The sequence below is a fragment of the Salvelinus alpinus genome, chromosome 19 (assembly GCF_045679555.1).
Source record: "Salvelinus alpinus chromosome 19, SLU_Salpinus.1, whole genome shotgun sequence".
NCBI lineage: Eukaryota > Metazoa > Chordata > Actinopteri > Salmoniformes > Salmonidae > Salvelinus > Salvelinus alpinus.
Genome location: NC_092104.1, coordinates 46,106,976 through 46,179,064, shown reverse-complemented (window position 1 = coordinate 46,179,064; position 72,089 = coordinate 46,106,976). Strand labels below are relative to the sequence as shown.

Sequence of the window (72,089 nt, the reverse complement as noted above, 5' to 3'; positions counted from 1 at the left end):
GCATGCGAGGTGGCTGACAGAAGGAGGGCATAGGGAAGAGGATCTTCAGCACAAAGCACTGAGATGCATTGAACATCATGCAGTGACGGCACCTCACCAGATTTATTATTTACCTTTATTTTAGTGCTCAGCTCTGCAACGAAGATTGCAAGACGACACGTATAAGAGGAAGAAGACCTTAGTGGAAAAGACAATCTGCATGTGAAAGTACTGGATCTGGTGCTATCGGAGGCAAGAGATGCAGCCTACAAGCAAGCTTCTGAGTCTCACCCTCCTCGTCTTGATGGGCACTGAACTCACCCAAGTAGGTTTATAAACGCCATTTTACTCCCCATTTAAGATATTCAAACCATGATTTGCCAATTATCCTACAGATGACCTATTTAAAGACGATGTAGGCCTAGAGATTTAAATATATTATGATATAGAGACAATAAAGAGATTTCATCCCCCGAAATTTTTCATAAGCGCTTATGCGCATCCACCGAGGCATTTCTATAGACAAACTGTATGCTATCTAATCCTGATGATCGAGAACAACAATTAAACAAGCAATTAAATAATCTAGTCTACATTGGAATATTTAAATTGTTGTTTCACATGCAATTCGTCTAACTAATTATATATTAATTCCAAGTATGTGTGAGATCATCGAAGTCGAAATCAGCGAGCAAAACGACTGAATGAAAGTTAATCACATGGCATTAGCAGTGAGAGCCTACTTTGAACTGAGACTGGGCAAATCTTTTTCAACTTTCAGCCCATTGCGGAGTCCCTATCCCACTCAGGAGGTTCTTGGTGTGACTATCCATATCCGCATGTCTGAAGACTTATTTTGGAGAAGTGAGAAGTGATACTATAGACAGCGAGCAAAAAACCATCAAATTAGTCAACTATTAATTTCACAATGACAGAAGTAGGGCACTTTTACATACATAGACGAGTAATGCTGTTTTGAGAATATCTATTAAACACGCTAATAACATGTGACTGCAGTTTAATATAGTCTGAATTGTAGGCCTATTGGTTTAGTATGTCAGTGGAAAGGCTACATAAGAAAGCTTAACAAGTATTGCATGAACCTGATTCTACCCCAAATTGTAACATGAATAGCCTAATCTCTTTACATTGATCCTACAGGCAGACAGCTGCTAGCAAAAATTATTCAACACAGCAATGATAAACTGCTATTTAAAATGGGGAAAAAATAAAAAATAAACGGAGAATTTTTGTTATGATTAAAAGCTATGATTAATAACTGGTATTCATTTGTAATGCTGGTCTGCATGAACATGTTCTTCTTAAAATCTCAATTTTCTTTTCAAATAATTGTTTCTCTGTTCAGAGACGCTTTGCACTCCATGGTGACACAGCGCCTCCCCCTGGCTGCCATAATGCCACCTACTTTTCCGACAGTCTTGGACACCAACAGGGTGTTCAAGCTTTTGTTCTAGCCCAGCACTAACACACTTGATCACACACTAATCAACTGATCATCAAACTCTGGATTAGTTGAATCAGGCATTTGGTGCTTTCAAATAGTCATGACAGATTGACATTCTTACTTACATTCCTGAAGCTGGTATGGCAGGTAGGCTATGTCACTACTAGGCTACACAGTATCTTACAAATGGGCGTGCAATATCATTTGTAACGACAAGGTGGCGGAATGTCCCTAGATATCCCTGCACATGGTTGGTTAAGCAAAACAAGTCCATGGACAGCGATAGATATTATGCCTGCATGTGCCATTATTGCGCCACGGACTTTGTACAAGCCTGATGTGCAGTCTGATGTTGTTTAAAATCTCTACGATTAATCAGATGTTCCAAGATTACGATTTGTCGTTTTTGTCTGTGAATGACTATATCAATATCCTACATATCTTTATTGGAGGAAATTAAACTTGATTGTACCTTGCATTCTTTCTATAGCGCTTGTCGATAGTTGATGCTGATGGGTTTCAATGTGGTTGGACTAATCCAGTTCTTCTCGCCATAGAGAGTCATCCAGCCACTGTTATTAAGTAACCTACACAATTAAGGCATTCGGTCTGAGAATGCCGTTTTGTTAAGGTTCGTTTGGGCTCGTTTTGTCTCAATTGCTTTTGTGGGGTTTCATGCTTAACTTGATTAAATCACACATAGACTTCAGAGTCTGAAGTCATGTTATTTACATGTAGTATTCCCTGACATGAAGATACTCTTTTGTATTTGGTATAGAAGGTGGAAAGGTGCATAATGCTGTCTCGATGTGGCAAGCTCGAAAGCGTGGCACCGCGGACTTGAGCTGAGGATTTATCGATCCGTGCTGGGTGGGCGGGGGTATCCAGCGAATGGGAGAGGCGACTGAATTCCGTCATTTTATAAACTCGAGAGTGATTGCGGGAGAACGGATTCACAATTTAAAACAACCGCATTGGCCCATCATCACAGTCGCCTTTGAAGAGAGCAGAACCTCCACCTGTCATCCAAACATGTTCAAACCCAGACTGTCCGCTGTTGCAGCCATGCCGTTGCATCAAATGACTGGCAATGTTATTTGCCTAGTTATTTCCCCACTGGAATGTGTACAATGAAGATTTTGGTAATACGAAGAAAGCGCAGATATGTCGGTGCCTTTACTTAAGATTGGAGTGGTGCTTAGCACGATGGCTATGATCACTAACTGGATGTCGCAGACATTACCGTCCTTGGTGGGACTCAACACCACCAAGCTCTTGGTAGCGTCAGGAGGGAAAGCAGACCGGAGTACAGGCGTGAGTGACAGCTAATTCAGGAACCATTAGAATCATGTACCCTACTGAGGACAAATTACGCGTTTACATTTGTGCCAATAGCACGAATAAAAATAGTTTAAAAAAATTATTAGTATGCCTATAATTGATCATGTTGGTTGTTAATTGAAAGAAAAAAAGCTGCTGTTGGTTGTGCATCAAAAGAGAGGAAACTTTAATGTAGTGACTATTGCCAAACGAGTAGGCCTATCCATGTACATATAATAAACTGTTAATAATTATGTTACTATTCTTGTTAACCTTAGCGTAGGCCATACAACAACTTTCACATATTCTTTGCTAAATGGATGAACTTGATATACTGTAAATAAGTGTGGTAATGTGGTCCAATGATGAACAATAATAACATTTCTAAAACTGTGACCTAATGTATTTTAATATAAAGAGCAACGTTAGGCTACATGCTATATACTAACAGCTAATGTGGCATATGATATACATAATGGATCTTAGCATAATACACTGCGTGTCACTAATTGCCAGGGTACATCTAGAGCCATATTTCTATTCATATCTATATTGCTCTGGGTTCATGTAGTGGTTCAACTTAAACCAATCCACATTTCAACCAGCCTCTGTATCAAATTATTACTGTGAAGGCATGTTGTTAAATAGGCAATGACTGTTTTATTGAATGACTCTACCTCATGACTTTATTGGAGGGTTGAAAATGTAACGGCACAGATTAAATCATGTTAAACCGTTACAAGTACTAGACTATGACTTAATATTATCACAATCTAGCAAAGGCTATTTGAGTAGATTTACAAAGATGTTTCCCTCAATTTGCTGTAATATCCTTTTGCCAGCCCCTTTGTCTTCAGAATGTGGACAGTCTGATTGTTGAAGATTAGGGTGGAGCATACTGCAAAGGTTCAAAACTACCGATGCCATTTTACGTAATCATACTCCATCAGCTTGGAACAAGGTTATGTAAATCCCTGTGGTGAAATGATTCCACTTCAAACTAGCACAAATTCTCTGCAGAGATCATGATTTTTGTCCAAACCTCCCAAAATGTAATTACATAGTTTGGTAAGCGAATGTGTTTTAGATATGAGTAGTGAGTAGTGATGTGGTGCTACTAGTGATGTGGCGTATCTTAAACTACTGAGCTAAGGTGAGCCTTGCCAAGCCAAGCCAAACCGAGCTGGACTGTACTGGCCTGGTAAACCATCCTCCACAGCTGCTGAAACGGTGCTGGAAAGGACAATATGAAGAAGAAAAAATGTCAGTGCCAGTACAGTATGGCATGAAAATGGAAATACTGTCACATCCCATCATTACACGAATAACCCTTTTCCATGAATCTCTGTCTCTCTCCCTGTCTGGCCCCGTCCTTGTCTGTCTGTCTGTCTGTCTTATCATCTCTCTCCCTGTCTGTGTGTCTCTCTCGTAGGTGCTGCCAGCCAACCCTGAGGAGTCATGGCAGGTGTACAGCTCAGCCCAGGACACAGAGGGTCGCTGTGTCTGCACGGTGGTGGCACCTCAACAGACCATGTGCTCGCGGGACGCCAGGACCAAACAGCTCCGGCAGCTGCTAGAAAAAGTAACCACCCATGTAGCATGACGTACTACTGTACCCATTACCTCCTGTTATCAGAGTTCCACTAGAACAAACACCATTCACCAGTTGCACCACCAATACCATGACATCTTCTTTTCAGTAGTAATAGCCTATGGACAGAGGACAGGAGTCACTCACTTGTATGGTTCCTTGAGAATAGCAATTCAGTTCACCCTGCAGGATTTTGCCGATATTAATTTCCCATCATCATCATTTCATACACTACCGTTCAAAAGTTTGGGGTCACTTAGAAATGTCCTTGTTTTTGAAAGAAAAGCACATTTTTTGTCCATTAAAATAACATCAACTTGATCAGAAATACAGTGTAGACATTGTTAATGTTGTAAATGACTATTGTAGCTGGAAACAGAAGATTTTTTAATAGAATACCTACATAGGCCTACCGAGGCCCATTATCAGCAACCATCACTCCTGTGTTCCAATGGCACATTGTGTTAGCTAATCCAAGTTTGTTATTTTAAAAGGCTAATTGATCATTAGAAAACCCTTTTGCAATTATGTTAGCACAGCTGAAAACTGTTGTCCTGATAAAAAAGTAACCTTCTTTACACTAGTTGAGTATCTGGAGCATCAGCATTTGTGGGTTCGATTACAAAATGGCCAGAAACAAAGACTTTTCTTCTGAAACAGATCAGTCTATTCTTGTTCTGAGAAATGAAGGCTATTCCATGTGAGAAATTGCCAAGAAACTGAAGATCTCATACAACGCTGTGTACTACTCCCTTCACAGAACAGCGCAAACTCTCTCTAACCAGAATATAAAGAGGAGTGGAGGCCCCGGTGCACAACTGAGCAAGAGGACAAGTACATTAGCGTGTCTAGTTTGAGAAACAGACGCCTCACAAGTCCCCAACTGGCAGATTCATTAAATAGTACCCGCAAAAAACCCGTCTCAACGTCAACAGTGAAGAGGCGACTGGGATGCTGGCCTTCTAGGCAGAGTTCTTGTGAGGCGTCTGTTTCTCAAACTAGACACTCTAATGTACTTGTCCTCTTGCTCAGTTGTGCACCGGGGCCTCCCACTCCTCTTTCTATTCTGGTTAGAGACAGTTTGCGCTGTTCTGCGAAGGGAGTAGTACACAGCATTGTACCAGATCTTCAGTTTCTTGGCAATTTCTCGCATGGAAGCCTTCATTTCTCAGAACAAGAATAGACTGACGAGTTTCAGAAAAAAGGTCTTTGTTTCTGGCCATTTTGGGCCTGTAATCGAACCCACAAATGCTGATGCTTCAGATACTCAACTAGTGTAAAGAAGGCCAGTTGTATTACTTTTTTAATCAGAACAACAGTTTTCAGCTGTGCTAACATAATTGCAAAAGGGTTTTCTAATGATCAATTATCCTTTTAAAATGATAAACTTGGATTAGCTAACACAACATGCCGTTGGAACACAGGAGTGATGGTTGCTGATAATGGACCTCTATACGCCTATGTAGATATTCCTTAAAAAATCTGCCGTTTCCAGCTACAATAGTCATTTACAACATTAACAATGCCTACACAGTATTTCTGATCATTTTGATGTTATTTTAATGGACAAAAAATGTGCTTTTCTTTCAAAAACAAGGACCTTTCCAAGTGACCAAAAACTTTTGAACGGTAGTGTATGATCTGACATTGTCTTATACAGTAGATAGGTTTGGAGGCCAGGTGTTGCACAAATGTGGCACCTTGATGGGGAATAACCGGTAGTCCATGTTAGCACCCCCCCAGCCTTATCCCGGATGTAGATCTTTCTGATTCGCTTGCTCTTCAAGTACACATAACAGTATGTTGCTGTTGAGCACTTGAATCGCTGTAATGTCTGGCTAGGCACATTAGAGATAACAGTGACACTTTTTGCAGTCAATCATCCATAGCATATCTACAATTAATTGTGCAATGCACCAACATTTTTTGTTGGGAAGACCCTAAAACACTAAATGCAAACCCAGGTAAAACAAGGATTCCTAATATATTTGGGGCTGAATTTAGGTCTTTATTGTCTTTATTTTTTTGTATTGTTTCCTATGTGTTAGGTCCAGAATATGACCCAGTCTATCCAGGTGCTGGACCAGCGGACCCAGAGAGACCTGCAATACGTGGAGAGAATGGAGGTCCAGCTGAAAGGTCTGGAGACCAAGTTTAAACAGGTGGAGGAGAACCACAAGCAGAACATTGACAGGCAATATAAGGTATGTCAACATTGCTCTTACATAGACAACATTGTACAAAGAGATGTCCTCTAAGTGGAGTTATGGGTCCATATTTATCAAGCGTCTCAGAATAGAAGTGCTGATGTTGGACCAGGTCCTTCCTGTTTATATAATCTTATTCATAAAGGCCTAAAAGTGATCCTAGATCAGCACTACTACTCTGGGAAGCGTGATACATACAGCCTCTGGTGTAAATGAAACCCTTACACCTAAATGCTCGTCCCTGGAAATAAAAATAAATGTCATCAACTATTCTGATGACGTTTATGTTTGTGTGTGTGTTTGTGTGTGTGTGCTCCCCATCTATCCTCACCAATGCTATGTTTATGCTATGTTCTGTCATGAACATCCCTGGGAGTGATGACCCTTGCACGTTTTGTGTGTGTATATTAGATAGGCTAGTGAGTTAGATTATTCGACACTCAACAGTATCTCATTTTTTTTTTGCTTGCAGGGCTAACTTTAGGAAATTATAAAGCTGCAGAGACTGAAGAGGCAGTTCAATCCCAGTGTTCTATCCCTGAACTTGACCAATGACTATTTGCACCATGCGTTCTATTTGAAATATAGCCTCCGACCTTCACTGCTCTTTGCATTTCTGCATGTTACTGTAGATGCATTCCATGAATAGATTTTGCTCAGTTATTTATTATTTTCATGACATTTTTATTTAATTCCATATCTCGTTTAGTTTAGTAGATGCATACTCGGTTACCACAGAGAAAACTAACGGAAACGCTGTATGTGACATGAAAGCATGTAACCCTAAGATGTTGCATTTTAAAAGGTGAAAATAAAATATTTTCCCAATTGTTTTTGGTGTGCCGAGGACTTGTTTCATGCTGCTTATGTTTGTGATGATGTCACATCCGCTCATGATACTGTTGAATGTGTTAGGTCCACTCTGCACTCACCATAGGGAGACAGCCAGAGTAGGGCAAGACAGGTGTGGCACACCCATTTGCTCGCATAACACTGAACCAAGCCTATTTTAACCTTTCAGGCAATAAAAGCGAAAATGGAGGAACTTAGGCCATTGATACCAGTGTTGGAGGAGTACAAAGCTGATGCAAAATTGGTATTGAAGTTTAAAGAGGAAATCCAGAATCTGACGTCTGTGCTAAATGAACTCCAGGAGGAGATTGGAACCTATGACTACGAGGAGCTGCAAAACAGAGTGTCAAATCTTGAAGAGAGGCTTCGTGCGTGCATGCAAAAATTAGGTAGGCTCAGATAACACCGAAACACCCCGTTTGCTTCCTTGTGCAAGGGGCCAATCAGATCTACAGTAGTTATTCGTCTCACACCAGCAGATCTCTATCTATCCACCACACCTACATGTTCTACCCCTACAGTATTTCAGCTTTAACATACTCAGATATTCTCTCATGTTAGGGAATCAAAGATGCCTTGACTACACCTATTCCTATTCATACTCCTACATGTACTTACATGTCTACTGCAAATCAAGTGTTATTGGTCACATACACATGGTTAGCAGATGTTAATGCGAGTGTAGTGAAATGCTTGTGCTTCTAGTTCCGACAGTGCGGTAATATCTAACAAGTAATCGAACAAATTCACAACGACTACCTCATACACACAAATCAATGCATCAATGCTTAACAATATTGTTGATGAAAAAAAGAGATTGTCCTCATACAGTATGTCAAGTTAGACACTATTTAAACATGTTAGGATTTAGAGTTGTTAACGGGTGATTTGAGTTACTTTTTGCTGATGTAATCCTATTTAGTCAAAATTACATCACGAGCACATCATGTTATGCGTGCCAGAAATGAGCTAATGAGATTATGTCCACTTCTTGAGTAAAAGCTACACACCATTGTAGCGGAAGTCATCTAAAAAATAGTGACAGGATATAACAACTGACAGATTACTTATTTCAGTAATCTCCTTGTTGCATGGGTTGTTCACAGGAAGGAATATAGATACAAAGCCTGCCTGTCACCATATTTCTTTGATTGATGTCAGAAATAAGTGAAAGGCTGAAAGTACAGATGTAGGATCTTAATTTGAGACAGTTTGCTACAGCGGGAAAATAATCCTGCAGCAACAAGACATTTTAATTATTATATGGATTACAATTAATTTACATTTTTGTAGGGGTTGATACATTTTTGGTAAGGGAATATCATGTCTGAAACTTCAAAGTGGAAATTTGGTTGTTACAAACAGGAAATTACAAACTTCAGAAGCCTTTGTAAACATCAAATACACAACAATGTTTTTGCCGGAAAGTTATTCTGCGACAGGGTGATCAAATTAAGATCCTACATCTGTAGATGAAAGGCTGAACAAATCAATGAATGGTACAAAATGCATGTTTAAAAAAAACATTAGGAGGTAAAATGTAGAGGAAATACACTGGTAAGGAATGAGACCGAGGGAAGACAACATGCATTGAAGTCAGTTTCCTTCGCGCAACTATATGATTCCATTATCAAGCCAGCTGCATGCACTGTTGGTAGCATTGACTGTTAGGATGCTGAGTGTACCAATAGGAATACATAGACCCTGTAGGGAGGGAGAATAGCTAATGTACTGGCAAATTCCTAGAAATGTAAGAATGTCTCACTCCAATATGAGAGGATTATCCATTTTGGTTTCAAGTGCTCAGCTTTAACTTTCCAAGTACTATAGCAATGGGAGATGGCAAGAGTTACATAGTACGGAACACTATCTAAGAAGAATGGGGGCTGCTACTTTTTTCTGGATGTGAAGTGAGGGGGAGGTGTGAGTGTGAATTGAGTGTGTGATTTATGTAAAAACAGAAAAGTATGTTTCCATTATTCATAGTTATCATTTATCTATGCTATTGAAACGATACTGTTGTACAGAGACCAAAAACCCAAAGTTAGTGAGCCAACGTTGATTCTGAGGCAGAGAAATAGATTGCAGGAGGACTAGATTCGGGCATACACATGTATACAGTATCGACACAGTTCTTGCTAGAGAGCCCTTCAGCTGAAACACGAATGTCAAAACCTGAAGAAATCACTGAACTGATCACTAGGATGCAATACTAAAGCTGGATTTGTCATCGTAAACAAGTCATATTGAAAATGTGATTTTCAACATAATTTTATATCAAGTATAGTTGGTACATCAAGGTCACTGACCTATGCAGACACACACACACACACACACACACACACACACACACACACACACACACACACACACACACACACACACACACACACACACACACACACACACACACACACACACACACACACACACACACACACACACACTGTTTTCCAACCTATAGACAGCATTGATAGTACAGAGATAAATGCAGTATCTTCATTGTGTCTTTGGCTCTTGCAGCATGTGGGAAGCTGACAGGAATCAGCGATCCAATCACAATTAAGACGTCTGGATCAAGGTTTGGATCCTGGATGACTGACCCCCTGGCACCTGAGGATGACACTAGGGTAGGTCTGCTTCTGCAATACCTATCATATTTATTATACAGTATAAACATAAAACAGAGTCAGCTAGAACATGTTTTGTTAATTATGCAATTGTGAGGAACCTCAGGAAAGATAAAATATCAGATGTAAGATGTTAGCTAGCAATGTAGCATAAATCAAGTTTGAATTACCCAATTACTCAAGTTTTCACCAAAATGGATCCCATTGGAACTTCAGTAATGTGTTTTCATGCCTCACTGTCTGGGATTAGCTCACCGGCACCACAACAATGGGAGGTATTTACATCTCTGGGGTGTCATTGCAGTAAGATAAGTCATTCTAGGGATAAGTGGTGTCTGATATTATGTATACCTTATGTCTGATAAGAGATGAATCCCAGGATTGGATGAACGTTTTTTTTTACATTTTTGAATGTGTTGCACATACTGAAATATCACTCGTTATCATGCAGAACTTTTATTCTTGTGTTCGTTATGGAATACCACTGACATTCATTCTTCCCATGAATCCAGGTGAAAGCTATGATCCCTTAATGATGTCACTTGTTAAAGCCACTTCAATCAGTGTAGGTGCAGGGGAGGAGACAGGTTAAAGGAGGATTGTCTTAAGCCTTGAGACAATTGAGACATGGATGGTGTGCCATTCAGAGTCTGAATGGGCAAGACAAAAGATTTAAGTGCCTTTGAATGGGGTATGGTAGTAGGTGCCAGGCCCACCGGTTTGTGTCAAGAACTGCAACACTGCAAATCTGAGAGATCAGAGATAAATTGAGTCATCCGCACTGGCTCTCAATGATTGATGAGGGTCGAAGCCCTGGCTTTGTAGAGAAAGTCTGTCTGGGAAACCTTTGATATCCTTCATTTAATCTCAGGGTTAGAGCAGAAAGACCACAAGCGCTCCATGATTTGATATTACAGGATGGTTTTAGAAGAACATTTGACAATAACACACTGTACCTGAGATTGACAAATCTTTAATGCTCTTGTATTCCTATCCAGGTGTGGTACATGGACGGCTACCACAACAACCGATTTGTGCGGGAGTACATGTCCATCTACGACTTTATGAATTCCGACAACTTCACGTCTCACCGCCTCCCTCACCCGTGGTCGGGCACGGGTCAGGTGGTCTACAACGGCTCCATCTACTTCAACAAGTTCCAGAGCCACACAATCATCAAGTTTGACTTCAAGACCTCCGTCATCAGCAAGTCACGTCAGCTGGACTACGCCGGCTACAACAACATGTACCACTACTCCTGGGGAGGCCACTCGGACATCGACCTCATGGTGGATGAAGGCGGGCTCTGGGCCGTCTATGCCACCAATCAGAACGCGGGGAACATTGTCATCAGCAAACTGAACCCCAACACCCTGCAGATCGTCAAGAGCTGGACCACCAATCACCCCAAGAGGAGCGCAGGAGAGGCCTTCATGATCTGTGGTACGCTGTATGTCACCAATGGCTACTCCGGTGGGACCAAGGTGTACTATGCCTTCAGCACCAACTCGTCCACCTACGAGTACATTGACATACCGTTCCAGAATAAGTACTCTCACATCTCCATGCTGGACTATAACCCTAAAGACAGAGCGCTGTACGCGTGGAATAATGGTCACCAGGTGCTGTACAATGTCACCTTGTTCCACGTCATTCGCTCAGAGCAGGAGCAGTAGATAGCTAGCCATGCTGTGACCTTCTCACTCTACGGCAGACCTGGGTTCAAATACTATTTGATAACGTTCAAATATTTTTTGCATTTGCTTTAGCCTGCTTGGAGTGCAAGATGGACGGAGTTTGTAGTTTTGCAACAGTTATATTGGTTCCATTGCACCAGGCAAGCTCAATCAACCTTGGCTAGATCAACTGAATTTGAACACAGGTCTGGTCCACAGATTTTTCAAAGTAGGGGAGATATGTAACTCAAATCAAAGTTTATTGGAAATGTACGCAGATTTGCAGACGTAATCGCAGGCGCAGCGAAATAATAAGTGCTTCTAGCTCAGGGTTTCACAAACTAGGTCCTCGGGACCCCAAGGGGTACACATTTTGGTTTTTGCCCTAGCACTACAAAACTGATTAGAATAATCAACTAATCATCAGATTTGATCATTTGAATCAGATGGTGTAGTGTTAGGGAAAAAAACTAAACGTGCATCTCTTGGGGTCCAGAGGACTTGAGTTTGGGAAACGCTGTGTAACGCCAACAGTGTAGTAATACTTAGCAATAAAAAAAAATATACACACATAATCCAGAAACATTTAAATACATTAAGAAATTAAGAAACATTAGAACGAGCAATGTCAGAGATCGGAATATAAATATATATACATATAATGGTGTCTAAAGACAGTACGGGCAGTATATGATTAGAAAAAATGTATATAGGATGAGCCATGACTAGAATACAGTATATACATATAAAGTGGGTAGAACAGTATGTAAACATTATTAAAGTGACCAGTGTTCAATGACTGTATGTACATAGGGGCTGTAGTCTCTAAGGTGCAGGGTAGAGTACTGTGGAAGTAGAGACGTATCCTGTATGTTACTCAGTAACAAGATATAAAGTACATCATGATATACAGTGGGGAGAACAAGTATTTGATACACTGCCGATTTTGCAGGTTTTCCTACTTACAAAGCATGTAGAGGTCTGTAATTTTTATCATAGGTACACTTCAACTGTGAGAGACGGAATCTAAAACAAAAATCCAGAAAATCACATTGTATGATTTTTAAGTAATTAATTTGCATTTTATTGCATGACATAAGTATTTGATCACCTACCAACCAGTAAGAATTCCGGCTCTCACAAACCTGTTAGTTTTTATTTAAGAAGCCCTCCTGTTCTCCACTCATTACCTGTATTAACTGCACCTGTTTGAACTCGTTACCTGTATAAAAGACACCTGTCCACACACTCAATCAAACAGACTCCAACCTCTCCACAATGGCCAAGACCAGAGAGCTGTATAAGGACATCAGGGATAAAATTGTAGACATGCAACAGGCTGGGATGGGCTACAGGACAATAGGCAAGCAGCTTGGTGAGAAGGCAACAACTGTTGGCGCAATTATTAGAAAATGGAAGAAGTTCAAGATGACGGTCAATCACCCTCGGTCTGGGGCTCCATGCAAGATCTCACCTCGTGGGGCATCAATGATCATGAGGAAGGTGAGTTATCAGCCCAGAACTACACGGCAGGACCTGGTCAATGACCTGAAGAGAGCTGGGACCACAGTCTCAAAGAAAACCATTAGTAACACACTACGCCGTCATGGATTAAAATCCTGCAGCGCACGCAAGGTCCACCTGCTCAAGCCAGCGCATGTCCAGGCCCGTCTGAAGTTTGCCAATGACCATCTGGATGATCCAGAGGAGGAAAGGGAGAAGGTCATGTGGTCTGATGAGACAAAAATAGAGCTTTTTGGTCTAAACTCCACTCGCCGTGTTTGGAGGAAGAAGAAGGATGAGTACAACCCCAAGAACACCATCCCAACCGTGAAGCATGGAGGTGGAAACATCATTCTTTGGGGATGCTTTTCTGCAAAGGGGACAGGACGACTGCACCGTATTGAGGGGAGGATGGATGGGGCCATATATCGCGAGATCTTGGCCAACAACCTCCTTCCCTCAGTAAGAGCATTGAAGATGGGTCGTGGCTGGGTCTTCCAGCATGACAACGACCCGAAACACACAGCCAGGGCAACTAAGGAATGGCGCCGTAAGAAGCATCTCAAGGTCCTGGAGTGGCCTAGCCAGTCTCCAGACCTGAACCCAATAGAAAATCTTTGGAGGGAGCTGAAAGTCCGTATTGCCCAGCGACAGCCCCGAAACCTGAAGGATCTGGAGAAGATCTGTATGGAGGAGTGGGCCAAAATCCCTGCTGCAGTGTGTGCAAACCTGGTCAAGAACTACAGGAAACGTATGATCTCTGTAATTGCAAACAAAGGTTTCTGTACCAAATATTAAGATCTGCTTTTCTGATGTATCAAATACTTATGTCATGCAATAAAATGCAAATTAATTACTTAAAAATCATACAATGTGATTTTCTGGATTTTTGTTTTAGATTCCGTCTCTCATAGTTGAAGTGTACCCATGATAGAAATTACAGACCTCTACATGCTTTGTAAGTAGGAAAACCTGCAAAATCGGCAGTGTATCAAATACTTGTTCTCCCCACTGTATATATAATGTGTAGAAGGTATAGAAACAGAATGTAAGAACAGGTACCGAAAAGGTAATGCCTTTTTTGATTTAGATGACTTCAAAAGTCTTAGAATGATTGTGTTTTTATGGAATTACCCACTCTTAACTTCTTTCATCACAGAGAAATAGTGCAGCCTACTGTATCGTAGTGTAGAATTGAATTACTCTAGAAGCTGAAGAGATATGAAATCCTGGGCCTTGTTTATCGACCTATATTAAACCAAACTGTGGGACACAACACACAATCATGACCACTTTCCCCAGGTGGGTGCTACTCATTGGTGGTGGCTGAGGTCACGTTTCCCCCCTTTACATTCTGAAGTGCGCTAAACATCTGTAAAAGCTCTATATAACAATACATTTATGTACTAGAGTGAATTTATTCGGTAATTATAATTACTGGATCAGATAGTAAAGATTGTCAAATGTAGCAGCCATTTCCCATGGAACTCGATTCCTGCATTTTTAAAGGTGGAGACTACTGTAGTGATCATTGTAACGCAGAGCCATGTTTCTTATTTATATCAATATTAACCCATATCCCCATGTGTTGGTAGCAAAATATCTATTTGGAACAGGTGTAATGACACCTCATAACACATCTCAAAGTATTCTGTCTTTCCTGCGCAATACGTCCTCTCAGGAACCAATACAACACAACCACTCATTTGCATGGGATCACCGGTACGTACATTGTAGGATCTGAGTATGATTGATAAATGAGGCCCAATGGAGCACAGTGTAAAGAATCTAGTCAATGACAATACCGTATATCTGGGAACACCGACTACAGACAGTTAAGGCAAAGACTGTTGGAAGCATCCTGTTTCATTAATGTTTCTTTGTGATGTGTATTTTCTCTTTTCTATCTTCTTTTTGCATGGGCATTTTTACCAATCGAAATGGTTCCCTTCTCTGGATGTATTTTGCAATATTATGACGCTGTTGTACAGGAGACTAGTTTAGCATTGCTAGGAGGCAGGCTTTTTACTTTCTTATTGTCATTGGGGTTGATATACAGTATGTTATTATTGTTGGTATTGATATTTGCTGTGATAGCCTGTCTTTGTAGATTGTATTGTATCGAAAGAATTTGACCAGCTCGTATATCTGTCAGGCAAAAAAAAACGACACTGTAACGATCACGAGAATGTGCAAACAATGTATCTATGAGCCAGTGAAGTATCCATTGGCAATTTTTTTTATTTGACATCACAAATCTACTGTCTGTTTCTTAGAGTGATAAATTGTGACATCTTGTTCTGTTGAGCTTGCGTATGTATCTGCAATAACATTCATATTAATAAACATGAGCTTTGTTCTACAATTGACTCTTTGTCCTAGAAAATAAACTTCTGAATAAGATGACTTTCCTCAATCAAACCCATTTCTGCAATGCATCTGTAAAATGCAGATTTTTTTTGTCTCACAGATTTTGAAATAAGTGCTTCAAATCTCATCGCATTATCCAAACGACGAATGCAACTGTTTGGTCAATGGAGCATAGGACACGAAAACGCAGTACAACCCAGAACATGAAAGGAGAGGAAAGAAAGCACATTAAAGTCATTTCGCTATTGTTGCTCATCTGGATCCACCATTCCCTCTCCATGGCAACAGAGGTACACTGTAATAACCTCTTCCCTCTGGCAGCACGGAACAGCTGGTCTGGATACGGCGCCGTACATCGCTGACTGAGCTTCAGCCACCGAACACAACACACTTAATTAGCTCTCTACACTTCTCCCAACGCTGAGAAAATGATTGGTTTCGCTCTGACAATAATGATGATGAACAATGCAGAAGCAACAAGGCCTATAAAAGAAGACATCACATACCAGAATCTCCAGCTCCAAGTTGTTGCACACCATATGGGAATGAAGAATCTGATGTAAGATGTTAATCTTGACGGAGGCAGCCCACTGTGGTTAGTACAGTATTATTCCTGATGCTCCATGAATTCAGTGCAATCATCTCCTTCTCTAGGAGGAATACTGTGATGCTATAATCCTTCTGAATATAATCATTGTACTCATTCTTTAGCTACTGCATGCTGATTGAACTCCAACAGGCTATTCTAAATGTGCTGTACTGTACAGTACTGTACTAAACCACATCCTCATATTCTGGCTTGTGGCCACTACATATCCTATCCTGTGGTAGCAGTTATGATTTAATAACATAGTGCAGAGTGTGGTGTGGGATGCACTTGAATTTGACGCTTCCCCACAGAGAGAATCAATCCGATTCTCAGTCGATTTTTTGATGGATTGCTTTCTCAGATATCTCTCACATCCCTTTTATGCCTGTAAAGGTGTTGTATGCACCGTTTAACGCAATGAACCAACATTTAAGATGGAAACAAATCATCAATCACTGTTTCCTTTGAAATGTTCTTAGTAATATGGTACAATCTACCCAACATTTGGTCCCCCTGTTACACATGGATTTTAAAGGGATATCCTTACACCTTGTGAGTGTCCTATTGACAGTGTTCTAGTCATTTAGTTCTGAGTAATTACATCAGCACAGGTGGTGCATTCACAATAACCACAGCAGGCCTACAAAGGTCTTTCCCTTCAGAGACAGAGACGTTCAACGTTGTATTCTGCAGTCCGGTCACTTGTGATTATACAAATGAAAACCATTCATCCTTCTCTAGGCTTCAAATCAATCCCAATCCAATGTAAAATATGTGTCAATAGGATTAAGTCTTGCATCTGTGTATTTCTAGAATTCAATTTGAAATTGATTCTGCTATCGACATATCAGATTGTCAGATTGCCCACAGTGTAAATAAACATCTACATTAGGCGTTCATATAATCAGTAACGATGTGACAGATGTAGGATCTTAATTTGAGCCGGTTTGCTACAGCAGGAAAATAATCCTGCAGCAACAGGAAATGTTAACTATTATGTGGATTACAATTAATGGACATTTCTGTAGGGGCTGATACATTTCTCGTAAGGGAAAATCAAGTCTGAAATTTCAAAGTGGAAATTACAAACTTCAGAAGCCTTTTTAACTTAAAATACACCACAAGTTTTAAATGTCCTGCATTGCAAGAACGTTCTCCTGCAACACTACGTATGTGTGAATAGAGATGACATACGATACAAAGATGTTATCAATGCCTGATGTACAGTATATCCCCTTCAAGTAAAGGGTTACTGTTGTTTGGAGATGACATATCATATTCTATTCTACAATATGGTGTATTTGAAAGAGTTACGCAGAGAAGAAGGTCAGCACAAACCATAAGTCTGTAATACAGAGTGAATATCTACCCAGAATTTCAAAGTCTAATATCCTAAATGTTAAATTCCTATCAATTTACGTATAACTTATAAATGCATATATACCGTATGTGTCATCTGAAACATTCCATTTTAAGTTATGCACACTAGTTCAGTTGAAATGTTCTCCTGCTTTTATTTCTCAACTCTATTCTGCCACGTGTGTACTTTCTCCAACACTTCAGTCATCCTTCAGCTATCACCTTGCTCTTTGTCAATGTGGTAAAGTGTTAAACCATATCTCTGTGCCAGTCTCCGGAGCCACACCTCAGATACTACTGATAATGGCTTCCAGAAAAAAAGAGCATCTGCTCTGTCTATTTTTACCTCGTCCACAAATCCCCCTGTGTTGGCTTTGAAGGGGGGGGGGGGGGGGGGGGAGAGGCTAAACCTGCTCCAAGAGACAAGAACAAAATAAGAAGTAAGTCCTCTAGCCACTAACAAAGGAGCTCCAAGCAAATTCCCACGGAATTCACAGTCAATGTCATGGCTTCCCTGAAAGACCATAACATATTATTATAACTGCTTGGGGGGTGTGTGTGATGCAAAACAGGGGGGGGATTGTGTCTTATGCAGAATTTGTTGGTGTCACATTGATGTTATATTTCCAACACAGTGTGAGGACTGAAACGCCTAGGCAATCTCCTGTTCAGGCTTTTACTGTACATGTGAAAATGTCTGTGCTCGTATGATATCTATAAAGGGTTTGAGTGAAAATCTCAAGAAAGTTCCAATGATGATGTACAGTACAGTAAAGAGCTGCGCTGTTGATGTCTTGTGAGTCAAAGCACAAAGACTCCAAAGACATGCCGACGCAGGCAGGATGCTAAGGATTCTCGTAGAAGAAGTACTGTATGAGCTGCTGAAGCCGGCGCTTAATCTTCTTAATAGCCGTGAAAGCTCCTGCAGCAACATGTAACAAATGTCATGCGTGACAATAGAGAACATATACCTCTGTAGGCCACCACTTCTCTTGGGATTCTAAACATGGAGTTGGCATCTAAAGAATGTTTCTCTTTTAAACTCTTTGCTCCTTGTATGTGTAAACATCATGCAATAAGTGACATGGGACTTCAGACACTGAAGTAACAAATGTTGATATTTGGCTGCACTAAATGTTGGCATGCATCTTTAATTAGCAGTCACATACAAATCATTCATTTTCTAACATAAGACAACCCAATGCATTTTTATGTGTGTTGCCTACAATATACAGTATGCAATCTTTTCTCCACACTAAGAGCAAAACTATGCCACGATTGCGTCATTCACTGCCATTTATCAATACCACCGGCTTTTGGTCACGCAGGTAAACAACAAAAGCATGATAAAAGTAAAATCTTTATGACAGTGGCCTTTACAGTGGCATTAGGATGCTCAATAAAAGTGACAGCTGACGTTTTATACCTTAGGTGTAAGTCCTGTTTGATCTTCAACATTATAGACCATATCAACAGGGAGTTGTGCAGTATTTATGACTATGCAACATTTTGGCAGGCCACGTCTGCACAGCGACAGGAAACAAGACAGCAGTAACTCATTAGACCTCCCCATTGCCTCTCCATTGACTAGGCCATTTAGAAACCCCCAAGAGCGACAGAGAACAAAATATATCATAACATGAATGGAAATGAACTAATTTAACAAACATTAATTAAACACTGAAACATTCGATAAACATCTGTCCTGTATCTTTATCAGGGGTTTGGGGAAATACTTTATTAAAATGCATATTGGGATATTCTAATCAGGTAAATAGCCAGCTTAGTAATGACATTACAATAGCTCAAGGACAATAATTGTGCTGCACCTTGCAAATATTTACACTGTGAGACAAATGAAGGAGAATAAAGAGTTTTCAGTGAAAGTGAGGTGTTTGATAAGCTTATCTTTCTCTAATGTGCGTGTGTGTGGGGGGGGGGGGGGGGGGGTGAATGCATCACAAACAACATCAAAGTGGTAATGTGGTATGTAGATAATGCGAGAATGGTTAGACCGAAGAGGATGGAATTTAGGACTACAATTGAGCTGTTTGACTCAGGAGCTCAACTCATCTCATAATACACAATTACAGCTTGGACTGACCAAATGGACCCAGTTGGACCAGATGCAAAATGTGATCCCCTCCAAAATATACAAATATGATGAATACTGAGTATTACAAACAGGCGATACAAGCAGTATTTCTGTTTTGGCCAAAGTCTGCTCATGCTTTCTCATTTGGTGGGGCTTTTGGATGACATTCTGGATGAGATCCAGTATTTGCCTCGCTTAGGCGAGGAGCAGGGCAGTGTGCCATATAAAGGCTAAGGCCCAGATGGTCCCTGTACTTCAAATGCCATATGTCAGAGACTCAAGTCCTGTGGTATGTGCTGGTTGGCACTCTGTATCACTGGTGAGTAATAGGATGAAAAGGAAAAATGTACAAAAGGAAGAAAAATCTACATATGGTCATACTATTAACACATTATCTGTTGATGAGCAACTGCTTGCTAAGGCTATAGTTAGAATTAGGTTTAGAATAAGGGTTAGGGTTAAAGTTAGAGTTAAGGCTAGGGTTAGGGTTAAGTTTAGGGTTAGGAAAAGGGTTAAGGTTAGGGCTAGGGTTATGGTTAGTAGATAGTTAAAATGTTACTGATAGTCTGTAGACTATCCAAATAAAGTGTTTTACCGTATGTTCTGCCGCCTATCTATGCTGCTAAAATATGGGGTTAAGTAATATCAAACATTGTTATAAAAACTTCCGGTTGAGATTATTTTCACACTATTCCATTCAAGTGTGTTTTTACACCTTTTTATAAGGTAGGCCCTTCCACGAGGATTTCCACTGAGCTAATGTGCCAGAAAAATAGCAACAAAGTTTCCAAGTTTCAAACAATGAAAAGGTTTAGGTACTACAATATAATCGTAAACTCTTATCTGTCTTTCGCCACAATGTTCACTCAGAATACAGTGCAGTGAAAAAGGGGCAAATAACGATAGCTAATGCACTTTAGCACAGTGCGCTGTTCCGTACATTTGACCTTATTTTAACGCCCCAAAAACGTAATACTTCCAGGTCAACTGTAATATAAATACCATTGTAAAGCACAATTTCTCCACATTCCAGCAAAATCAATTACGAGACCTTCATACTGCCCGTCTCTACATTATTTAAGAAAGTAATGGAGCGTTGCCAGGTCTTTAAAAAAATTGCGTAATCACTGCGAGCCATCATGGCTCTCGAAAACCCTGACAGCCGCAGTTTCATTGTGAAGATAAATTTAGCGCCACCATAAAAACCCAATTTAAATTCAACACAAACCTTCAAATAGGTCTGTCATGAGACACTATATAAACTCTTCATAGTGTTTTATTTACATTTTAGAGGTGATAAGTTGGATATATTGGGTAAAAATGCAGTTTCGCCACACGACATGCAGTGCCTTGCAAAAGCTTTCACCCCCATTGGCATTTTTCCTATTTTGTTGCATTACAACCTGTAATTTAAATAGATTTTTATTTGGATGTCATGTAATGGACATACACAAAATAGTCAAAATTGATGAAGTGAAATGAAAAAAAAATTGCCCACAGTGATTACCAAAAATTAAAAACGGAAAAGTGGTGCATGCATAGGTATTCACCCCCTTTGCTATGAAGCCCCTAAATAAGAACTGGTGCAACCAATTACCTTCAGAAGTCACATAATTAGTTAAATAAAATCCACCTGTGTGCAATCTATGTGTCACCTGATCTGTCACATGATCTCAGCATATACACCTGTTCAGAAAGGCCCCAGAGTCTGCAACACCACTAAGCAAGAGGCTCCACCAAGCAAGCGGCACCATGAAGACCAAGGAGCTCTCCAGACAAAGTTGTGGGGAAGTACAGATCAGGGTTGGGTTATACAAAAATCTCAAAGTTTTATTAAAAAAAACGTTGAACATCCCATGGATCTCCATTAAAGACATTATTAAAAAAATGGAAAGAATATGACACCACAAGAAACCTGCAAAGAGAGGGCTGCCCACCAAAATTCATGGACGACGCAAGGAGGGCATTAATCAGAGAGGCAACAAAGAGACCAAAGATAATCCTGAAGGAGCTGCAAAGCTCAACAGCGGAGATTGGAGTATCTGTCCAAAGTACCACTTTAAGCCGTACACTCCACAAAGCTGGGCTTTACAGAAGAGTGGCCAGAAAAAAGCCATTGCTTCAAGAAAAAAATAAGCAAACACGTTTGGTGTTCGCCAAAAGGCATGTGGGAAACTCCCCAAACATATGGAAGAAGGTACTCTGCTTAGATGAAACTAAAATTGAGCTTTTTGGCCATCAAGGAAAATGCTACGTCTGGCGCAAACCCAACACCTCTCATCACCCCGAGAACACCAACCCCACAGTGAAGCATGGTGGTGGCAGCATCATGCTGTGGGTATGTTTTTCATTGGCAGAGACTGGGAAACTGGTCAGAATTGAAAGAATGAAGGATGGCGCTAAATACAGGGAAATTCTTGAGGGAAACCTGTTTCAGTCTTCAAGAGATTTGAGACTGGGACGGAGGTTCAACTTCCAGCAGGACAATGACCCTAAGCATACTGCTAAAGCAACACTTGAGTGGTTTAATGGGAAACATTTAAATGTCTTGGAATGGCCTAGTCAAAGCCCAGACCTCAATCCAATTGAGAATCTGTGGTATGACTTAAATATTGCTGTACACCAGAGGAACCCATCCAACTTGAAGGAGCTGGAGCAGTGTTCGCTTTGAAGAATGGGACAAAATCCCAGTGGCTAGATGTGCCAAGCTTATAGAGACATACCCCAAGACACTTGCAGCTGTAATTGCTGCAAAAGGTGGCTCTACAAAGTATTGACTTTGGGGGATGAATAGTTATGCACGCTCAAGTTTTCCCTTTTTTTGTCTTATTTCTTGTTTGTTTCACAATAGAAAAATATTTTGCATCCTCAAAGTGGTAGGTATGTTGTGTCAGTCAAATGATACAAACCCCCCAAAAAATCTAATTTAATTCCAGGTAGTAAGGCAAAAAAGAACAAAAAAAAACTAAGGGGTAAATACTTTCACAGGCCACTATATCTCCCCCTTTCACTAATACGCAGTAGCTTTTGCTTCCCCACCAGCCATTTTTAAAAAGACCCGGCAACGCTCCATTGACTTCTTCAATCATGCAGAGACGGGCAGTATTAAGGTCTCGTCATTGATTTTGCTAGAAAGATGAGAAATTGTGCTTTACAATGGTATTCATATTACAGTTGATCTGGAAGTATTACGTTTTTGGGCGTTAAAATAAGGTCAAATGTACGGAACAGCGCGATGTTAGTTATCGTTATATGCTCCCTTTCTGATTTTCTCTATTTTTATGTATGTTTGATACTGAATGTTATCAGATCTTCAACCAAAACTTAATGTTAGATTAAGAGAACCTGAGTTTACAAATAACAAAAAAATATATATACTTCACCATCACACTACACTACCACCACCATGCTTGACCGTTGATATGAGATTCTTACTGTGGAATGCAGTGTTTGGTTTTCGCCAGACATAATGGGAACCATCTAGTACAAAACGTTGACTCAAGTTTGCCAAAATGCACCTGGAAGCACCTGGGTGATCATCAAGACTCTTGGAAGAATGTTCTATGGACAGATGAGTCAAAAGTATAACTTTTTGGATGACCTGGGTCCCATTATGCCTGGCGAAAACCAAACACTGCATTCCACAGTAAAAATCTCATACCAACGGTCAAGCATGGTGATAGTAGTGTGATGGTTTGGGGATGCTTTGCTGCCTCAGGACCTGGACGACTTGCCTTAATAGAAGGAACCATGAATTCTGCTCTGTATCAGAGAATTCTACAGGAGAATGTCAGGCCATCCGTCTGTGAGCTGAAGCTGTAGCGCAGCTGGGTCAAGCAGCAAGACAATGATCCAAAACACACAGTCAAGTCTACATGAAAATGGCTAAAAAGCAACAAATTTGAAGTTTTGGAATGGCCTAGTCAAAGTCCAGACCTAATCCCAACTGAGATGTTGTAGCAGGATTTGAAATGAGCAGTTCATGCTTGAAAACCCACAAATGTCGCTGAGTTAATAAGACAGTTCTGCATGAAAGAGTGGCCCAAAATCCCTTCACAGCGACGTGAGAGACTCATCAATAACTACTGAAGCATTTGGTTGGAGTCATTGCAACTAATGGTGGCACAACCAGCTACTGAGTGTAAGTGGGCAATTACTTTTTCACACAGGGGCATTGCATAACTTTGTTTAAGGAATACATTAAATAAGTATGTAATTGTTGTGATATTTGTTCACTCAGATTTCCTTTATCTAATATTAGGTTTTGGTTGAAGATATGATCAAATATTTAAAAATATTTAAAAGTAGAGTAAATTAGAAAGGTGGCAAATACTTTTTCACGGCACTGTACATTAACAGAGAGATGGCAAACAATGCCTTGAGGTAGGAAACACAGTCATTAGTATTTTAAGGCTTTCAAGAGAAAGGAGACAAATACCAGTGCGCTCTTATTTTTATTTTTCGCTGAGGCCAAGAAAATCAGTGCTAAGAACACTTCAGGCACATAGAGACTACCCTGGCATGTACGCTATGTGTATCCCCAGCCTCTATACACGGGCGTCAAGAGACTTATCGAGTTCCCCTCAAACAACGTAGTAGATAAGCGCAACACAGAGATGAGCAATAAGGTTCTCAGTGGGGGCAATTTGCTGATAGAGACATTCTGTACTACGGCTTTGATGGGTTTTATTCAAAGCTATGTAGCCTTAGGGTTTGGCATGAGAACAAGGCATGTATTTCCCTTGTTAGTCTACTCTGTTGCATTCATGTTATGCTGTCCAACATTGTATAAATACTGAACCAGAACCAGTACCACTACAATCATGTTGTCAATATATAACTAGTGTCTCCACAAAGGCAATGGTAAGTTTATTTTTACAGGTTACATGTCATCCATTTTATAGGTTCTGCCAAAAAATCTGATCAAAGGACAGAAAAATCTGCTTTGAAGAAACCCTTGCTCTTTAAATAATTAAAATATTAATACAAATGAATACAAATTCCAATCCCATTTGCAGATCATTAGCTTCAAGACAGATCTCATTATCTGACTGAAGAAGTTCAGTACAATTCATACTCACAGAATGGCTGACTGACTCACATTTCCCAGCCATATCAAAGAGGCATTCCATCCACATATTTGCACAATGCAGCTCGCAGTTCTGCTCTTCGCATTTCTGTATCTAAATGATAAATGTCATATCGTAATGGCTTTTTCAGTCACTCCCAATTGTTTCGTTTCATCCCAGCGCAGATTTTGGATTCTGCATCTTCTATGTGCTAAATCCATATCAGAGGTCAATAAATTAGACCTTTATCTAAAAATAACAAGAATGAATATGAGCCTATTATAGTTATATATGAACATATTGCTTGTATAGTTTTCCTTTCTTTAAAGAAGCACTAAAGTTCTCTCATAGAGTGATCTAGTCTTGGGCAATTAATAGCAATAACTTCATTATAGCAACTGCTCCTTTTGCAGGTAAGGACAGTGCTCAACTGAGCTTAACTCTAAGGACTTTTCAGTGCTCAATTGAAAAGCCAAATGGTTAGCCATACTGTATCCTCATTTTCACAGAATCTGCTAGATGAGATCCAAACCCTAACTAAATCTATGAAAACTATGGTAAGCACTGGTGTAGTGAGCAGCTATGGTGGAATGTCAGGATTAGATTTTCAGGAGAGTAACTGTGCATGGAGGAGAAGCTGACAGCTCCATCTGCTTCTTTATTGGAAAACACACACATGCCCATGCACACACACACACACCCGCACACACAAACACAAAGTAGGCCTACACAAGATTGACTGACAAAATAAGTTTGTCTACCATAGAACAAAACAAATAAACGCACTGAAAATATCAAATATACCTAGGCTGTAGAATGTTTACTGACTTGTGAAAGTGTGGTGCTTTACTTGGTCCATCTTGGTGGGAACAGTTGAAGGATGTCAGAGGAGTCTCTAGTGAAGCCATGTATAGCTCAATGAGTGGTGGGTACACAGACAGATTTCACAGGTCAGCCACAAAGGTGAACAAGATGTCCAATTATGATCAAACCTGAGGTGAGTAGATGCCTGGATGCATTCCTCCAGGGCACATTCTGTCTCACTCCTTTAGTGCTACAGTATTTAACTCACCTGCTGCTTCTTAGGGAAATAAACCTTGCATCATTACTTTCACTAATGTGTTTATAAAATGGCATAATCTGTTGCCCAAATGGTACATCTTATCTGTAGTATAATCAAACTCCTGGAACCGTAGTGGGTTATAGTCAGCAACCACCGTCCATTGATGTTGTAGCGGGATACCAAAGAATCTAAGAGCAGTATATGCTGGAAAGGTGACATCTATTTCTGCCTCCACTTCCATAGTTAGCACTGATGTGGCACTGTCCATGGTGCTGGATACATGTGCACCCAGTTTTAGGGCACGACAAGAGACTCCTGTAAACTAGTTAGATGTTATCATTGTACCTGCAGCTTCTACAATGGAAGTTACAGCAGATGTGTTAACCAAGGATTGTCTTACATTGCTTTGCCTTGTTGTGACTGTGTCTTGGCAGCAGAATGTAACCAAGACGAATGTAACTCGGGCTATTTTGGCTGCCCTGACATCAATTGACCCACTTCACCAACTCTCCACAAGAGCCTCACAACTCATTAGATTACATGAACATAATCACTCTTTCTGAGTGATAGTTCGTTTTGGAGCCATACTATGTAATGGAGTACAATTACTTCACAACATTCAGCAAAAACATGGTAAACCTAATGCACTCTATGGGAATATAGGCCTAGCCGTTAAGTTATTCATGGTGATTTTTGGGGGTGAAGAATGGGAACACGCATGTTCGGAGTGCCTGGATACAGCCCTTAGCCGTACTATATTGGCCATATACCACAAACCCTCGAGATGCCTTATTGCTATTATAAACTGGTTACCAAAGTAATTAGAACAGTAAAAAAACATGTTGTGTCATACCCGTGGACCACGGCTTTCAGCCTATCAGTATTCAGGGCACGAACCACCCAGTTTATAATGTAAAATATATAATACCATTGTGTTTCAATGTTGACCTTAAAAGCTGTAGTCTTTGCTCTGTGAGCACCAAAACACGCTTTTTAAGGCCAATGAAATCCAGACAAGCTCTGAAAACCTGTCATGCACTTACAAGTCCCAATACAAAGAGACAAATTAAAGCAGTATTAGAGAAGACGGGTCTGACAATCTAGGAAACCTGTCAGAGCTCTCATGCATGCCTCTCAATGCATCACCAATACAGATAGGTCCTCAGATAAGGCGTCAACAAACATGATCCGGTGGTGAACACTTACCTACTGTGTTCACATAGGGATCACCCATACCAAGATGTTTCAAAAGGTTTCGATAATACATAGCTCGATATGGTCATGTAGTAGAAGATTTTGGAAACACTTCTTCACCCAGGAAGAGGAGTACATGCACAGTGCATTCGGAAAGTATTCAGACCCCTTGAATTGTTTCTCATTTTGTTACATTAAAACCTTATTCTAAAATCAATGTAATTCCCCCCCCCCCCTCCCCTAATCAATCTACACACAATACCCCATGATGACAAAGCCATACATTTTCACAAAAACTGAAATATCACATTTACATAAGTATTCAGACCCTTTACTCAGTACTTTGTTGAAGAACCTTTGGAGGTGATTACAGCCTTGAGTCTTCTTGGGTATGACGCTAAAAGCTTGGCACACCTGTATTTGGGGAGTTTCTCCCATTCTTCTCTGCAGATCCTCTCAAGATCTGTCAGGTTGGATGGGGAGCTTCGCTGCACAGCTATTTTCAGGTGGTCTCTCCAGAGATGTTAGAATGGGTTTCTGGCTGGGCCATTCAAGGACATTCAGAGACTTGTCCCGAAGCCACTCCTGCATTGTCTTGGCTGTGTGCTTCCTGTTGGAAGGCGAACCTTTGCCCCAGTCCTGAGCGCTGTGGAGTAGGTTTTCATCAAGCATCTCTCTGTACTCTGCTCTGTTCATCTTTCCCTTGATCCTGACTGTCTCCCAGTCTATGCTGCTGAAAAGCATCCCCACAGCATGATAATGCCACCACCATGCTTCACCATAGGGATGGTACCTGGTTTCCTCCAGACATGACGCTTGGCATTCAGGCCGAAGAGTTCAATCTTGGTTTCATCAGACCAGAGAATCTTTTTTCTCATGGTCTGAGAGTCCTTTAGGTGCCTTTTGGTTAACTCGGCTCTCACGTGCCTTTTACTGAGGAGTGGCTTCCGTCTGGCCACTCTACCATAAAGGCCTGATTTGTTGGAATGCTTCAGACATAGCTGAACTCTGGAGCTCTGTCAGAGTGACCATAGGGTTCTTAGTCACCTCCCTGACCAAGGCCATTCTCCTTCGATTGCTGTTTGGCTGAGCGGCCAGCTCTAGGAAGAGTCTTGGTGGTTCCAAACTTCTTTAATTTAAAGATGATGGAGGCCACTGTGTTCTTGGGGACCTTTAATGCTGCAGAAATGTTTTGGTACCCTTCCCCAGATCTGTGCCTCGACACAATCCTGTCTCGGAGCTTTGAAGACAATTCCTTTGACCTCATGGCTTGGTTTTTGCTCATACATTCACTGTCAACTGTGGGACATTATACAGACAGGTGTGTGCCTTTCCAAATCATGTCCAATCAATTGTATTTGCCACAGGTGGACTCAAATCAAGTTGTAGAAACATCTCAAGGATGATAAATGGAAACAGGATGCATCTGAGGTCAATTCCAAGTCTAATAGCAAACGGTCTGACTATGTAAATAAGATATTTCTGTTTAATACATTTGCAAATATTTCTAAAAACCTTTTTTCATTTTGTCATTATAGGGTATTGTGTGTAGATTGAAGAGGAATTGTTTTTATTTAATCCATTTTAGAATAAGGCTGTAACGTAACAAAATGTGGATAAAGTCAAGGGGTCTGAATACTTTCCAAATGCACCGTACATAGAGTAACTGTCTTTAAATACAATAAAATCCAAAAGCTTGTCTGACAATCAGTTCTAAAGCAATCCAAAGCATCTATTAACCACAATTCCTAGCATCACCTTTTGTCCTTACAAAAGTTACAAAGACAGAACAAAGGAGGAGAAGGAGAAAGAACAGACTGCGCACGGACGTGTAATTCACATCTGATAGCTCTAACAGAGCCAGCCAGATGTAAGGTGGATTCCATTCAGTGCCAGCGTATCGCAGGATATCAGCCCCATTGCCAACCCCAGCCTGTCAGATCCCTGAGAGTCATTACTGAGTTGAAAATGGGTCTAGTCTCCCTGGAGAGTGTGAGAGCTCTACACTCTAAAACAGAGGGAAATGTGTCTGTGACGGTGCTAGGGCTTTTCGGACACCTAATTATAATCCGTAGCAGACAGGGGAAGTGTTTTGTTTGAGATGGTCAAATATGCCCAGAAATAAGCATTTGATGGATACACATGCAGTTGTTATACCTCTGACTGTTTATGTGTATTGGAGAACAGGAGGTTATGTGTGAGGTTTAAGGAGGAATGACAATTGGAAACTTGATCTTACACTGTAAGGGTAATGACTATTGCAGACATAAAAACATGCACTCTGGTTACTCAATGTGATATACAGTGCTGAGGAAGCTACTCTGAACATATAGTTTACCAAGCTACCAATTACGTCACACTGGAAGAAGTTCAGCTACACTTAAAATACATTTAAGAAAACTATAGTTTACTTCACTAAGGTTACTTTGAAAAAGTAGTTCACTACATCCAAACTACTTCATGATAAATTATCATATCTACATCTGAAATGTCATATATTACAAATTGCAACAACAGATGTTAAGAGATTGTGAAATTAGGAAGGTCGAATTCCAAAAAAGAAATTATTGTCTACCTCACACATATTTTATTTTATTTTTCAAAAAAAGTAGTGTGTATTTTAAGTCGTTAGCTACAGCACTTACCAAAGTATTTAACTGCATAAAACACTACCAATATTTTTATTTAGTTTAACTTCAACCAAACTACTGTGTAGTTAAATTACTAGTTGATTGTATAGTATACTGATATATTGTGTAGACAATAAATTTTGAGCACACCTTTTCCTCTTAAATATGTGATGTAGGGGGTCCCCAGATTTTTTCAGTGGTCCTCAGAAGGAAAAGGGTTGAGAACCTCACCTTTAAGTAATGCAAAAAAATAGAGGGCTATGGCTTCACACATAGAGGCTGTCTGCATTGATTCAAAGTAAAGGGTGTCCAAGCATTACTCAAAAGGAGCTAACGCACAGATATACCTACTGTATTCTGCTGTACACATCACTCAACATAGCCCTGTGAGGAGAGCATTTCACTACTATTCTCTTATTTTAACACTTACACCATCTACATTAGTTAATTCATGTCCATCAAAGAAAATATCTAAATATCTAATAGCCACAGATTTTTTTCTTCTAATACTTGTCTTGGGTTCACTAGTTTCCTAGCAACCACCGTAAGACAATATTTTAATAGTTGCGTTACCATGACCCATTTTTCTGGAGCAATCCAAGGTGGTTAAATATAATTTGCAGGATCAATTTAAAAGTAAATGGAATTTTTAAAACTCATATAAATCTTCTGTTTAAAAGGTACTGGGAGTTGGATAAATGTTTTTCCTTTTCAAAATCTAAGTGTAATAAAGCATGAACTACATGGCCAAAAATATGTGGACAGCTGCTTGTCGAACATCTCATTCCAAAATCATGGGCATGAATATGGAGTTGGTCCACCCTTTTCTGCTATAACAGCCTCCACTCTTCTGGGAAGGCTTTCCACTAGATGTTGGAAAATTGCTGCGGGGACTTGCTTCCATTCAGCCACAAGAGCATTAGTGAAGTCGGGTACTGATGTTGGCCGATTAGGCCTGGCTCGCAGTAGGCGTTCCAATTCATCCCAAAGGTGTTCGATGGGGTTGAGGTCAGGGCTCTGTACAGGGCAGTCAAGTTCTTCCACACTGATCTCGACAAACCATTTCTGTATGGACCTCACTTTGTGCAAGGGGGCATTGTCATACTGAAACAGGAAAGGGCCTTCCCCAAACTGTTGCCACAAAATTGGAAACACAGAATCGCCTAGAATGTCATTGTTTGCTGTAGCGTTAATATTTCCCTTCACTGGAACTAAGGGGCATAGCCCGAACCATGACAAACAGCCCCAGACCATTATTCCTCCTCCACCAAATTTTACAGTTGGAACTATGCATTCGGACAGGTAGCATTCTCCTGGCATTCGCCAAACCCAGAATTGTCCGTCGGACTGCCAGATTGTGAAGCGTGATTCATCACTCCAGAGAACGCGTTTCAACTGCTCCAGAGTCCAATGAAGACAAGCTTTTCAACACTCCAGCCAACGCTTGGCATTGCGCATGGTATTCTTAGGCTTGTGTGCGGCTGCTTGGCCATAGGAACCCATTTCATTAAGCTCCCGACTAACAGTTCTTGTGCTGATGTTGCTTCCAGAGGCAGTTCAGAACTCAGTAGTGAGTGTTGCAACCGAGGACAGATGATTTTTACTTGCTACACACTTTAGCACTAGGTGGTCCCATTCTGTGAGCTTGTGTGGTCTACCACTTCGCGGCTGAGACGTTGTTGCTCCTAGATGTTTCCACTTCACAATAACAGCACTTACAGACATTTAACAAACTGACTTGTTGGAAAGGTGGCATTCCATTGAAAGTCACTGAGCTCTTCAGTAAGGTCATTCTAATGCCAATGTTTGTCTATGGAGATTGCATGGCTGTGCACTTGATTTTATACACCTGTCAGCAACGGGTGTGGCTAAAATAGCCGATTCCACTAATTTGAAGGTGTGTTCCTTTTGTATATATAGTTTGTCTCCCGTATCCTCAATGCATGAGCCAGCAACATGCGCAGCAATTTGTTGTTAGATCACCACCTTGTGGTCAAGATTGATCTCGAGGAAAGGCTTTTATTGAACAAATCATCCATGGTAGGGTCTAATAAATCAAGGTCAATGTCCTGTATGATGTTTTAATACTAATGAAAGGAATTGGACCTACTGTGTAACAGGCAAAGATAATGGATGGCATACAAATGTAACAATGAAGAACAATTAGGCTAGGTTGAGTAATGGTTTCAATTATTCTGACCATTCCCACTGTCGTTTGCATAATGAAAGTTGATCCTGTCTTGAAACATGGGGATGGTTTCAGGTCTTGTGATTTTGCTCTTCTCAATGGATGTGTTGAAACCGTTATCTCTGAACAGCCCACTTTTCAGATTGGGTTCTGAAAACTTCTGATAACTGCCATTAAACGTTTCCTAATGGGATAGGGAAAATGAAACAGAATCAGGTTCAGACAGATCCGCCTATATAATCACGTTGTTTTCCACATTGTGCGTTTTTTAGATCGTCATGCTGTTTATGGCACCTTTATTTCATGAACGGTTGGGTCTCTTGCTTCCATATTTGGTTTGATGTCTATTAGAATGAGTGGTTTGTCTTTGTACTGAAATAGACAACTAATGGGTCAGTGCTTTGGTAATCAAAAACAAAATGCAAACCTATTTTTTGGGTGTATAACATTTATTTGCAATATGGTCAAAATAAATGTATAGACCTACATTAGTTGGAAACACTAAGGCTATCTTATTGAGATATTAGGTTACTTATTATGAATGTCTAGTTTCAGGCTACTGAGTTGTTGCTGTGAAATGACAAATTGCTGCAATTCAATCCAACCTACCAAGGCAATGTTGCACACACACATACACCTTCCCTGAAAGCTGAAAGCATAGAGGCTACCTGTTAGTAGTGACCATGGGGGGAAAAAGCCACCATGCATAACCACATTGCGGGTTCAATGTAAATGATCCCCATAACAACCTGTGAGGAAGACTCACCCAGAGACGGTATACCCACAGAGGGCACAAGGGCATGTGCCCCCTCAGAATTATAATCATTTATTACATTTTTCAGATGATTACTAAATTATTTATGATCATAATTATTTATTTAAAAAAAGATCTGTTAGCGGTATTTTGCAGAGGGGGCACATGGACTGGAGCAGGCAAAGCATACCCCATATTCTCCCAAGTAAGTGGTCCCTTCCAAAGTGCAGCACGGAGCAAAGATATGCTAGGCAGGAAGCTAGATACTCCAGTGCAGTGGTTCCCAAACTGTGGGTAGTGAATCATCAGTTTATCTTGTCATGTTAGTCATTGCGTAACTTAGAGCAGTGGTTCCTAACTTTTTTTTCGGTTACTGTACCACCAACTGAATTTAGCTCTGTCCAGAGTACCCCTGAAGTACCCACTCGTGTACATTTTGCCAGTAAGCCTATGATCTCATTAGTCTTCTCAAGTACTCCCTGTGGATAGGCCAAGTACCCCCAGAGGTCCTAGTACCCCTGGTTGGGAACCACTGCCTTAGAGAGCTATTTGTAACTTTTAAGAAATGTCCAGATCAACTAGCCCATGTCAGCTAACTATTTGTTATTTAGGTTTTTTAGCACATAGATATTGTTGTAATTTTTCAGTCACTCAAATATGGCATGCATACACATTAGACAAAATGGGAAAATGTAAAGAATTGCATGAAAATTAGCTCTGAAACTGCAACATTTTCTTTGCACCCCATGACAAAATGTGTAGAATTGCAGGAAATAAGCTTTAAACCTACAAAATGCTCTCCTCCAATCGGCTGGACTCTTAGGAGGTATGTTTGTAAAACTATTTTTTTTCAAGATTCCTCCTTGATGAATAAATAAATACAAGTTTGTTTTGTTTCTCTGTAATACTAGCCACCTAGCAATTTTATGAAGTTTGCTTTAGCTAGCCAGCTAGATAGGTTGCCAATCTCCCAAACCCATAACTAGCTACTACCAAGCCATTTCAGGCTATCAATCAAGTTAGAGTAGCTTGTCTAACTCACTTAGCTGGCAAGGTTGATAGACTTTAGAAAAGCAAGTAATTAGTAAATGTACAGAATAAGACATTCCTTTCAATTGTTTACCAATATGTTAGTAGAGATGCAGAGAAGCATATTCAGAACCACTGGTCAGGATACAGACAGCTCTAGATATGCAGAAAAATACTTTGTTTAAATGTAATCTGACACCTTATAATATCATTATATTTCTGTATTAATTATGATGCCTAGATACGTGACTGTATTGATGATAAGTGTTATAGAATTAGGCATAATGATCACTACAGACCCGGGTTTGATCCCAGGCTGTGTCACAGTCGGCCGTGACCAGGAGACCCATGAGGCAGTGCACAATCGGCCCAGCGTCGTCCGGGTTAAGGGAGGATTTGGCCGGCGGGAATCTCCTTGTCTCATCGTGCTCCAGCGACGCTTTGTGGAGTGCCGGGCGCCTGCAAACGGACTTTGGTCGCCAGCTGGACAGTGTTTCCTCTGACACATTGGTGCAGCTGGTTTCCGGGTTAAGCGAGCAGTATGTCAAGAAGCAGTGCAAATTTGGCAGGGTTGTGTTTGGGAGGATGCATGGCTCTCGACCTTCGCCTCTCCCGTGTCTGTAGGGAAGTTGCAGCGATGGGCCAAGACTAACTACCAATCGGATATCATGAAAAATGGGTAAAACAATGTTTTTTTAACACTGGTTTTCATAGCTTCATTGTCATCTAGTGGATGAGTTTCCTCATAATTTGCAGAATCCATGATTATGAGATGAAGGATTCCCGTCCCGATGCACCCAACAACGAGTACTGTTTTAGCTAGTTGCTACCAACACCAAGTCATAAAAAGGTGTATGTATGGGGGGGGAGGGTCAACTAGTCATGATTATTATAGACATGAGTAGAAGTGGCTATAATATTTCTGAACATTATTAAATTATAGGCTATTGTCACTAAATGAAAAAGTTGATTAAAAACGATAGAAATACGCAATCAAAATAAATATAACAGTCACAAGGCTCAAGGAATTTATTCTGCAGCTCTGTATAACATTTTAGTCATTTAGCAAATGCTCTGATCCTCCAGAGTGACTTAATAGAGTCATCTTAAAGCAACTGACAAATGTTTTCAGATTTCTATGGAAAATGACCTATAATTACTTACGATATGAGTAAAATATTTTTCCTTCAAATTTTTTTTATTAAGTAGATTAAAAAGGAGCTTTTCTGCATTGGAACGGTGTTGGCATACCCCAACAACAGAATGGTGTGGGTGTATACTGGTCATTCAAAATATGAATTAAAATAGACCATTGACTGGCCAGCTCATCCTCCTCTAGACTGCTGATTGGCCATCATCCTCTAAGAGGAAGTAACAAGCATTTTTTGAAACAGTCCGTTTGAGATACAAGATTAAGGTGGGGTTTTTGAAGTGCTAGTACTCCAATTTATGCTTTGGCCAAAAATACAAGTATAGGATGAATCAACAACATTATTTGGATATGAGTTACCAGAATATGTACTTTTTAAAGTGACATTTTCACAGGCCAGTTACTTTAAGATTGAGACAACCACATGTTGTAAGTAATGTACTAGCATTGTAGGCCTTGGTGGTGGTGGGGGGGGGATACTTAGAATTCACCAATCAGTGTAAAGACAAAGCAAGTATTGTGGTGCTCAGATCAAACAAAGCTCAATGTTGGGGTATTTACACTGAAGCCTTGGGAGATGCACAAGGCCTACAATGCTATTGGCTAAGCTATATTCAAGTATTTTTTTTATTATTATTCAGTTGCATATAGCTTACAATCACTATTACAAGGTACAGAAAATGCAACATATATTTCATGTAAACCAACTCAACAATAATATTTAAGTAAAATGAATAGTCTGTTTCTTTATGAAAGTAGACAAAGGATTATATTAAAATGCTGTCTTTCCCCACACATGGCCTTAGAGTTTCAAACACTGTTTTCATGAATGTGTCACATTTCGTGCATTACAACAATGAGATGCATAGGAATATGGAGAACAGTGAAAGTAAGACATGGTGGTGTGGTCTGTCCCTCGTTGGCAGTGACAGCCACAGTGCATTATTACTCACGGTACGAGTTTGAGACTGGCCTAGCGCGTACCAAAAGTAATAATGGACCGTAAAGCAGGCAGATACTCTTTATCTTCTGTTTTCCTGTGGGACGAAATCCAAGGTTTGGTCTGGTTCAGAGGAGTCAACAATCCCATCCCACTTTGAAATACTGCAGGCCTCCAGTTTCATTGGGTGTTGAGGTTAGAGGTAAGGGTAGCTCCCATCTATGTGAAACAATAGGATATTAGCCTACACAACATGATGTCAAAGGTAGGCTACATGATATCAAGGGCTCATTTTGAATAGCAGAACAATAAAATGGGCCTAAAGGGCAGCTTGAAATGCGTAAACTAATAATCCAAGGCATTTGTTAGATCATTGATCAGCACAAGACATGCCTAATTGAACATTTCATTACTCAAATTTAAAAAACGAATTCGGGTTTCATAGGCTATCGTTAGAATATTACAATGAACAAAATTTGGCCTGTTTTGAAGTGAAACTAGTGCTGTCAATTACACAATTTGAAGTCGACTTCTCATCCTGGGTGCGTCAACACTAGCCTTGCCAGCCGCCTATTCCTGCGAGTTTAAAGTGAACCATTCATTTAACCTCAAAGGATCAGGTGGCTTGCGAGGCTAAATCAACACACCGTGATGCAAAAAAAAGTTTGCGATTATTGCTCCAATAATTCAATCATTAGGGTTCATGGGGAAACATGTAGGTGTTTCAACTAATCAATTGACAAATAATAAATAGCATCTGATAAATTAAACTACCGAGAACTAATAGTTTGATTATGACTGTTTTATCCTTTGTTACTTTTGCGTATCATACGACTTCATCATGATTTGCATATTATCAAACAACTGCATACTGAAGTTTCTCCTGGGGGGGAAAAATCTGTTATTTTCTAAATAATAAGTTGTCCTCCCAACTTACCATAGAATAGAGAACACAATGCCAAGCGTCTTGAGACTCCGTGGTTGCAGCTGCCTCATCACCTCTACTCAATCGACTGACTTTAGGCCTATCATCTAGGCCATCTCCCAACTTTGGTTTCATCGATATATACAAATGTGTACTTCCCTTGTGTTCCCTCGCTGAATGGTACAGGCTGCCCGCTTTGGAAGTGCTTTTTATGCACACCTTCCCGTAGTGGCCAGGAACTTGACGGTCATTCCCAAGCCGGAATTCCTGTGTGTGTTTCCAACTGATAAAACAGTTGTGAAGTGCTAACACACTTCCATCCTGCTGAAAATGCTCCATGAATGACATCTTCAAAGAACTACGTGCTGTCTAGCGTCCATGTCTAAAGCAGCTCGATTTGTTAAAACAATTGTCTGTGTGTATAAAAACAAATAAATTAGACCATTATACTATACATATGTAGGATCTTAATTTGAGCCAGTTTGCTACAGCAGGAAAATAATCCTTCAGCAACAGGAAATGTGAATTATTATGTGGATTACAATGAATGGACATTTTTGTAGGGGTTGATACATTTTTCGTAAGGGAAAATCAAGTCTAACATTTCTAAGTGGAAATTACAAACATCAGAAGCCTTTTTAACTAGATACATAAAGTGCTTTCATTTCTAAACGGTAAAATAGATATGTATAAAAAATACCCTCAAAGAAAAGGTGACATTCTGTACTGTCACATCATATCAAACATTTGATCTCAAATCCAAAATCCTGGAGTATAGAGGCAAATATATATATTTTTTACTTCACTGTCCAAATACATGTGGAAGGGAGTATATAGTTAGCTGCTTACAGTCATTGTTTCGAAGGGATATTTTTTATTCAAGACTGGGGTATAAGTCAGAGTGTGTGGATTGAAAACAGTGATTTATCCTGCCTCTTTAGGGTCTTTGCCGTTGGCCTTTATAAAACTCTGTCAGGTCCACTTTGACGCAGATCCGTTTCCTGTGTGAGGGAGACTTTGTATTGTTCTGAGGGCCCAGAGTGCAGTATCACCATCCTCCAGTCACTTCCCGCTTCCTCTCAAACAGGAAATGCTGCCCTGCTATTTTCCACCAATATTACAGATTTAAATTCAAGTATGCTAGTTGTACAATTTTGTATTTTGAGGAGAGGACTTATTGGAACCTATTGACCGTTAGATGAGTTTCACAATTTGTAAGTCGCTCTGGATAAGAGCGTCTGCTAAATGACTTAAATGTTAAATGTAAGCATTCCACTGGGCACAGACATCAATTCAATGTCTATTCCAACAACGCTGATTAAACCAGTTTTTGCCCAGTGGCATTGGTCTGTTGATACAGGTGTAGGATCATAATTTGACCACTCAATTGTTGTTAAGAATTTTCCTGCGCCGCAGGATTGACATAAATTCACTATATTGCACTTTTCACGTAGCCTAATTATGGCTAGCTAATAGCCTAACCACTGAATAAGCAACATTACATTGGCGGAAAAGTGTGAATGGACTAAACATTCAAATCCTGTTTCTGCAGGATTATTTTTCTGCTACAATACTGGTAAAATGAAGATCCTACACCTGTACACCTAGGACGAGATTTACTAAGCGTTGCACGAGGTGAATAGTTTATCCCTTGCTTAAAAGTGGAAACATCCCACTGGGCACAGACATCATTTCAACATATAGTTTTGATTTACATTTATACTGAACAAAAATATAAACGCGACATGCAACAATTTCAACAATTTTATGGAGTTACAGTTCAAATAAGGAAATCTGTCAATTAAAATACATAAATTAGGCCCTGATCTATGGATTTCACATGAATGGGAATACAGATATGCATATGTTGGTCACAGACACCTCCCCACGAAAAAGGTAGGGGCGTGGATCAGAAAACCAGTCAGTATCTGATGTGACCATCATTTGCCTCATGCAGTGCGACACATCTCTTTCACATAGAGTTGATCTGGCTTGTGTTGGTTGTGGCCTGTGGAATGTTGTCCCACTCCTCTTCAATGGCTGTGCGAAGATGCTGGATATTGGCGGGAACCGGAACATGCTTTCGTCCACGTCGATCCAGAACATCCCACACATGCTCAATGGGTGACATGTTTGGTGAGTATGCAGGCTATGGAAGAACTGGGACATTTTCAGCTTCCAGGAATTGTGTACAGATCCTTTCGACATGGGGCTGTGCATTATCATGCTGAAACCTGAGGGGATGGGGGCAGATGAATGGCACGACAATGGGCCTCAGGCTCTCGTCACGGTATTTCTGTGCATTCAAATTGCCGTTGATAAAATGCAATTGTGTTCGTTGTCTGTAGCTTATACCCATTCCATAACCCCACCGCCACCATGGGGCACTCTGTTCACAATGTTGACATCAGCAAACTGCTCTTCCACACAACGCCATACATGTGGTCTGCGGTTGTGAGGCCAGTTGGACGCACTGACAAATTCTCTAAAACAACATTGGAGGCCGCTTATGGTAGAGAAATTAACATTCAATTCTCTGCCAACAGCTCTGATAGATATTCCTGAAGTCAGCATACCAATTGCATGCTCACTCAAAATTTGAGACATCTGTGGCATTGTGTTGAGTGACAAAAATTCACATTTTAGACTGGCCTTTTATTGTCCCCAGCACAAGGTGTACCTGTGTAATGATCATGCTGTTAAATCAGCTTCTTGAGATGCCACACCTGTCAGGTGGATGGATTAACAAATGAGAAATTCTCACTAATTGGGATGTAAAAAAATATATAATAATCACAAAATTTGAGAGAAATAAGGTTTTTGTGCGTACAGTATAGACCATTTAGGTGATCTTTTATTCCAGCTCATGAAACATGGTAGCAACACTTTACATGATGTGTTTATATTTTTTTCCCAGTGTGTTTGATTTTTCAACAAACGTGAATTCGATGTGAAATCAGCATAAAAAGCTAGCATGTCATTGGATTTAGGTTAAACGCAGGGTAATAAGACGAAATTCCTTTACGTTGATGACTTTGTGCAAATCCAATCAGTTTAACACTTTGATTCAACGTCAACACATTTAAAAATGTCTCATTGTTCCTATATGGTTCAAACTAGGCTGTTCATATCATTTCTTGACGAAAACAAAGTGATTCATATGATATCCAAAAAGTAAATAGGATATTTGACTGAATAATGAGCTAAGAGGTTTTATAGTCTGTGCAAATTTGTTCAATACATTGTTTTTGCAGGGGCTTTTCAGCCTGTAACCTTAGTAACATGACAACTAGTCTGTGGGAGTGGTCTTGGTCATTTTTACTAACTGCACAGAGACACGTCTCCAATGCATAAATCCATTGGAGTCTAAATAAATCTGCAGTGTTAAGGCTATAACTGAAGTCCATCAATGACCGAAGTCCAACATAAATGGTTCCCACGTATTTTAAGGATCAAGAACTACTGAATGTTTCAACACATTGTCTTGCTTGACTTTTATTTTCAGATTTTTTTCATTCTAGACACTGTTAAAGATGTGTATGAGGGGGTGTAAATGATCCCTTTCAAATAAAGAGGGGTGGGGTCTCAATCCAGAGCAGTGACATGATTTCCAGCACTGGGAGCCAAACAGGAATTCCAGGCTCCCAAGGGCAAGGCTCCTGTTACTCTTCGGAGAACTAGGAACGACCGTTTATGGGGGTTGGCTGCACATTCCCCAGCTCATCAAACATTATGATGCCTAAATTACTGTCAACACACACACGCACACGCAGTGCGGTGTTCAGGAGGGGGATTCTTGCCCTAGGGCTGAATCTTCTTGAGAAATACAGCTCAAATAGCACAGCTTGTGTTATAATGGCTCATTCATGCTTTGCGTCTTTATGATCGTACATCAGGAGAACAGGCAGGCATTCTAGAAGGGTCTACTGTCTAGTGTATTAATGATCCATGTAATTTAGGACCAAAAAATACAAAAAAAAGTTGATCATGGACAAGATGGGGCAGGAGTAGCACAGGATGTATAAGGGGTGGGGTGCAGAAACAACCTAATTCTCACACACAAACAGAACGCCAGGGCTGCTGGCTAAAGCATGAGAGTTACTCAACTTGTTTTGAATTACTCTGCTCCCATTCCTGAGGCCCATTGCATTCCAAAACAGTAAAATCCAATCGAGAACAAATGAAGGAAGTGATGTAAGAAGTTCCTAACTTTATCGTGGCCTAGCAGTTGTCACCTGCTGAACTAATTACTGACCAATGTGATAACATACACACACACACATGGATTTTGTGTTGTAGATATGTGGTAGTAGAGTAGTGGCCTGAGGGCACACACTTAATGTGTTGTGAAATGTCATGTTTTTAATTGTATACTGTATAACTGCCTTAATTTTGCTGGACCCAAGGAAGAGTTAATGGGGACGCATAATAAAACAAACACAAATGTGAAAACTAAATATCCAAGCCAGCACAGTATGGTTCAGCCATAACAGTGTGAAAAGGGTATCCAACGAGAGAATTGACACATGAGAACTATCCGTGTATCAGTCATAAGACATTGTACAGTATGTGATGTGCATGTTGAGCAAATTCGATTTTTGTGGTGAAATAATGAAGCAAGAACGTAAGCATGCAATTGAGCACACACACACTCTCTCGCAAGGAAAGCACCAGCGACTCAGAAGAATTTGCTGTGACAAATATGCCATCTAGTGGGCTGAAGTGTTAGAACAAGTTGTAATGACAGATAGATGTGATGGTAATGTATGCATCTGTACCATTCCTAATTTCGTCCGCAGAACCTCACAGTGTACTGTATGTCAGCAAAACATCACTACTGCAGCTGTTGTATGCTTTTCTACAGTAACACGTCCCTTTTTCCCCCACTTCATATTTACATTTATTTCCAAACTCCAACATGGTATATTAGACTTCAGATAACATTTCCAGGAGAAACAAAGCCCAACAATAACAAAAGAGGTATTGTTCTTCTCAAAAGAAATAAACAGGCATTATTTTACTATAAAATAAATGAAAAATGAAGACATGATTCCAAGCTTTAGCATATAGTTATCACATATCACACACCAGAGTATAATTACATCATTACTGTCAACGGTCAAGAAACACACTTTGCTTTCACACCAGTTATGTACAGTATACAGGTACGTTTTCAAAGGAACAGTACACAGTGAATTCAAAGCACAAAATACTTACAGAATACACTGAGACTTCAGTTCGCTAATATGTACTGCATCTCTTTATCAATGGACATACAAATACTTAAATTTGTCAGTTTGAGTTGGTAATCAGCTAATGTAAAGAGAAGCCGCTCCCAGATTAACCTCAGTTAAAAGAAGCTTTAAAACGTTAAAAAAAAAAACAGAAGAGAGATATGAAACTGTCAGTGTGTCTCTCTGGAAGAGAAACGGCGTGGACATATCAAGAATTCAAGGGGAAAGCAAAGTGGTCATGCATTGAGAAAAGAATAATACCCCCCAAAAAATATAAAATCACAAAACCACAGGCACAAACACAGGGTAAGAATGAAAGAAGATAACACACCACAAATGATGAGTTAACGTAATAGAGATCGAGACAACAACATACACCCCCCCCCCCCCCCCCCCCGTAGGACTGGCACAGGCAAGAAGACAGGGCAAGCATGCACGCGTAGAGAAACACAGCGTCAACCGAAGAGTAGCTACCTCCACCACAGGTAGCCAGAAAAAGAGAGAAAAAGAAAACAGAGAGAAGGGTGAGAGACAGAGAAAGAGAGTTGTGCGACAATCACCATGGCTACTGCCTGTGTGGGGGTGTAGCCAGAGAGAGGAGCTGTCACTCATGTGCGTATTGCAAGACAATAGGAGAGAGCAAAGGAGTGAGATCTTCGTTCAGATTGTATGCCAACCTGTAAACCTGCTCCAGTCAGACGATTACACAATGCACTTCAACTAAAAGTCCAAAGTAAAATTGGTGCTCAGCAAATTTGGGCAGATGTGTTTCAAGCCAACAATCAGTGTAATTTATGTGTGATCAGTATATAATCCATATACCCCAAAATACATACATGGGTGTGTACAGTAATCGTGAGGCGTTTACTGTGTTGAATCCAACTGGAGAAGCAGCAACATTGCTCCAGTGACAAGAAAAACATATAATTATAATGAGCTTTGTTTTCTTCTGTTTAGTCTGATTGACATTACTGTGAACGTGCTTTTTTCGTGACGCAGAGACAATGGCTTTTTTTCTCTTCACCATGGGAATTAACCAGTGGAATTTCAGCCAAAGTGTAGCGGTATTTTCCATAAGTATTTTCCGACGGTGTAGTGTTTGTTGTGATGTTAGATTGAATGCAGGTTTAGAATAGTCACCAATGTGTAACAAGGCTGTCTCAGACTCCTCTCCCCTGAAACAAGTACCGCCCCTGGGGGCAAGGTACAGTAGAACAGCAAGCAGCCACACCATGATACTTATCTCCAGTTAGAAAAACAAGAAGCAAGCTTGCAGAAACAATCAAGAGGAAAATGACTAGAAATGGTGGTTGCCCCGCAATGTGTGTCGTTTTTGATCCATTCAATAGAAACCCACAATGGATTTCTGTACTGGGTCGCAAATTGGCCTGCCTTGCAACTTGTCCCTTTAGTCTGTCGTCTCTCTGACTACAGTTTTAAGAGGACGGCGCCTTTCGCAAGGACCTGTGCCCTGCCATCCCTGTGCGAGCCAAAGACTTTTAGGAATCTGTAATAAGAAAAAAAGCAAACAAAAAAAGCAAACAAACAAACAAAAATCACACAAGACATGTTAGTGGTGATGCATTAAGAGAAGCGAAAGTAAATCCATGACATTCCTTCACATTCTGACAATCATCCTGGCAGATTACGTATTGCATACAGTCGAGTCTGTGCTGCTTGAGAGCGCGATTCTGAACGTCAGTGGCAAATTAAAGACAGAAAACCTCGAGGTTACATGTGTTAATCATTTTCAAAACCAGAAATATCACCTGGTTACAATACTATGTGCATCCGATTTTACTTAATTTGTCTTATCGATTGGTTCAAGCATGCAGAACAACTCAGTATCAAATAAAGCAGGGATAGATTGATCATTATAAAACAACAAATTAATATCATGCCAATGATGGAATGGTGGGTGCATCACCATGCGTCTCGGAATGAAATGAGTGTTTATCTGTCGAGAACACCCACTGTAAACTTAGCACGACATTCAGTAGTTTAGGTGCTTCAATGAAGCCCCGTTGTCAGATTTTGGAGGAGGGTCAACAGCTTGTAGAAGAGAATACACTAGTAGTCTGTTGTACCATTGCTAATCAAGACAACATGCAAGCAGTGTCCTTTTCTAACTATCATATTGTTTTTTTGCTTTACTGTGTAAAAAGGCATGTCCTCTCTTTGATACTTAGATAAACATGTCCGCATGCAGCAACTGATTTAGTTTGCCTCTCTGCTTCGCAAGCTTACAGCAATGATGGTTGCTTCTCAAGCGCAGATATACTATGTACTGTGCATGCAACGCAGTGGAGGCTGGAAGAGCATAACTTGCATATCATGAGTCTGTCTTTAGGCATGCAATATTAGCTATTCCAAATAGGAATTGATATGTTTAGATGCAATGCTTTCTAATATGAGAAACCGTACTGTACATATCTACATTTGTTGGTCAAATAAATCAAGAAATTGACATCTGTTATTACTATTAGTGCTAGAAGCAAGGTGTAGCTGATATCGACAGTGGTGTCGAGTTGGTTCTGACAACTTAACACATCCACACCTGTTCATACACACAAACAAAGACTTCTCCAAAATTAGTTTGAACGGGTGCCAGATGGTAGAAGGTAAAAAGCACAAGTACAAATGTAAATACAGTCCGTTGTTCTGTGAGTTCCGTCTCAAAAATGATTCTTGGATATTTCGGAAACTTCAGGTGGGTTGAAATGTCAAAGAGATTTTTTATGTTTGTCCACCCATTGCCCATCTCATAAAATGACAATTATATGTATGTCATAGCACCTTTGGCATTTGTGTCGAAAAAGACCTTGATGTAAGATGTGGGTACGTATCCCTCTTCATCCTCGTTCCTGCGCACCCGCGTCCACCCGTCACCCTTATCCTCCTCGATGACATACAGCAGCTCCCCCTCGGCCATGGAAATGGTGCCTTCGTTCTGACCTGAGAAGGAGAGACAAGAAAGTAAAACGCCAAGTCATTGTTATTTTACAGTGGAGTGTGTTAAAATGTTACGTTCACAAAAAGCCTACGCTGCACCAAGTTTGTTAGTAATCATCTAACAATAACCTACAGTTGAAGTCGGAAGTTTACATACACCTTAGCCAAATACATTTAAACTCAGTTTTTCATAATTCATGACATTTAATCATACTAAAAATTCCCTGTCAGTTAGGATCACCACTTTATTTTAAGAATGTGAAATGTCAGAATAATAGTAGAGAGAATGATTTATGTCAGCTTTTATTTCTTTCATCACATTCCCAGTGGGTCAGACGTTTACATACACTCAATTAGTATTTGGTAGCATTGCCTTTAAATTGTTTAACTTGGGTCAAATGTTTCAGCTAGCCTTCCACAAGCTTCACACAATAAGTTGGGTGAATTTTGGCCCATTCCTCCTGACAGAGCTGGTGTAACTGAGTCAGGTTTGTAGGCCTCCTTGCTCGCACACGATTTTTCAGTTCTGCCCACAAAATGTATATGGGATTGAGGTCAGGGCTTTGTGATGGCCACTCCAATACCTTGACTTTGTTGTCCTTAAGCCATTTTGCCACAACTTTGGAAGTATGCTTGGGGTCATTGTCCATTTGGAAGACCCATTTGCGACCAAGCTTTAACTTCCTGACTGATGTCTTGAGATGTTCAATATATCTACATAATTTCCCTCCCTCATGATGCCATCTATTTTGTGAAGTCCACCAGTCCCTCCTGCAGCAAAGCACCCCCACAACATGATGCTGCCACCCCCGTGCTTCACGGTTGGGATGGTGTTCTTCGGCTTGCAAGCCTCCCCCTTTTTCCTCCAAACATAACGATGGTCATTATGGCCAAACAACAGTTCTATTTTTGTTTCATCAGACCAGAGGACATTTCTCCAAAAAGTACAATCTTTGTCCCTATGTGCAGTTGCAAATCGTAGTCTGGCTTTTTTATGGCGGTTTTGGAGCAGTGGCTTCTTCCTTGCTGAGTGGACTTTCAGGTTATGTCGATATAGGACTCGTTTTACTGTGGATATAGATATTTTGTACCTGTTTCCTCCAGCATCTTCACAAGGCCCTTTGCTGTTGTTCTGGGATTGAGTTGCACTTTTTGCACCAAAGTACGTTCATCTCTAGGAGACAGAACGCGTCTTCTTCCTGAGTGGTATGACGGCTGTGTGGTCCCATGGTGAAGATGAACGTGGTACCTTCAGGCATTTGGAAATTGCTCCCAAGGATGAACCAATTTTTTTTATGAGGTCTTGGCTGATTTGTTTTGATTTTCCCATGGTCAAGCAAAGAGGCACTGAGTTTGAAGGTAGGCCTTGAAATTCATCCACAGGTACACCTCCAATTGACTCAAATGATGTCAATTAGCCTATCAGAAGCTTCTAAAGCCATGACATCATTTTCTGTAATTTTCCAACTTGTTTAAAGGCACAGTCAACTTAGTGTATGTGAACTTCTGACCCACCGGATTTGTGATACAGTGAATTATAAGTGAAATAATCTGTCTGTAAACAATTGTTGGAAAAATGACTTGTGTCATGCACAAAGTAGATGTCCTAACCGACTTGCCAAAATTATAGTTTGTTAACAAGAAATGTGTGGAGTGGTTGAAAAACTAGTTTTAATGACTCCAACCTAAGTGTATGTAAACTTCCGACTTCAACTGTATGTAAATGGCATACATAGGTGAAATGTCAGAATACGCATCAATGAGTCAAAACGTGCTCTTTACAGCACTTTATTTTTACCTGCAGGGAAATGTTTTAACCCAACTGTACATGAACTGTACATGACGGAAGAAGCCCCTTCCCTGTTATTTGAACCAGGTGAGACATGTTCTGAACAGTACAACAAACCCCAATCTAACAACAACACGTATTTTCAGAGGGGGCATTGGCGTACCTTCGAAAGGGTAGAGCGATTTACAGGTTCCGATAGTGGGGAGTGGGTCCTCGTCATCAAAGTCATCATCAAAGTCGGTGCTCCGAGATTTGAGGTGATGCTCTGTGCTATGATCCTCTGTGTAGCTGCCGTCCGGGCTAAGCGCATAAAGACGACAAACAGTTAAAGACCAACAACATGGATATTGTATGTGCAAACCCAAATATCATATCGTAAAAGATTGCCTATATGGCCCTGGTGAGACGTGTGTCAAATCCATAAACCCATACATTTAAAGCCGTGTTAAAAAGCATACATTGAGTCAATAGACAGTCCTCTTTAGTTTTATTTAGAGCATAATAAATCATGTGCAACAAGCCCCCAAAGAAGTTTCAGTCAAATCATATAGTTCTCTGTTGTGACACACATTGTTAGCTAGCTAGTGCGAGGTTTGGTTGTGGTTTTTCAGTTTGCTGGTCCACTGATTCTGAGCTATAGTAATGTACACATTTGTTCTACCTCTCTCGGTTGACAGGTGCACAGTTGTTGTTGACAGGTGTAGTAGCGTTGGAGTCGTACAATCCACTTTGTCGTCTGTGTGGGTCACTCTTGTCTGCTAACCTTGTCTCCACCTCCAGCAGCCAGGCCTGTGGACAGACATCAAAAGGTTTCGACTCAACTCGATTTGTACATAAACTAGCTCCATGTGGGATATTTTTGATAGAGATCGGGAATGAGAAAGAGAGACAGATCAGGGGATAGACAGCGGTGAACGTGTCAGGCAAGGGATTCAAACCCAGATTTTAGTCTGGAGCCTGCAGTTGGCAGCATTACCACTAGACCATACTCTGGCAAACATTAAATATCTAACCAGCATTGACATAAATCTTGTGTAACAGTTCAACTTACTTCATATTTCCTTGAATCCAGTTCTAACTTGTCAATATTTTGTCCGATCTCCTCTAATCGTGAGTCCAAACTGTTGGGGTCCCCCATGTGTGGGTTCTTTACGTACACGTCCTTCATTTTAGTCAGAGCATCCCTACAATATAAAATGGACAGCTTGTCACATTCAGAATGAACAGGCATTCATACTGAAGAGTTGTTCCATTTTTAAATAGACCCGAATTCGTTTAAAACTTCTCATATAGATACACAATTTGACTTTCACACATTTACTCTACCTCTGATCCACCTCTTTTTGTAGCTCCTTGTTAATGTCATTGATTTTGGCCTGGAGCTTCTTCCTCCTCTGTTCAGGAGGCAGGTGACTACAATCTTCAGGGCCAGAACCCTATGGGAAAACAAACAAACCACCAAACAAACAAATCAACACCCAGACATACATAATCCTATTAAAGAAGCCTAACACCATGGAGAAGTGACTTTATATTGTTTTATATATGTTTTTTAATGTCTTTATATTGACTTCATATTGTTATCATCAACAATGAGATCTGAGCGTATTCAGTTGAAAGTACACACTTCAGCAATTTTCCTCCAGAGTGATCTAGATTGTACCTGTAATGTGTGCACTACAAAACAATATAGTCATCAACCAATCTGAAGAGTTAGGAAAACAGTCATGCTTACCAGCTTGAGAGAAAGCTTTCCAAGTGAGGGGAGACAATGGGACGAAAAAAGACACAATGTCAACATATGTTTGAAACTTTGAGACGGAAGTATGAAACTGTACAAGCACAAGCAGCAATGAAGGGTTGTGGATATTAAGATAGATGCCATGTCAGTCTGAACAGTTCATTCACCATTGGCAGCATTATATTTGATCCACCTACAGTATGAACAGATGTTAAACAATGAACACAATGAATACACACCATTTGTAGATTGGAAAAGAACACAGTGCCAGAATACACACAATTTTCTAATTATTGTCTGTAGGTAGTAGGCTCGGCCGGATCCCATTCAAAGGGAATGAGCAATAGTAGGAGCCACTATCAGTAGCCCATAGTCACCACATCAATGGCTTAAGAGTCAATCTGCCCGTACAAAATCAACTTACCCCGCGTGTCAGACTCCTTAAACATTGCATTTTATGTTTGGAGGTCATGAACTCATTGAGGCGGTGGGAGAGGGGCTCCTTGGGCTGCTGGGGAGACTTGGGGCCGTTGGGCACGGCACCGGGTGATGGGGAGGTAGGGGGGGGCGGAGGTGGTTGGCGTGGGGAAGCTAACAAAGACATGAGCTATGGGTAAGGGTCATGGAGCGGTATGGAACAAAACAACAAAGAAATTAGGAAAATGAACACACAGAAATTATTTAAAATAATAATAATAATGAAACGAAGGACAACAGAAAGAATCTGGTTACTAACACTTAAGACAGCAGTGATTAAAAGAGCATGTACAGAGTATGAGCATGTTATTGTGTGACGACGAGAGAACACTGTGTCCAGCACGAGTTGAACGTTTAGATAAATCGTGCTTCCAAATAAGCATTTATTTCATATTACAAAGATGTACACTCTCCAGTTTAGGCAGACACCTGTGCCCCGTTCAGTTCACATTGTGGAACATTTCAGATAGAAATGTAATGAAGAGAGCGGACAGGATTCCTTATTCTTCATGTCAGAGAGACGTGTGCTCTATCTACAACATGTATTTCTGTCTGAACCTTCCACAACGCGGTGCCCTGCCGAACATGGCCCTGGCTATTACAGTACAGTAGGTAGAGGGCAGTATTGTGGACAGAAGGTGTTGTTCTTACCTTGTTTCTCTTGAAAGGCCATAGCTTGCCCCTGCTGTTGCTGCGGCTGGGCTTGCCCTCCCCCCGCGAGTTCAGATAGCTGGACTCTGACACGGTCCGCCTCATAGACAGACTATAGTCCTCAACTTCTACGTCGCCAGGTGGCTCGAAGCCAGACTTGAAGGATTCCACCACCTGCTTGGTATCCTGTTGGGGGAAGTGATTTAATTCATGTATAATAGATGGTCTATTATGAATATTCACCATATGTATTTCAGCTTGAAGGCATCGAACTGAACCAAATAGAAGAAAATAATTTGCACTTTAAAGTGGAAGTATTCCTCTCGAATGTAAAAGGGCGATTCCACGCCAGCGGGAGCAGGAAATATTTTTGGTATCTCAGATTGTTCTGGCAATTCTCACATAGAAACTTCATGGGATTTGAAATACTTTTTACATTTGCATCACAAACCAACATTATGATGAAAGTGGCAATTTTAGGCCATTTTTAGACCTAAACTTGCCTCCTGTAAGACCTTATGATCTGTGAAGTGTACATGATACAGGCAACACCTTGGTGTCATTATACTCCTTTTAGTGTGCTCTTAAAGGAGTATGTCTAGGTTCTGAAATACAAATGTTCACATTCATTTATTCAACAGGAACTCCTTCTGCTGGTGATTTACTCAATGTGCAATCCTAAAGGAGGGCTATGATCTGTTTTGAATAGTATATTGTTGCAAACAATATGTCAAAAAATAAGAAAAATCCAAAAATTGTAGTTTTGAGAATTTCCTATTAATATTTCTATGTTTAATAAATGAATGTTAAAATGTGTATTTTCAGAATCTAGACATACATGCCCTCTCCATATGTTAGAGCATGTATCAAGTTGTGTTTAGATCTAAAAAAGGCCTAAAACTGCCACTCATCATGATTTTTTTTTAATGGTTTGTGATACATATGTAAAAAGCATGTGAAACATCCTTCTTGTGAGAATTGCCAGAACAATCTTAGATACCAAAAATATTTTCTGCTCCCGCTGAAGTGGAATCGACCTAAACTCCCCTTTCAAGCGCAGGAAGACACAATTATAGCAAAGGCATGGCTCTTGAAACTCACCACAGAAAGCATCTCAGAGTAGGAGTGCTGATCTAGGATCAGCTTTACCTTAGTTATAATCAAAAGACAGGGGGACCTGATTGTAGATCAACACTCTTGGTCTGAGACACTTTATACAGTCCATACTAAAACATTTCTTTTTAACACCAGTAAGGCATATATCAATGAATGCCCAACATCTTGATTCCTTTGAGATATAGGATAAAACTGTCATTATCGGTGAGTCCGCTGTCACTATCGGTGAATACACCCAACGACGCCTGTATGCGACTTTGCATAGCAACAATTCTCATTAATGTGAAAGTGGGAGACCATTAATAAAGTGCCAAAGTAAGCGTTTTGAAGGTGTGAATAATTGATGTCCTCCTATGGGCTGCTAACCCTTTACTGCTTCAGCGAATAGAACAATGGATGACTGCAATCACATTCTCTCCACACTTTGGAATAGAAATCCGGTCAAATAATGTCACCAAAACGTATAACAGATTTAGTCTGTGCACGTTCCACACAGTTTGTCACTATGTAAAACGACTGTACATAACAAGAGCCATGTTATGCACACGCGCTAGGCTACTCACCGTTGTTGGCTCGATGGATGCTGCTGCATTGGTCATGCCATCTAAACATTTGCTGACAATAGGTAACACTTTCCGATTGACCTCTGCGTAAGTCTTCATAGACTCTCCCACTTTCTCTATCTTTTTCTCCTCCATCTCCTGTATTTTCTGCAACAAAGAGAACATTTGATTACTGTGCCTTCAAATGGAATGATGAGTTGCTAATCACATACACATCAGTTATATTGTAAATAGGGTGGATGTGAGTACTGGTGAATAATGTTTTCTCCCTGAAGCACTTTGAGTGCCTGCTAGTGCTACTGTATAACTACAGTTCCTTTTCGAAAGTATTCATACCCACGGACTTATTACACATTTTGTTAATGCCTGAATTCAAAATTGATTCAATATATTTTTCTCACTAATCTACACACAATACCCCATAATGACAAAGTGCAAACATGTTTTTTGAATTTTCCCCCCAAAATGTATTTAAAATGAAATACAGAAATATGTCATTTAGATATTCACACCCCTGAGTCACCCCATATTCACACCCCTGAGTCGTTACATGATAGAATCACCTAAATGCAACATGCAACAATTTCAAAGATTTTACTGAGTTACAGTTCATATAAGGAAATCAGTCAATTGAAATAAATTCATTAGGACCTAATCTATGGATTCCACATGATTGGGATACAGATATGCATCTGTTGGTCACAGATACTATAAAATTGGCTTCACAGGATCTCATCACGGTATCTCTGTGCATTCAAATTGCCATCGATAAAATTGAATATTGTCCGTAGTTTATGCCTGCCCATACCATAACCCCACCGCCACCATGGGGCACTTGCCCGCCCACACAACGCCATACACGTGGTCTGCGGTTGTGAGGCCCGTAGGACGTACTGCCAAATTCTCTAAAACAATGTTGGAGGTGGCTTATGGTAGAGAAATTAACATTAAATTCGCTGGCAACAGCTCTGGTGGACATTCCTGCAGTCAGCATGCCAATTGCATGCTCCCTCAAAACATGAGGCATCTGTGGCATTGCGTTGTATGACAAAACTGCACATTTTAGAGTGGCCTTTTATTGTCCCCAGCACAAGGTGCACCTGTGTAATGATCATGCTGTTTAGTCAGCTTCTTGATATGCCACACCTGTCAGGTGGATGGATTATCTTGGCAAAGAAGAAATGCTCACCCTCAGGGATATAAACAAACTTATGCACAACATTTTTGAGAAATACACTTTTTGTGCATATGGAACATTTCTGGGATCTTATATTTCAGCTCATGGAACATGGGACCAACACTTTAAATTAGGGATGCACTAATATTACATTTTTGGCCGATACCGATATCTGATATTTCCTTGTCCCCACAAAAAACGATACAGATAACCGATATTTGTAATAATTAGCGGCCTTTTAAGCATTCTAGTAAAGTTAAATAGTTGAAATGCACACACACACCCACACACACTGACCAAAAAGTTATTTTGTTGGCATTTACGTATGTCCCCATTACCAGTAAAACATAATCAAAAACTATTTCTTTCACTTACTTGCTGTGCTGTTTTGTTGCTCAGTTGTTCATTCTCAACCAGGATTTAACCATACATGTCAAGCAGTATGATCCTACATGTCAAGCAGTATGAAGCAGTACGAAATCCTCGTTGACCCACTGTGGCTGACATCGCAGTCGTGAAGCTAATAGCAGTGACGCCCATAGCAAGTAGTTCGTGCATTTCAACAATGCTGTGTAACTCCGGTAGAGCAACATCTGAAAAATAGTGCCTACTTGGTAGTGTGTACCGGGGCTCGAGGTGCTCGACCAGTTAGCAAAGGCCAACATCATCATCGACAGAGAACGGTTGATTGAATTCCATTATCTTAGCGTTAATGGATTTCGCCTTTGAGTTGTCTCGCTGAAATGTTCTTACTCTTTCAAATGACTGCTCGACTTGAACTTGTTAAGTTGTTGGCATGCTTAGTATTATTCTGATTTTGTTCTGTGTAGGGCTATATTTTTCGTCATTACATCATCTACCTACGTTATATAGATATGCACCTCAGCTTTGACATCGGTTTTGCACATCGGCGTTAAACTAGACATGGGCCGATGCCAATGTTGGCATTTTTATTTAATATCGTCCGATTCCGATTTGCTTACTGATGTGTCGTGCATCCCTGCTTTACATGTTGCGTTTATATTTTTGTTCAGTGTATATTTGCCAATATTCTTTTAAAATGTCTTCCAGCTTGTAAAGTTGGTTGTCAATCATTGCTAGACAGCCATCTTCAAGTCTTGCAATAAATGTTCAAGTTAATTTATGTTGAAACTGTAACTAGGCCACTCAGGAAGATTAAATGTTGTTTTGGTATGCAACTTCAGTATAGATTTGGCCTTGTGTATTAGATTATTGTCCTGCTGAAAAGTTAATTTGTTTCCCAGTGTGTCACGTTCCTGACCTTATTTTTCCTTTGTTTAACTTTGTTTAGTTGGTCAGGATGTGAGCTGGGTGGGTAGTCTATGTTTTGTGTTTCTATGTTGGGGTTAATGTGTTGCCTGATATGGTTCTCAATTAGAGGCAGGTGTTTGACGTTTCCTCTGATTGAGAACCATATTAAGGTAGGGTGTTCTCACTGTTTGTTTGTGGGTGGTTGTCTTCCGTGTCTGTATGTTTACCACACGGGACTGTTTCGTTTGTCGTTCGTGTATGTAGTCTGTTCCTGTTTGTGCGTTCTTCGTTTATTTGTAAGTTCTCAAGTCCAGGTCTGTCTACATCGTTTACTTGTTTTGTAGTTTGTTAAAGTGTTTTCGTGTTACGTCTTTACTTTAATAAATATCGTTATGTCAACATTTCACGCTGCGCTTTGGTCCAATCCCTACTCCTCCTCTTCAGACGAAGAGGAGGAGAACGACCGTTACACAGTGTCTGTTGGAAAACAGACTGGACCAGGTTTTCCTCAAGGATGTGCCTGTGCTTATAGCTGTATTCAGTTTATTTCTATCCTAGAAAACTCTCTAGTCCTTTCTGATGACAAGCATACCAATAACATGATGCAGCCCCACCATGCTTGAAAAGTGGTTGGCAATGCTGTGTTGTGTCGGATGTGCCCAAACATAACACTTTGTATTCAGCACATTTTTTGCAGTATTACATAAGTGCATTGTTGCAAACAGGATGCACGTTTAGGAATACTTTTATTCTGTACAGGTTTCCTTCTTTTCACTTTGTCATGTAAGTTAGTATTGCGGAGTAACTACACTGTTGTTGATTTATCCTCAGTTCTCATTTCACAACCATTCAACTCTGTAACTGTTTTAAAATCACAATTGTCCTCACGGTGAAATCCATGAGCGGTTTCCTTCCTCTCTGACAACTGAGTTAGGATCTACAAACCAATAAATTCAGGCTAAATTCAGGCTGTCTTTTTTGCGATACATTAAAAAACCTCCTGGTCTTTGTGGTTGAATCTGTGGATGAATTTCACTACTCGATTCAGGGACCTTACAGATAATTGTACATGTGGGGTAGTCACTCAAAAATCATGTTAACGACTATTTTTGAAAATTGAATGAGTCCATGCAATTTATGATGTGATTCGTTAAGCTAACTTTTACTCCTGAACTTATTTAGGCTTGACATAACAAAGCGGTTGAATACGTATTGACTCAAGACATTTCAGCTTTTAATTTCTTTATGAATTTCAAAAATTCTACTTTGACATTATGGGGTATTGTGTATAGATCAGTGACACAAAATTGAAATTTTATCAATTTTAAATTCAGGCTGTAACACAACAAAATGTGGACAAAGTAAAGGGGTGTGAATACTTTTTGAAGGCACTGTATATAAAACCAATCAATTAGTACTGTGAGTGAGGTTAAATACCTGAAAGATGTGAGGTATAAGGCTATAATAATGTTCATTCTGCTCCTTGTTAAACTTCTGCAGGTAGGTGAGGTATTCATTCTTGCTGTCTTCTGCCACTTGGTGTTTCAACTGGGCCTGCTGTCTGGCCTGTATACAAAGAGGAGGTTCAGAGATGGATTAACGATTCACACACCAACAAGTAAACCCTTCAAAGATCAACAGAACTCTAACAAAGCACATTTCGCGTTAACACGTATAACAACATCCGGATGATTCTTCACAAAACTATAAGAAAAAAAACATTTTGGGGGTGGGGGAAGTCAAAAGTATTGGTTAGAGTCACGTAATGCGACACCGCAATCCACATTGAATGTTTACAATGACAAAATGATGGAAACATCGACCATAACAAACAACAACAAGAACAAAAGAAAAAGACAAAAGGGCTCATTTTGCATGCACATAACCCACAAAACATACAGTATGAGCACTGAGACACACTGTACACTGACAGGACAAGGTCTAGATGCTGTTTCAGCAGACAGTTGAGGACTGTCTTCATAACACCGCAAGACTCAAAGTAAACAAACAAAACTGAAGGGTAACATTTTGTATGCCTAACAGTATTCGTGGCAATCTTAATTATCTCGGGTTAACCCTGAACTAAAATCTCATGTAATTGGTCAGCTACTCGAATAAATTCCGGTTCCATACATGTTAAGAGAAGAGATGAAGAGATGCTAGAACGAGGAAGGGAACAGGAATGAAGAGCTCCACTCGCTCTCTTTGCAAGTTACGGGCCGAATGTGCCCTCCTCTCCCGAAATTCCAAAGATGATAACACCTGTGAAATCGTGATGTGTGCAAATAACCTGTGATGAAAAACACAAACACTGGAACTACTGCTGCTCGTTATCCCACCCATCCCACTCCTTCCAGACATTCTAGGGTATCAGTTATATTCACGTAGATCTGTCCACGAGAGATTACAATCTCAGCAATTATGCATTTTATTTGTGTCTATATTTGTTATTTGTGTACAGTGCCATGAAAAAATATTTGCCCCCTTTCTGATTTTCTCTATTTTTGACCCCTTACATTCAATAACCACCTTTAGCTACAACAATTGCAACACATTTTTTTTATTTTAAATTGTTTAACTGCCTTGTTCAGGGGCAGAACAACAGATTTTTACCTTGTCAGCTCGGGGATTTGAACTTACAACCTCTCGGTTACTAGACCAACACTCTAACCACTAGGCTACCCTGCCACCCCAAATTCTGCCTGTAGTTCATGATCAGTCTCTTACGTCACTTTAGAGGAATTTTGACCCACTCTTCCATGCAGAACTGCTTTAACTCAGCGACATTTGAAGGTTTTCAAGCATGAACTGCTTGTTTGAGGTCCTGCTACAATGCCATTCTAAAAATTAAAATGTGTTGCTTTTAAGCCATTCTGACGTAGACTTGCTTGTGTGTTTTGGATCATTGTCTTGCTGCATGACCCAGCTGCGCTTCAGCTCACAGACGGACGGCCTGGCGTTCTCCTTTAGAATTCTCTGATACGGATCAGAATTCATGGTTCCTTCAATGATGGCAAGTCATCCTGGTCCTGAGGCAGGAAAACATCCCCAAAGCATCCTACTACCACCACCAAGCTTGACTGTTGGTATGAGATTCTTTCCGTGGAGTGCAGTGTTTGGTTCTTCCCAAAACAGACAAGCAAGTCTACATCAGAATGGCTGAAAAGCAACACATTTATTGTTTTGGAAAGGCCTACTCAAAGTCCGGACCTAAACCTTACTAAGATGTGGTGACAGGGCCTGAAATGAGCAATTCAGGCTCAAAATCAAATGTCGCTGAGTTAAGGCAGTACTGCATGGAAGAGTGGGTCAAAGTTCATCCACAGCGATGTGAGAGACTCTTTAACAACTACAAAAAGTGTTTGGTTGCAGTCATTGCAGCTAAAAGGTGTTAAAACCAGTTATTGAGTGTAAGGGTGCAACTACTTTATGACACAGGGGCATTGTTTATTAAATAAATGAAATAAGTATCCAAATGTTGTGGTATTTATTGACTCAGGTTCCCTTTATCTAATATTAGGATTTGGTTGAAAATCTAATAACATTCAGTGTAAAAAAAGATGCAAAATTTGACAAAAATCTGAAAGTGGGCAAATACTTTTTCACTGCACTGTATACAATACGAGTCAAAAGTTGGGACACCAACTCATTCAAGGGTTTTTCTTTATTTTTACTATTTTCTACGTTGTAAAATAATAGTGGGTTGACGTCGGTTGATTGTGGGGGCCAAGTCATCTAATGCAGCACTCCATCACTCTCCCTCTTGTTTAAATATCCCTTAAACAGCATGGCGGTGTGTTGTGTCATTGTCCTGTTGAAAAACAAATGATAGTCCCACTAAGCGCAAACCAGATGGGATGGCGTATCGCTGCAGAATGCTGTTGTAGCCATGCTGGTTAAATGTGCCTTGAATTCTAAATAAACCACCGACAGTGTCACCAGCAAAGCATCCGCACACCATCACACCTCCTCCTCCATGCTTCACAGTCGGAACCACACATCCGGAGATCATCCATTAACCTACTCTGTGTCTCACAAAGACACGGCGGTTGGAACCAAAAATCTCTAATTTGGACTCATCAGACCAAAGGACAGATTTCCACCGGTCTAATGTCCATTGCTCGTGTTTCTTGGCCCAAACAACTATCTTCTTCTTACTGGTGAATCAACCATGAAGGCCTAATTCACGTAGTCTCCTCTGAAGAGTTGATGTTGAGATGTGGCTGTTACTTGAACTCTGGGTCTTCCATTCCTGTGGCGGTCCTCATGAGAGCCAGTTTCATCATAGCGCTTGATGCTTTTTGCGACTGCACTTGAAGAAACTTTCAAAGTTCTTGAAATTTTCCAGATTGACGGACCTTCATGTCTTAAAGTAATGATGGACTGTCATTTCTCTTTGCTTATTTGAGCTGTTCTTGCCATAATATGGACTTGGTCTTTAACCAAATAGGTCTATCTTCTGTATACCACCGCTACCTTGTCACAACCCAACTGATTGGTTCAAACTCATTACGAAGAAAATAAATTTCTCAAATTAACTTTTAACAAGGTATACCTGTAAATAAAAATGCATTCCAGGTGACTACCTCATGAAGTTGGTTGAGGAAATGCCAAGAGTGTGCAAAGCTGTCATCAAGGCTAAGGGTGGCTACTTTGCAGAATCTCAAATATAAAATATATATTTCATGATTCTATATGTGTTATTATATAGTTTATGTCTTCACTATTATTATACAATGTAGACATTTATAAAAAATAAAGAAAAACCATTGTGTCCAAACTTGTGACTGGTACTGTATATGAATATGTTTATATGTGTCTTCACTCAATAATAATTTGTAAATCCTGTACACACTAACTGACCCCAGCAGTTTCTTACTGTAAATACCCATTCCAAACCATAACTGTGTCCCTTTCAAGCCTTAGAAGATCTTTGGAGATCTTAATTTGTAATGACGCTCCGAGTGAAACAGACAATGTTATGTCTATGGGTATACATTGAACACAGAGACAGATCCTCACAGACCTCGTAAACCTACCTTGAGAGAGCACCGCTTTGAGACATGTTAGAAAACAAAAACACTGAGTTAGTTTCAGAGCACTACAGGCAGGTTTTAGACGTTCTAATTATGTGAAAGTATTTTTTTTAAATGATTATTTATGTACTGAATTAATTACTAGACTGCAAAAAGGCTTGAACTGTAAGGAACATAGCGGTTACAGTGCATTCGGGAAGAATTTACAGATTTTTACACATTTTGTTACTTTACAGCCTTATTCAAAAATGTATTAAATACAATTTTTACCTCATTAATCTACACATAATACCCCATAATGACAAAGCAAAAACAGGTTTAGAAATTTGTGCAAATTTATTAAAAATGTAAAACTGAAATACTACATTTACATTAGTATTCAGACCCTTTGCTATGAGACTCGAAATTGAGCTCAGGTGCATCCTGTTTCCATTGATTATCCTTGAGATGTTTCTATAACTTGATTGGACTCACCTGTGGTATATTCAATCGATTGGACATGATTTGGAAAGGCACACACCTGTCTATACAAGGTCCCACAGTTGACAGTGCATGTCAGAGCAAAAAAACAAGCCATGAGGTCGAAGGAATTGACCTTAGAATTTCGAGACAGGATTGTGTCGAGGCACAGGTCTGGGGAAGGGTAACAAAACATTTCTGCAGCATTGAATGTCCCTAAGAACACAGTGGCATCCATCATTCTTAAATGGAAGAAGTCTGTAACCACCAAGACCCTTCCTAGAGCTGGCCGCTCGGCCAAACTGAGCAATATGGGGGAAAAGGGCCTTGGACAGGGAGGTGAACAAGAACCCGATGGTCACTCTGATAGAGCTCCTCCCATCTCCTCTGTGGAGATGGGAGAACCTTCCAGAAGGACAACCATCTCTGCAGCACTCCACCAATCATGCCTTTATGGTAGAGTGGCCAGACAGAAGCCACACCTCAGTAAAAGGCACATGACAGCCGGCTTGGAGTTTGCCAAAAGGAACCTAAAGGACTCTCAGACCATGAGAAACAAGATTATCTGGTCTGATGAAACCAAGATTGAACTATTTGGCCTGAATGCTAAGTGTCATGTCTGGAGGAAACCTGGCACCACCAATATGCTACAGTGAAGCATGGTGGTGGCAGCATTATGCTGTGGGGATGTTTTTCAGCGGCACTGACTGGGAGACTAGTCAGAATCGAGGTAAAGATGAACGGCGCAAAGTACAGAGAGATTCTTGATGAAAACCTGCTCCGGAGCGCTCAGGACCTCAGACTGGGGCAAAAGTTCACCTTCCAACAGGACAACAACCCTAAGCACACAGCCAAGACAACGCAGGAGTGGCTTTGGGACAAGTCTCTGAATTTCCTTGAGTGGCCCAGCCAGAGCCCGGACTTGAACCCCATCAAACATCTCTGGAAATAGCTGTGCAGCGAAGCTCCAACCTGACAGAGCTTGAGAGGATCTGCAGAGAAGAATGTGAGAAACTCCCCAAATACAGGTGTGCCAAGCTTGTAGCGTCATACCCAAGAACACTCAAGGCTGTAATCGCTGCCAAAGGTGCTTAAACAAAGTATTGAGTACAGGGTCTGAATACTTATGTAAATGTGATATTTTTTTTAATTTTTTTTTATAAATTTGCATGATGAGGGGAAAAAACAATTGAATCCATTTTAGAATAAGACTCTACCGTAACAAAATGTGGAAAACGTCAAGGGATCTGAATACTTTTCTAATGCACTGTATGAGGAGAAAGCTGAAGTCTCTACCTATCCACTGGTGTAAATCCCCTTTCCGATTGCCAGTTCATCTACTAGCATTAGGAGATCACAAGACGTCGCTTGGTCTGGTTTGGGTAGAATCGCTGAACGGATTTTCAAGCCTGACATCTTAAAATTGCCCTCGCAATCATGGCTTTCAAGTTATCGAGATTTTTAAAGAAGACACAGACAGTTGAGGACATTTCTAACTTCTTTTCCCATTCACTTTTCCTATTGTAAACGAGTAGATCCATGGCCCATGTGGAGGATGCGTACAAGGTAATGTGGATCGAGAAGGAAATTCATTGCTGTACAATGGCCATCTGGGTGTATTCTTTCCATGCATATTACATGTTTGCATTTTTGGTGACATGACCTACATTGCATACTCTATGAATATGACCATACCGCATGATTTATGCCCTTTATGGAGGGGTGGTGGGGGGGGATTCTTATGACATTGTCAGCAGTAAGATTTGAGTTTGATTTACAAACAGACAAGGGCTGTCGCTTTCAAATGATGTCACTTTCTATTTACTGACACATTTTTTTGTTGGGGGGGGGGGGTTCCAAAACAACCAAACAGAGTTTGGTTATTTGATTTTGTTTATTTTAGTTCATATTAGCTTCATGAGATTCTTGACTTGTGTACAGTAGGTGGTACATTTCACAGCGTGAAGTCAATAGCGCCTGAGGAGGTTTGCAAACTTTTTGCATCTTTGTACAGATACAGGCAACCGTGCAATGTCAAAATATCATGGCCAAATTAACTGAAATCAACTCAATGACCTGGTTTGAAGTTACTTAAATGTGATTTGGCCAGATATTTGTAACATTGCACATTTTCCCCCCATCTGTCCCATAGATTTTTGGTTAGTGGTGTCTTAAATTAGCTGGATTAGTAGTGGTTGTTTAATAAACTCTAAACAGTGGATTACAGTCTCTAGACTACTGTCAGGGTAAGGAATCATCAAACTCTAAGGTCTAAAATACCAAACTTATCTAAGTAACAACATTCTAGGGAAGTTCTTTCGCGACTGGCAGAAAGCTAGGGCAATGTTGATATCAATCTTCCTGAGCTTCTGGGATGTTGCATGTTGACACTACTGTACATTGAGTTACCTTTGTTTCTACAGTACATTGGACAGATCGGATACCTGATAAACATGTCAAAGTAATATCACTGTTTTTTGCAATCAATAGTGAAATAATAGTACCGTTTTTGGAATCAGCAGTACACTGGTACAGTAACACAGCTTGGTTACCATCTGAGGCATTACATTTAGAGGGAACAATGAGAAAAGCCCATAGCTGGAGCACTGTACCACTGTCTACCAGCAGTGATTCATATTTGGCTCCAACCCAACTTCCAACAGGGCCACAGCACTCTCTTGTCAGTGAAGCTGTTGCCACGCAAACCATGCTTACGGCTTAATGAGTGGGTGAGTGGTGACTAAGAGTAGCTGCACTTTTACACACACACACACACACACACACACACACACACACACACACACACACACACACACACACACACACACACACACACACACACACACACACACACACACACACACACACACACACACACACACACACACGGACAGGCAAGGCAAGGCACTCGCAGTCACCCACCCACCCACGCACACACACACGCACCCACACACACCGCTACCCACTGTCAGTCAATAACTTACTTTTTCGACGTCTGCTTTGGTCACATTGATGTCAGCATCAATCTTGTCAAAGTACTGCTGGGCTCGGTCCGCCTCCTTGCAGTCTCTCTCAAATCTCCGTTTACTCTGAGGAGAGGCAATTCAGATGTCAAGTTGGAATGGTTCAGTCGCATATCGTTCATCTCTTCAATTACTCAAACCTACTCATCGGGAGGACACTTACGGATTCCAGTTGTTTCCAAGAATTCTCAATGTGTTGCTGAGCTCTGCGGCCATCATGGAAATGCTGAGTAAAAAAAAACACATCATAAAATAAGTTAAAACACTTAAAACAGTAGTAGAATCATTTCTGGTTTGAACTCTGAGCAATTTAGTGTCTATAACTAGACAGTCAAGAGACTTCTAAATCTCTTACGGCAGCTCTTACGATACTCCTTATGATGAATGAAAAAGCTAGACAAAACACACAATATACACAACAAAAAGGCATAACATCTGCTACTTAGCCTTTGCATTGACGTAAAACTACTGAGCCAAAACTAAACTAACTTGTGACTTGCTGATGTACATATTCTTGACTGATTCAATGCTGCTCACAGCATATAAAAAGACTTTCAAGGGAATTCACAGATGAAGACTCAAAGGCACTTCTGCTTTTGTTTTAAGTTTAATAAAAATTATAGGAGCAGTAAATATGAATGTGTTAATGTGATGTACAAAGCTTATGTTCAATGCCTGGTTGCATGACCTCATTTAACTTAGACCATGTTCTGGTTGGGAATTTAATGAAATGAAAAAGCATACATTGGCGTGAGCTATCGATGAAAGCTACCTCTACTACACGCTAGAAAATAAAAACTATCCAACATGAACGGCAGTCCAGAATAATAAATAAAATAAAAAAATTAAGAAGTATTAACTCTTCTCGCACTGAGCTGAGCCATCGTCAAAGACATGCTGTCAGACAAAAGGCCACAACCAACGCCTTACAAAACTATGTGTGGGGGGGAGAAAAGAGCTGTCGTACATTCCACCCCCCCATCATATTAGTTCCAGCCACCAGCTCCAGACAGAGACCTAGTCCACTTATGAGTAGCACCATAGTTGAGGCTACTTTGGATTGGTGGGGGGAGTAGGGTCAACATGTTCCCAATCCATTGACCTGGATACTTGACCCAGTTCCATCCCTGGGATGTATTGGATGTGGCGGCATACAATTGTGAGCAACATCATAACAGATTCTCAGCTTGATCCCTGGCTGTGTGGTACAGAGCAATGACAATCACCAATGACATATTTGCATCTGTTCCAGCAATTGCATTTGCTGATTTGATTTTTGAGAGTGGGGATAAAACATAAAAAAAAATGTTTTTGGAATCATCGAGCTGCCACTGGTTGACCAGGGATTGGCTGGTTTGGCTCAGATCATGTGATATCAATAATCTCTGCGTAGTCTAGCCACAAAATAGTTTTGAGCCGCCAATGAGCATGATCTGGGAGAGTACAATTCATGTCAAGGTGAGCGATGCGCAGGAAAGGGGATTTTTTACCGATTTCCTCTCTGCTTTCAGCTCCTGGATGTAGCGTGTCAGCTCACAGATGATATGAGTGGTGAGATTCTCAGCGATGACCTCGTGTTGTCCCGCATAGTCGTTCAGCTCATTCAGGGTCATCAGGAAGGCCCGACAGGACGTATACCTGGTAACAAGACGAGAGGTGACCACAAAACGTCTTTAAAAACACTCACTTATTTCACATTTAATTACTCTAATCACAACGGGAGGGAGCCTAGTGGTTAGAGCGTTGGGCCAGTAACCGAAAGGTTGCTGGATCAAATCCCCGACCTGACAAGGTAAAAATCTGTCGTTCTACCCCTAAACAAGGCAGTTAACCCACTCTTCCCCGGTAGGCTGTCATTGTAAATAAGAATATGTTCTTATTAACTGACTTCCCAAGTTAAATAAAAAAAAAATTAAAATACAAAAACAACAGCTTTATTACTACGCATCCTGAGAAATATTAATGTAATATTGTTACTGACGATCGTAAGGAATGTTTGCGTCGAATTTATTATCATAGGAAATAATTAATAGGAACTATTATGTTCTCTTTCTTTATCAAGAGAGAATATTCCCGTGAATATTCAAATTATATAATGTACTGACCACTTCGACATTGTCTTTAAACGATAGGACATACATAGAATTAGATTTTTGTGATTTCGTGACTAAGAGGGGAAATAAGACACGGATAAAGCCCTCATCCGACACTATTTCCTTCAAAGGCTTCCTCCCTTGCCTTAAGAAAAGTCTTGCATTTTCTTTCAAAAGGTCACTCTGTTCATGTGTCTTAGAACAGTCCAACTGCTTTGCACATATGATGAAGGACAACATCTTGATGAAAAGACAATCCTTGTGGAAAAACCCTTGGCTTTAGCTGCACAGTTTTCTCCGGGCAGAAACGGAGTGTTTCGCTGCAAGCCATGAAAGTGCAGCCTTGTTAATCTAAAAGAGCTATTTTTACCCACTAACAGCCGGTAATGAGTGGAGATGGTAAATCAGCTAATGAATTACATGACTGTTCAATCATCACAAAGATAATAGCCACATTAATGTACACGGTCAACCTGATATTGTGAACATTAATCCTTGATGCATTTCACTCACTTGTATTCGTCTTCCTCTCTTGAGTTTTTCTTGGGCTGATATTTTTTAGAGAGGTTTCTGTTAGGGAATGGGAACAAATTTCAGTACAGGCGTGGAAAACATGCAGTACACTGTAAATCAGAGAAATACAGAGGGAGATGTGTAAACACAAATATTGTATGTTTGTGTACTCATGGGAAAGGGACGCCCAGCGACAGGATATCAAAAGTACAAGCTGATTGATGGATAATCCTCTGTGTACCTCTGCATCTGGGCCTCATATGTACACATTTCTAAAATCAACAGAGCGATTTGACAAGAAAGAGCAGCATTAGAGGGGCAGTATCAGGAAGTCATCCCTTAGCTGTAATGTAAATCTCAGGATGATTCATCCAACTGGAGATAGAGCCTACACTTACTATGAAAGCATAACGGTATGTGCAAGATTCACCTTGACATATCATCATACTCTCTGTACAATGACGCTTATGAAAGAAAAAAGATAAATATTACATTTGTAATTATACATCCTCTGAGTGGACTATCGTAAGCAGAAACTGAGGCTAGAATAATGACACAGCGGTAAAAAAAATCTCCCCCTCTGACTGGTAGCCTCCACTGGTAGCCTCCACTCCCTGTGCTCTGATCCACACCATCTATTCTGATGTGTTGCTAGGCAGATTGCCAGCCGCGCCAGCCGCCTCTTTTTGTCTGCTTGCAGCCACATGACAAATCTGGATCCTGACACCACAGCACATGGCACAAATCCCATACGCCCAAATTCATGTTAACACTTTGAAAATAAAATGACTAACAAGCCCCTAGCTGTCTGTTTTCTCTAGTCTTTTTAAGCACCTGCTTGTCTTTTGGGGCTTTTTGCATCATTTTGAAGGCTTAATTCCTCCATTCAGTGTCCAATCCGTGCTTTCCATAGTCTGGTTTGTTTAGTCTAAGGTTGCCTTAATCAATATACTACATCAACTGTACTATCAACTAACATATGTAGAGAAATCAAATCTATTATGGTTGGTGATGAAAAACCACGATTTAACAAAACACTTCATATGCAACTTAAAATGGTGCCATTATCAATGATACTGGCTGGAGAACAAAACACACCCAATGAATAATCCAGTTCAGAGCTGATCGCAGCACTATTGCTGAGGCAGAAAACCTCTTGATATGATCTCCAGAAACAAGGTTGATGATTATGCATGCAAGAATTTGCTGCTGTGTATTCCTTGGTGAGTGCACGGCAGACAGTGATCCAAGTCATCCACTGTCCCCGGGGACTGCTTTGTCAGAGACTATCACTGTCTGGCAATAACCCCATATTATACAGTGGGAAGCTCCCAAGACCATTGGAAGAAAACGAATGTGGGTCATTGCTGTGGATAACCTAGTAACCATGGTAATGCGTTGCCTACCTGGCTTACACTTCCGGTTGCACGTAGTTAAAGGCCTGTATGTATCTGTATTAATCAATTTCACTTTGTTGCTACTTGCTACATAAACTACCACCTTTGGGTAGGCCTGGCTACATTCACCTCCGAATTTAGAAGATTGCCTTGAAGTGAGCTGAAATTCATCCATTTCATTTTTACCTTTGTTTAACCCGGGGTTATTGAGAAGGCATTCTCTTTAATTACAACAACCACCTGAACAAGACGGTGCAGTGATACAGTAGAGAGACAGCTGACACATGTACCACTGGACCCTCTTGCCCTGGTGTATGCATGTCTGAAATGTATATGAAAATGTGGATACCAGAGATAATTTTGTCACTTGTGAGCATCACCTTATGACATGCATTGCACTTGAGTGTGGCATGACTTGGATGACATTGGTGATGCAGGCTCTGTAGTCTTTTATCAAAGTTACTGAAATCAACAAAACATACCGAAACATATGTTTTAGTAGTACTGTAGGCTTCTCATACTGCAACGCCTCAGCCATGAGAGACATGGCAAAATCAAAATGGGAAGAGGGTAATGTTTTCCCGGCCTTACCTGATTTGCTTTGCATAGCTGATTTCAATTTCAGATCTCTCTTTAACAAACTTTGTATACCTCTCCACAAACTCAATGCCCCAGTGGGTGTGCTTTTCCAAGTTGTCAAACTGGTCCTATAAGAAAAGAGATTAAGAATAAAATAAGATATAATAAGATAATATGATCAAAACAAAGCCATATCCTCAAGTTAATTCCCAAACTCACATCCAGTAACTAGACCAGGTTACACCACCTCTGATGTGTATTTTCTTCCTAATTAATTTGGCAGGCAATGTTTATGAAAAATGTATAGAAATGAGCTATTACGGTTAAGTTAGAGAGGGATAGAGTCCACAACAGTCTTTGTTGAAACAGTATGTCTGTTGCAAAAGCGGGCTAACACTTATGCACATTGTATGTGGGCCTACAACATAAACTACAAGAGGCAAATTGGGAATACAATAAGACTATTGACTTTCAGTTGGTGAGGTGTAATAGTATATGTTGTGAACTCAAATTAACATATGTAGTGGCGGGTTACGTTTGCATCTCTGCAACGCATAGCCTATTTGTGCACACCTGTAGGCATAACATTAAAAAAACAATCCTCTTCAACTATAGGCCTTGTTTCCATTTCGAAACAAAAACTAATGCCACGACCTTACACATATTTCATGCATTATTTTAGACGTCACTCTCTCTGATATTTGCAATAGGCCCTTCTATGTGCGGAAAAAACGTAGTGTATGAGGATCCGTTCAACCTGCCGGCCCTGTTATTCATTGTTCTAGCTTTAATAGCTATTTCAGCTATAATGTGAATTAAGGCAGACAACGGAGGAAACCCATTCCCAAATGCGTAGCCTACAACACCGCTCTCGGGGGCAACGTTTCAAATTAAACGTTACTAGAGTCGCTATGTAGCTGTACGTGCACAGTATGGACCCCATTTGCAATGGCTTAGTGATTGTAATAGGCTAATCGGGTAGGATGTTGAAAACTAGCCTATTGCTTCTAACGTAGGCTGTATGGCGGGATAGATCTTGAGGTTAAAAACAAAAGTAGGCTATATTAATTCGTGTCTGTAAAATCAGATGCTGTAGCCGACCGTGTAGTCTAACAGTCGACCCAGTATAGAATCCGCCACTATGCCTCCGATAATAAAGGCTGCATGCACGCGCAGAGAAGCATCATGGCAGCAGGAGCTTTAAGCTCGCAACCTTGTTGCAAGACGATGCCACCCACATGTCGTTTGTATCGGAACAGATCAAAGGTTGTCAATCAATTTAAAGCAATAGTTAAAACAGGTTTCATTAACAAATATATTTGCGCCGCTATCACTCGGTCGTGCTTCCGCGGTTCTACTTACCCACAGCTCTGTCCCCCATCTGCAACTCATCGTTTCAGTGCAATTTCTTCCAAATGATCCACGATTTCTATGCATGCGTCCAATGATATTATTCAGGCCTATATCTGAGTACCAACGTATGTCATAAGATCCCACAATGTTTGTGTAGCTTTTCACCGACGCATTCAGTCATAACAAACGGTGTTTTGCCCTCAGATATTGGGTTGATTGCTTGCTCCTACATGTGGGGCATCCACCCGCCTAGCCCGATGACAGCACGCAGCAGCGTGCTTCACAGAGAAATCTCTGCTAGAGCCTCTGCTCACGGGTAGAGTCTGGAGCGCTTGCTGTGATGGACAATGAAATGATAGGCTTTGTGATACTCAAAACGGTGGATATGTTTTTGAACAGTACATTTACACGTGGAACTATTACGGGTTCAATTCCAGTAAGGCACTCCAAAAGTTGCAGCTTTGTAAATTGTAGACATAACTAAATACAGTAGAACATAAATATAAATAACAAACATATGATAAGGCCTACATATCTATGCCGTAGCCATTCAACTGGTAGGCTATAACAACGTAATAACAATGGATACTGTAATAACTTACCGTGATGGTTTCATTTGATAGGGTAATGTAATAAAACTGGATAATGTGATGAATCACTTGGATAATGTAATAAAACTGTTGAATGGATAAGGTAATCATTTTATCTGAATAAGGTTGACAGCTTACTATACAATACTACAGCTAATAAAACAACTGAAAATAACAACATGTTTACTGTCATTATGTTAGTTATTATTGCCAGTTTACTGTCATTATGTTAGTTCATGAAAGCACTTTGAATTCTGTTGAGCTTGTTATGTTGACTCTTCAGGGCTTGTTGCCCTGTGGAGTGCATGTTTGGCCAGTTGAACTATCTCCTGTGGGATCAGAGAGAGGTCATTCAGAGGTTGAGCTGATCAATTACCTTGAAAGAGTTGAACTATACAATAAAGCAATAATAATAATCAGACATGTGTAGTAGACCTACATCTGAACCCCTAAAAAACAAACATTTGTTTTGTATTTACCTGCAAATCAGTCTTAGCCTACATTAATTGCATTTTAGGCACAATCAATGACTTATCTTATTTAATTCAAAGGGCCTCTCAATCTGCTTCAAGACATCTGGTATCTTCTCAGAAACTAACTCAGGTATGACATCACCTGGGAAAACAGTCACACACAGAGTAGCTTCTACCCATTAGGGCTTCTACCCATGTCACGACTCCCGCCGTCCGTCGCCGGTCTTCTAGCCACCTTTCATTTTCCATTTGTTTTGTCTTGTTTTTTCCGCACACCTGTTTTACATCCCCTCATCACTCTACGTGTATATTATCCTCTGTTCCCTCCATGTCTGTGTGTGTAATTGTGTGTGTGTGTGACGCTTCATGCTGGTTTTTCACCGGGTCTTGTTTGGAACCCGTGGTATTGTATGCTGTACATTATTTGTGTGACGAGTGCGCTATTCGCTTTTGCCTTTGGCGGGAGTGTCGTTACTGTAACGATTCTCATTGGTGGAAGGAGAGGAGGACCAAAATGCAGCGTTGTAATTGTTCGTCATATTTTAATTTCAAACTGAACACTGTACAACATAACAATGATAAGAAAAATGAAACAGTTCTGTAAGGTGAACAGACACTAGACAGAAAATAAACACCCACAACCCATAGTGGGAAAACAGGCTACCTAAATACGATTCTCAATCAGAGACAACGATCGACAGCTGCCTCTGATTGAGAACCATATCAGGCCAGACATAAAAATACAACAACATAGAAAACAGAACATAGACTACCCACCCAAACTCACGCCCTGACCAACCTAACACAAAGACATAAAAATAAACTAAGGTCAGAACGTGACAGTACCCCCCCCACCCAAAGGTGCGGACTCCGAACGCAAAACCTGAACCTATAGGGGAGGGTCTGGGTGGGCATCTGTCCGCGGTAGCGGCTCTGGCGCGGGACGTTGACCCCACTCCACCATAGTCTTTGCCCGCTTAAGTGGCGCCTTTGGAGCGGCGACCCTCGCCGCCGACCTCGGACTGGGAACCCTTGCAGCGGGCCCCGAATAGATGGGAGACTCCGGCAGTGCCGGACAGGCGGGAGACTCCGGCAGCGCCGTAGTGAAGGGCGACTCCGGCAGCACCATAGTGAAAGGCGACTCTGGCAGCGCCGGAGTGAAGGACGGCTCCGGCAGCTCCTGACTGACGGGCGGCTCCGGCAGCTCCTGACTGACGGGCGGCTCCGGCAGCTCCTGACTGACGGGCGGCTCCGGCAGCTCAGGACAGACGGGCGGCTCCGGCAGCTCAGGACAGACGGGCGGCTCCGGCATCTCAGGACAGACGGGCGGCTCCGGCAGCTCAGGGCAGACGGGCGGCTCCGGCAGCTCAGGACAGACGGGCGGCTCCGGCAGCTCAGGACAGACGGGCGGCTCCGGCAGCTCAGGACAGACGGGCGGCTCTGGCAGCTCAGGACAGACGGGCGGCTCTGGCCTGGAGAGAGAACCTGGAGGGAGGAGACGGAGAGACAGCCTGGTGCGTGGGGCTGCCACAGGACCCACCAGGCTGGGGAGACCTACAGGAGGCCTGGTGCTTAGAGGAGGCACCGGATGGACCAGGCTGTGGGGGAGCACTGGAGCTCTGGTGCGCAGCCTTGGCACCACTCCTCCAGGCTGGATGTCCACTTTAGCCCGGACCCTCCAGAGTGCAGGCACAAGTTGAACCGGGCTGTGGGTGAGCACTGGAGATATACGACGTATTTATACGACGTGTATTGTCCTGCGCCTGACTCATCTCACCAGCTACACACAGACGCTTTACAGTGTGCCTGTTCACTCATCTCTGCTCTCCTGCACCTAACTTCAGTTAACCAGTTGCGCACACTGTTGACAACCCAAGGTGCTCAGAATGACAGAAATCACATTTTGATTATGGTAATGAATGTTAATTAACAGAACATGCAACTCCTGTAATGGAGCAGGCAATAAAACATACTTTTCAAACATTTGCCAAAATGCAATTAGCAGGAAAACACCTTTCTAAACAGCTCACGTGATGCCATTGGCATATGACAGAGATGAAAATCTCAGTTACAAGCTTAGAAAGAGGGTGAATCTAAAGATGCAACAACTAGGATATGTTTCTAATATGACTAGGATTGTGCCTTTGGCCTCTGGACAAAGAAATAAAGTTGATATGAAAACAAATAGAACAGGAGAGAAATGGCATATGAGTAATTTTATTTAACTAGGCAAGTCAGTTAAGAACAAATTCTTGTTTACAATGACGAGTATTTGTGTGCCGAGCATTTCATCAAATGATGTTCTTAAGGTGGAGTAACTCTGCCAGATCACGGTCGAACCAGGGGCTGAACCTGTTTTTAATTCTCATTTTCTTTATGGGGGTGTGTGTCACATCTGCGCCCACTACGCCCTCTGGTGTTCATCCGGTGGCGTACTAACCTTCAGTTCTCCCCCCGTATACACTCTCTCTCTCTCTTGGAGTGATTGTGTGGTTGGAGACAGGTGTGCTGGAGTCAGAGCAGATCCCTACCAGCTGCAAATCATCCCATAAATCAAGATCTCTACATATATTCATCCCTGCCACCTCCACACTGACAGACTGTAATCTCTGCTCATTACCGCTCTGTATCTGGCTCCTGTCTCCTGTTCCACATCTCACCACCAACCACCTTGCTCTGGATATCACTCACCACCTTTACCTTGGATTCCCCTCAGGCCCTGTTCCTCTGCTCTACTCAGCCAACTCCAACCTCAGTCTACACTCCTGGTTTTTGCAACTCATCTGAGCTACCCCGGTTCTGCACTCCCTATTTCTCTGTGATCAATAAACCTTTTTGTGCATTCATCCCAGCTTCCTCTTCTGAGTCCGCTCTTGGGTTCCCCCCCCCCCCCTTCGCTCATCGTAACAGTACGATCTGTCCAACAATGAACCCAGCAGACTCTCCAACTCTTCACCAAATTCTTGTTGGTCAAGGCACCCTTCTTGACCAACATGACCAAGCCCTGAAAACCCTGCTGGAGA

The 72,089-nt window shown here is 40.8% G+C and overlaps 2 protein-coding genes and 1 long non-coding RNA gene across 10 annotated transcripts in view; 1 reads left to right on the top strand and 2 right to left on the bottom strand.

The window, feature by feature from the left end:
- Positions 1-15,592, top strand: part of LOC139545724 (noelin-like) — a 15,732-nt gene extending 140 nt beyond the window's left edge. Inside the window, exons 1-6 of one of the 3 annotated variants that reach the window (XM_071353798.1) lie at positions 1-304; positions 4,197-4,346; positions 6,404-6,559; positions 7,584-7,803; positions 9,938-10,044; positions 11,043-15,592. The exon at positions 1-304 is cut by the window's left edge and continues 139 nt beyond it. In XM_071353798.1, coding sequence (XP_071209899.1) covers positions 239-304; positions 4,197-4,346; positions 6,404-6,559; positions 7,584-7,803; positions 9,938-10,044; positions 11,043-11,720 — 1,377 coding nt within the window. In that variant the 5' untranslated portion in view covers positions 1-238 and the 3' untranslated portion in view covers positions 11,721-15,592. Of the gene's footprint in view, positions 305-2,194; positions 2,759-4,196; positions 4,347-6,403; positions 6,560-7,034; positions 7,396-7,583; positions 7,804-9,937; positions 10,045-11,042 lie in introns of those variants that run through there. The other 2 variants (XM_071353797.1, XM_071353799.1) reach the window with 2 other exon arrangements.
- An 18,985-nt stretch (positions 15,593-34,577) lies between these two features.
- Positions 34,578-37,073, bottom strand: LOC139545723 (uncharacterized). The gene is made up of 2 exons (XR_011669115.1): positions 36,591-37,073; positions 34,578-35,872 (listed from the first exon to the last, which is right to left on the bottom strand). It is a non-coding gene; the product is annotated as an uncharacterized lncRNA (long non-coding RNA).
- Positions 37,074-39,394: 2,321 nt separating this feature from the next.
- On the bottom strand, positions 39,395-68,329 carry LOC139545722 (formin-binding protein 1-like). Of its 6 annotated transcripts, XM_071353791.1 has the most exons (18): positions 68,013-68,329; positions 66,663-66,778; positions 64,675-64,731; positions 63,559-63,706; positions 62,232-62,294; positions 62,030-62,134; positions 58,590-58,604; positions 54,988-55,116; positions 51,102-51,248; positions 49,423-49,608; positions 48,719-48,901; positions 48,289-48,303; positions 47,880-47,989; positions 47,605-47,737; positions 47,215-47,342; positions 46,717-46,853; positions 44,609-44,767; positions 39,395-43,319 (listed from the first exon to the last, which is right to left on the bottom strand). In XM_071353791.1, exons 1-18 carry the CDS (start codon positions 68,085-68,087, stop codon positions 43,312-43,314), a joined length of 1,914 nt encoding a protein of 637 aa, XP_071209892.1. In that variant the 5' UTR covers positions 68,088-68,329; the 3' UTR covers positions 39,395-43,311. The 6 variants fall into 6 exon arrangements, with proteins under 6 accessions (XP_071209892.1, XP_071209891.1, XP_071209894.1 ...); XM_071353790.1 differs by having other exon boundaries at positions 39,395-44,767; XM_071353793.1 differs by lacking the exon at positions 48,719-48,901 and having other exon boundaries at positions 39,395-44,767.
- Positions 68,330-72,089: the final 3,760 nt, after the last annotated feature.

Excerpts from the sequence above, each read along its gene's own strand:
- LOC139545722 (XM_071353790.1), bottom strand. The coding sequence starts at position 68,087 with ATGCATAGAAATCGTGGATCATTTGGAAGAAATTGCACTGAAACGATG. Across the intron at positions 62,135-62,231 it reads CTTGGAAACAACTGGAATCC|AGTAAACGGAGATTTGAGAG; the intron begins GTAAGTGTCCTC and ends GCCTCTCCTCAG. Across the intron at positions 47,343-47,604 it reads TGGATTCAAGGAAATATGAA|GCCTGGCTGCTGGAGGTGGA; the intron begins GTAAGTTGAACT and ends GTCTGTCCACAG.